A 72,089-nucleotide genomic window follows, 5' to 3' on the forward strand; every position below is an offset into this window, starting at 1 on the left:
ATATTCAAAGAAAGTTGCTGCTCGAGTCAGATCTAACATTAGAAAAAGCAATACAACTCGCAACTTCATTCCAGCAGTCATCAGATGCGGCAAAATCTCTAACGCCCTCAGAGATCCATGCAGTAAACAGCAGGTTAGTCAACAAACACCAACCCCATCAGAGCATTCCAACTTATGCTAAACAGCCTGCACGTTTAAAGCCTAGATCTAAATCTAGTAATAATTATCAAAAATGTCATCGATGCAAAGGTCTCCATGCATCTCATCGGTGCAAGTTCAAGTCTGCAACCTGTTATAAGTGCAGTAAGCAAGGTCACATTGCCAAGGCCTGCTTTGCAAAGTCTTCGTCTGTTGCTAAATCTAGCCAGTCAAGACAGTACCGCAACCAAAAGCAGCACTATGTTAACTCTCACCAAGACTACCTAACTCAACCAAGGAACCACTCTACCTGTGAAAATGCTCAAACTGATTTGCAGCCGGAGTTCAACCTGTTCCCTGTGAAATCAGAAAGTCATGCTCCCATCAATGTACTAGTTAATATCAACGGTAAGAGCATCAGCTTCCAACTTGACACTGGAGCATCTCTAACAGTCATAACAAAGAAAGATTTTGACGCTGTCACAGGAGGATCAGTGCCTCTACAGCCATGTCACAAGTGTCTAACAACATACACTGATGACAATGTTCCGGTAATAGGAGAGTGTATGGTTCATGTAAGTTATAATGGTCAAAGTGTTAAACTTCCTCTTCTTGTGGTTGAAGGAAATGGACCACCATTACTAGGTAGGAACTGGTTAAGTGATCTTAAGTTAAATTGGGAGAGCATATTTTCAGTGGTCAAAGCAAGAGAATCTAGTCTTACTTCACTAGATAAAGTTATATCTGAAAATAAATGTGTTTTTGGTAATCCTGGATTACTAAATGATAGAACAGTGAAGATAAGCATTAAAGACACAAATCCAAGATACTGCAAAGCTAGAGTTCCACCTTATGCAATGAGGAATAAAATTGAAAATGAGCTAAGTAGATTGGAATCTAATGGCATCATAAAGAAGGTAGACTATTCCGATTGGGCAACGCCCATTGTGCCAGTGTTAAAGAAGGATGGTTCTATAAGAATTTGTGGAGACTATAAAACTACACTGAATAAGCAAATAGAGCTAAATAGGTACCCTATACCTAACATTGAGGAAATTTCTTTGAATTTGGCAGGAGGAGACAAATTCACTGAATTAGACTTTAGTCATGCTTACACTCAACTAGAACTGCATCCAGATTCAAAAGTCTATACGACAATAAACACACATAAAGGACTCTACCAACATGAAAGACTATGTTTTGGCATATCATCTAGCCCTGGAATTTTCCAAGCTGTCATGGACAGTATTTTTAAGGATATTCCAAATGTTTGTGTGTACTTTGACAATGTGTACATAACTGGTAAGAATGACACTGAACATCTTAAAACACTAGATAAAGTCTTGAAAATAGTTGGTGAAAAAGGTTTAAAGATAAACAAAGATAAATGTCAATTCATGCTGACAGAAATTAGTTTTCTTGGTTATATATTAAGCAAGCAAGGTATCAGACCTCAACCTGAGAAAACAAAAGCCATTAAAGAAGCACCCAAACCTGAAAATACCCAACAACTAAGAGCTTTTTTGGGCTTGATAAATTACTATGCAAAGTTCATAGGGAATCTGTCTGGTAAACTATCACCACTGTACAAGCTGCTACAGAAAAATGCAACTTGGCACTGGGGTAAACAACAAGATACTGCTTTTAATACAGCAAAAGAGGCTTTGTCTTCTGACACCTTACTAACTCACTATGACCCAGGGAAAAGACTTATATTAACATGTGATGCTTCACCAGATGGTGTAGGAGCAGTCTTGTCCCACATGGATGAGAAGGGTGACAGACCCATTGCTTTTGCCAGTAGATCTTTGAACCAGGCTGAGAAAAATTATTCTCAGTTAGATAGGGAAGGCTTAGGCATCATTTTTGGTGTTAAGAAAATTCATAAGTTTCTGTTTGGTAGGAAGTTCACCATCTTTACAGATCATAAACCATTGCTAGGTTTATTTGGAGAAAACAAAACCCTACCTGAGCATGCCTCACCAAGAATTCAAAGATGGGCTATCACACTAACTGCATACAATTATGAATTGAAATACAAACCTGGATCTGAGAATAGTGCAGATAGTCTTAGTAGATTACCTTTAAAAAACCAAAGCCTTAGCTATGTACCAGAAGATGTATTTGTTCTCTTCACTATCATGGATAACTCCAATATAAATGTGAATGATATTAAAAGAGAAACACAAAAAGATGAGTGCTTAATAAAAGTATATGAGTACTGTAAAAATGGTTGGCCTGAAGAGTCTGTGAATGATGACTTAAAGCCATATAAAATAAGAAATAAAAACCTTTGTGAAGATAATATAAAAGATGGAGAAGATGCAGTCCATTATCAGTCAGAGTTGCCTAAACAAAGTATTTGTAACTTAATAAATGATTATGGTGATATGGCAATTTCAAATGTTTTAAAGAGAATACATTAGTAAGAAGGAATGTGATCATCAAACAACTTTGCTAACATCATTAGCACTTACAGAAACTAAAAGAGACTAAAAGGGTAACATCAAAGGTAAATACCAAACAGAAGAAGCTAAAGGTGACAATGAAAGAGTAAACAGGTTATTAGCCAAATACCGCACAACTTCTCATATAACAACAGATGTTGCACCATGCGAATTGCTATGTGGTAGGAAAATTAAAACTCATCTTGACCTACTACATCCAACTGTTCAAAGGTCTGTTTCCCAACATCAACATACACAAAAAGTAAATCATGACAAAACATCCATTGAAGAGAATTTGGATATAATGAGAATGTGTATCTAAGAAATAATGGGAGAAAGGAAAAATGGATACCAGGTCAAATTGTTCAATGTACAGGACCTGTGTCTTATAAAGTAAAAACAAATGATGGACTTATTGTCCGTAGACATGCAGACCAGTTAAAAATAACTTGTGCAGATAATAAGTGTGAATCTATCAATCCCACCAAATCTGAACAGTTCACACCAACTCAGTTTGTTCCACAACCAAGTTCTGTTGATATGAGTGAAACAAGTTGTCTGGAGTCAGAAAATGTAAATTCTGGAGTTAATGATTTAAATCCTAGACCTCCTGAGATAGAGAATCCAAATGGTCAGAATATTGAGTCACCAAATCAAAAGCCACTGAGAAGGTCAAACAGGACAATCAAAGTCCCAAATAAGTTAGACCTATGATTTTAAAGGTCAAAAGGACTTTGACATCATTGTTTGTATTTTAATTGTGTTGTAACATATTGTGCATTGTTTGTAAGGATGTAATCTACCATAGTGTTCATGTTACAATATAATTAGTGATTTTAGGATACTATCAATTGTTCTATTGAGAGATGTGTTATTGTGTTCTAAGGGTAAAGGGATGTAATAGATTGAGATAATTGTGAGGTCAAGGGAACTCACTCTTCTGTATTAGTATTATATTTATATTGTTATCTTGAGTGATGTCCCTTACATGTTATGTATATAAGTCTCTCGTGACTTCCTCCCACCCTCTCTTTCCTCATGGTGTGAATAAACTACTGTTAACAATCTATGTGGCTCCTCGTCAGTGATTACAATCTAAAACACATCGTAACTTACAAATGTCATTATCTGCTCACGACACATACAGAGCAGCTATTTGTCAATATTTCTAAACATTTAACTGCACCTTTTAGAGTACATAATTTGTGGGCAATGTATACATAACAAATTACAAAACTAATATCGTAAAGGAAAAGTAGTTCTGGAGAAACTCGCCTGTTCCAATGTTGATGTGTGGACTGTCTTCATGTTGCTTAACCCACACCTGGCTATATCGTTCAGGTAATAAAATGCTAATAAAGAAATCATGACCCCCCCCCCCTCCTTGCGCCAGCCCAACAAAGTTGTAGCCGAAATATTTTTTAAAAAAATGCAGACGTTTAGAATACCCGCATGGCCGTGCCCAACAGTTTATTTTTTTTTTTTTTAAAAAACCTTTGTGAAGTGGGCGGGAACTTTTATTAAAAATTTTTCCGATTAAAAGCATTTGAATTGAAAGGTCGGTTTTTTTTTTCATATTACCTTATTTTTGCTACGTAACGGCGGGGGAAGGGGGGCGATATTACACAAAGATCCACAGTTTCTCACGATGTAACGTTTAAGTTAAATATTTTATTCACCACTCCTGAACTGTTCATGGTATTTATTCAATGGCGTAGACAAGGGGTGTAAGTGGCTTTAAACCCCCACCAACTGAACCCCGACCTCATCATAAACCCACAATAACGAGTGCTGTATGATGCTACATATTTAGCAGTGTTGTGCTTTCGTCCCCTTTAAAGCTTTCAGTTTCACACTTTTCAATACCATATAAGGACAATTTTACGTGCTTTATTTTCGTTCTTTATTTTTATTGTCACAAACACACACACACACACACACACACACACACACAAAGCACACACACACACTTACTTATATACTCACAAATACACACACACATTTTGGTTCTGATTTAGAATACTGTCATTGGTCATGTCATAACCCCATTTTTTCATCTGTCATGTCATATACACACCGTGTCATCTGTCATGTCATATCCACAACTTGACATCTGTCATGTCATATCCTCGCCGTGTCATCTGTCATGTCATATCCACACCGTGTCATCTATCATGTCATATACACACCGTGTCATCTGTCATGTCATATCCCACACAGTGTCATCTGTTATGTCATATCCACAACTTGACATCTGTCATGTCATATCCACAACGTGACATCTGTCACGTGTCTGACTACTACAAAGGCTGGAATCTTTGAGGTTTACCCGTATCAACCCAACATGAAAACTAGATCTATGTAGGCCACAACATCCGTTCATACATCTACATCCACTCTCGTCAGAACAAAACACGACCAGTTTTTAAAATTTAAACCTTTAAAACATTCCATTCTCCCCCTCCTCCCCCCACCCCCACCCCTCCCCACCCCGTAAAAAGAAACGTAGCAAGTCTCCATTATTTCATAAAAAAAACTATTTGCATACATGTATTGAGGCCAATGCGTCTATTGCAGAAATTCTCCCTCATTTGAAAATCAAATTACCCGTCAAGCTTCAGTAGAGCCATTTCCTGTGCATGTGTCCTTGAACTTCTTAGGCTTCAGTGTAGGGGTGGAGACAGGTGTATATGTGCCACTGTACTTTGAACTGTAGGCGTAGGTCTATTAAAACCTACATTTAACTGTAGGCTTAGGTCTATTAAAACCTGCATTGAATTCATATCAGTTCATCTGATTCGTATATATACTTCAATTTTTGCATTGAATTGATATCAGCTCATCTGATTCGTATCTATACTTCAGTTGTTGAAATGAATAAATTTCAGTTCATCTGATTCGTATTTATACTTCAATAGTTTTGCAACCAGCTGTTGGCTTTATAGTAAAGGAGAAAGCGTTGTTTCAACAGATTAAATCATCGTAGCCAGGAAAAAATGCATTAAAATCTATCATGACAAAATTTAAATTCGAAATTGAGGCAAAGAGATATGTATAAAACATTATTAAAGCCTCGTTAATGGACACACGAATTTATCTGGATCAAACGAGTTTGATCTTAACATCGCCTTGCTGAAAGTCGCCTGCTGTTGTAGACTAGAGGCTAGACCTGCACGTATACTGACGTCGGGGTCCCGTCAAACCGGTTGTAGAGGTAGCTCAAGCTACTTGCAGTTTCTGTACACTGTACGGGAAAACCCACGTCTCTCGTGGTTGGATTGTCTAGATATGCGGGGGTGTTGGGGAGTTTCAGTTTCACGAGGCCTTCAATAGATGTTACATTTTGTGGAAGACTCTCACAGTAACGAAAACATGCGTTAGAGAACTGTAATATAATTTGTTTTTAACTGTTTAGAACTCCAAGTTAAGACATTTTTGGGCTTATATGCATTAAAATTATCAAGGTTTTTTTAGCAAGTAGTTTTGCTATAAAGTAAATCCTTTATGTTTTTTAAACTGACATTTATCTACTATTTCTTTAGCAAAACAGAAACAAAATTCTTGCCACAAAAATCTTGCCTCACCACAGAAGACAAGACAAAAATCCACTGAACTGATCTGAGTTAGATTGGTCTCCTGCAGACAAATAGAAAATGATTAAAAACAGAGCTGTCCCGCTTGGTGTATTGTCAGGGCTTGTGATTATTGGAGGTAGGTCATTTGATGTGATATTATAGGGGGTAGGTCATTTGATGTTGTATTGAATGTCCAAAGTTAAAATTATCTTTCGTTCATTACTTTGAATTCTAAAAGTTAATTTATTTATAGGCACAAAGTAATGAGATCATAATAAAGTTTTACCTCTTATTTAATTTGTGCAGGAATTATTTTTGCTGTTCTTGTGGGTGTTGCATTCAACCAGATCAAGGATAAAATATCCAGTAATAGTGCACACAATAGCGTTAGCTCTGCTGTTGATTTTCCATTTTGGGTTTTTGGGTTTATGGTAAGTTTTTGTCCGTTTCTATTTAGTTACATTTGTTTGACTAAAGGCTGTTCATCGATTGGACAGGAAGTGGACAGTTTCCACCTCAGTACTGGAGAGTGGTTTTGTTTTATCAAAATGTGTTCAGTGATATTTTAAAAATCCAACAGAATGTGTTAAATGACACAAAAAATCCATTATCTTAATAATATTTTTAAAATGTATTTGGAACTATCTTAAAACATGTTTGGAAATTATTTTCAAAAGCTATTTCGTTTTATTTTTTATAGCTGTTTTTGATCTGCTGTAAAAAGACAATTGGGATCAATTCAAAACGTATAGGGGTATATATTTTTAAAAAAAATGTTTTTGGGATCTAAGTTTACATTTTAACCAAACCTTGGTAAGTGGGATGAGCTTAACATGTTTTGAATAAAATAATACCATTCAAAATGATAATTAAAAAAATGACAAGCAAAAGTTGAACTACACTTGGAATGTATGAACTAAAGGAATATATCTGAAATAATAGGTCATTAACATCTATAAACTGCATAACTAGACTTAACAATATTTGGAAAGCGACTCCAACTGTAAGTAAAGTTCACATTCGGACCGTACGGCCTAAAGGGCAGGTGAAGTAAAGCTCTCAGGTTAAGCACCTTGCTATTTAAGCCCTGTAGTGGCAAATGACCCTTTTTATTGTAATGGAAAGCGGCTATTTCTACAACTTACCCATTTCTTTACTAAACATGAAGTTATCACAGCATCAGTTAATGGACACAGCCAATTAGCTACACGCTTAGTGCCTCAAATATTTTAAAATAATCTTTTATTTTAGTACATAATTCCTGGGATGCTTAGCTTGGGAGCTGCCCTTGTCCAGAACAAATGCATGGTGAGTTGCGCAATTTTAGACACTTTTTCTCTTTAAACTAAAACATCGCTATTTACATAATTTTTTAAAAATTAGAAAGTATTTAGCTGATCTTTGACCTACAGTAAACTTTCAAAATAAAAAGTTGGTAGCATCAAAAAATTAAAAAAATAAAACTCTATTAAAGTAGTTGTAAACATTTTAATTTTATAACACGATATAGACCTACGCATTACGAAATGATAGCTTACAAATATTAGAAGAATCTCTTATGGTTCTGCCCACCCGGCTCAGTGAAAACAATTTCCACAAACAAAGTTAATATCAGAACATGGCAAATTACTCCCCCCCCCCTTGAAAAAATGAAAAGGATAATAACTACACTCAGATGTGCACTATGATAATTATGTATATAAGGTTGTATAGTATAGGGCAGGGGTCTCCAAACTACGACCCGCGGGCCGGATGCGGGCCGGATGCGGCCCGCGAGTTCATTTTATCCGGCCCGCGACGATCTTTTTGTACACTGAATAAATGTTAGTTAGAGGTGGCTGAGGAGCTTTGCACAGAAAATTCATAACAATTTGAAAATGTTGCTTTGGGTACATTTACCATTGCCTGTCGTGTTGCAGACATTGGTGAAAACATTGCGACTCAAATAGCGAAAAATTCAAGCGAATTTCGCCATTTTTCAATGGACACCAGCGAGAAAAGTCTCAAAGGTATTTGAGAGGTGTATAAATTCATTAAAAAATCATGCACAGCGTATTTACAATTAATATGGTTATAAAATCCTGCCTGTCTGGTTTTTTTCGGACTTTACTAAAGATTGGATGTATTTGATGTTTATAATATTTTCGGTAACTAAATAAAAATTTAAAAAAAAGCAAAAACAATTTGGTTTTCACGTGTAATGGCGACATAAACATGGCATCCTGCTATTGGATAGGCTGCCATAGATTTTATTGTACACATTGTAAGCTAAAAATAGAAAACTAGGTCATGGGGTTTTAAATTTGCATTGTTATTTAAAAACTTGATCTGCAAAGTTTTGTAAACAAATAGTTATCGATCACTAAGTTACTGTACAGCCAATCACTATTTGTCTTACGAAAGTGAAACATCCGGTTATAACTTAGGCTTGATGAAAATAAATAGAAATGTAGCCTTAAACTCAACAAATTATTTACAAGTTCTCTGGATTTGCAACTTTTATAGCATTTATTCTAAGAATATAAAATTTCTAAATTAATTTTAGGCTTAGGTTTTTATTTTTTATTTTTTTTTTACGGTCTAAATCTAAAAAAACACGTTTTTATTCCATGACAACAACATTATGGAAGGAATCTCGTCAACTCGCTCGCCTCCATTGCAATGTATGAGTCGCTGGACAGCTGTTCCACCTCTCAACTTCTTGTGTTCATTAGAGGTGTGGATGAAGACATGACCATAACACAAGAGCTGGCTTCCCTACATAGAATGTATGACACTGTTCCCAAAGAGGATATCTGACCATAGATAGTTCAGAGACAAACACACAATCGCAAGATTTACCATATTTCACATCAGTAAGATTGCCAATTTTGCGAGAAAATTCTGAGCAGAGTATCTAAGAAAATAAATAGGTGACTTCCTGATTATAAAGGCAAGTCACAGCCATTATTGTCTGATGAAGAGTGGGTATAGAAATTTGCCTCTGCTGCAGACATAACTAGTCATTTAATTTTTCGGAACCTAAAACGACAAGAGAGTGAAATCTAGTTTCTGATCTATACACCCACCTAAAGGCCTTTAGATACAAACTTGTCATGTTTTTGGAACATGTACAGGCTTACAACTTGACACACTTTCAGCAGTGCAACGTCTTTTTGGCTGAAGCAACCACTGAGTTCCCCGCGTCATTTACATACGAGATCATTAAAGACCTCCAGCTGCAGTTTCAGTAGCGGTTTTCTGACTTGGATTCAAAGGCAGAATAAGTGAGACTGTTTCAAAGCCCATTTGAAGCAAATGTGACAAGTTGCAAAGATGAACTGCAGCTGGAGGTCATTGAATTGCAAGAAAATGACCTCCTTAGAGACAAGCTAAAAGAAGGGCGGATGGGTTTTCATACGTTTTTGCACAAGGAACTTTCCTAACATTAAAACTTCTGCATCAAAGTACCTTTCAAATTTTCGAACAACATGCTTTTGTGAACAAACATTTTCAAGAATGAAATACGGTGAAGAACAATTTGAGAGCAAACGTGGATCTCGAGTGGGGGGGGGGGGGGTGGACACTTGAAATTTGTAAATATTTCTATAGAAATTATATTTCGTGGGGGGGGGGGGGAAGGGGCGCCACGATCATGAAGAGATGCCTTAAAGAAACTAAGAAACTCTGGCCCCCGAACTGATATTTGATAGTCAATGCGGCCCTCGGGCTGAAAAGTTTGGAGACCCCTGGTATAGGGCATATGCATATGCTATATATATATTCATATAGCATATAGATATGCTATATATCATCTCTCTGTATGTAATGTATATAAATACAATATATATATATATATATATATATATATATATATATATATATATATATATATATATATATATATATATAAAATTTCAGTATATTGTAGCCTTGGTTTTCGACATCCTGTTTGTGATTGGAATGGCGAGTGTGATTGCGATCCTTGGTCTTACAACGTATGTCGCCATTGTATCCTGCAGGTCGGTGGTATTTCATATTTCGAAGTGTCTACTCGGAATAAGATTTTTCGGCAAAAGATAGTTCTGCGCATGCGCAGTGACCTATGGCTAGGGTTAGGGCTAGAATGAGGGTTAGGGGTAGGATTAGGGATAGGGTTAGGGATAGGATTAGGGATAGGATTAGGGCTAGGGTTAGGGTTAGGGATAGGATTAGGGATAGGGTTAAGGATAGGATTAGGGTTGGTATTAGGGTTCTGGTTGGTTTTAAGGGTTCTGCGGTTGTAAACACACGCATGCGCAGTACCATCGAAAACATCGCCGCTAAGTCGTAGTTTCTCTCCATTGCGCATGCGTATCGCATGCGTATCTTATTCCGACTAGAATCGGCCTTCATATTTTGTCCAACTGTCTTTTTTCAACTTTGGCATCTACTTTCTTATAAATTTTTGTCTATTGTAGTGATAGATATTTTAACTACATCCGGTGTGATTATTCGAGTCCCCAAGCTATCTTCATCGGAATATTCGTGGTTGGTGCCATGTCCTGGATTTTTCTGTTCATCGCCTTTATCGTGTGCTGTTATTACACCTGTTGTGCTAAGGAGGTAAGTTTTGACGTTCGTTAAATTATCTACAAACTCTACATGAACGTATATTTGACAAGACACATTATAGTTGACTGAATAAAAAAATGTTTTTACCAGTACGGTTGGGTGTTACGGAAAGCGAGTGAATGCTGTATGTAAACAAATCAAATCCTGTGTCCTTCAACACGGAGAGAATCAGAGCTAACGATTCATTACCCCTCATAATAAAGTCTTTAATGTATCAAAGACTTGAGAAGTTTATATTTTGTGAGTCATGATATAAGGCCAGCTTACACCTAGATATCTATTGGATTAACGTGGAGGGGTAAATATAAACACCAATAGATTAGTAACATACGTTTTTTTGGGGCTTTTGTGCGTTCACTCATTTATGTAAGATATCTCATAAACGACCAATACTTTTTAATAGAACGGAAATTTATGTTATTCTTTTCACTTTCTCGTATATATGAAGTATAGAGAAAGTCTTGTAATCGTGCAAAAAAAATCGAGATTTTTGAAAATCTCGACGTTTTACATCTCCCTGAGTCGGAAAAACATAGTTTTGCAATCTTGTCCGTATGTCTGTGTGTGTGTGTATGTGGGGGGGGGGTGTATGTAAAGACGATAACTTGAGTACCGTTACAGCTAGGTTGATGAAATTTCATATATAAGTATGTTAAATTTGTAGATCCGTATAGAATTTTCAGCGATTTCCGATCACCGGATGTGGAACTTTTTTTCTACTTTCAATTTTTCAAAAGCCTATAACTTGAGTACTGTTTCAAATAGATTAATTAAATTTCACATATAAGTAAAAGATCTAATTCTCTGCCTTCTATCAAATTTTCAGTAACTTCCGTTGACCGGAATTATTAATTTAGGCTATTTTTGATTTCTCAGAAAACGCATGTGAATTTATAAAGTACTAATAATATTCCGCACTATTATACACATTTTATTTGGCGTTCACTATGTGTGCAATTCTTTTTTCTACGAGATTCTAAAAAGTTTAATTAATTAAAAATGGATTAAAAATCGTGTCTATATCGTGATGTGCCATTTCCAGTAGTGTCATATAAGAATATTCGAGAAAGGTTAGGGAAGATAACTCCCGGTTTATTTTTCATCGTAATTTATAGCTTATTATGCTTATAAAGGATTTTTTCATTTATTTTATTATAAGCTTTTATGTAGTTCACAATGTGTTTGGTGAGTTAATAGCAACTTTTGTAACTCAATTTAGACACAAACTTTTAATAAAGCGATCATCTTTTTCCAGGCACGTTTGTCACCGACGACAACGCAAGAATATCAATTTTTTTTTTAATATTACATGTCATTAAAATCTAATTTAAATTTTTTAAATTTAGTTTTTGAAAAAAGGGGAGGGGAAGTGATTAATCGATTATACCTGTTTAAAACGTAAACTATTTGTCACGGACGGCTGGTTTTCACTACCGTGAAGAAAGGACAGATACCTTTTTTTTTAGAGATTGTGTGCTATTTATCGGGTATTAAAGCAAATATTTTAGTCCTATATTGTGTTGATTTCATTTAGAATAAGTTACTATAGGAGAGAACAAAATAAACAATTGTTAAGACTTTTTTACCTGTAGTGGTAAAAACATTTTAAAATCTAGTGCAGGTCAGATGGTAGAAGCCCCCCCCCCCACCCCCCACCCCATTCTAAGAAACTTGCATTATCCGCTCCAATAACTACCTCGTTCATGTCGCGCTTCAAACAGAAATTTCTTTAGAAATTTTGGGTGGGGCGGGTGCAGCATTATAAACCGTGAAAAAAAATGAATGAAAGAAAATATTGTTCGTGTTTTATCCCACCCTAAAAATTCAGCATTCAATGGTTCCCCTCCCTCACTCAATCCAACTGATTATATTAGGCGTAACTAACATTCGTGACACATTGCAAGGGTTCCCCTCCCTCACTCTATCCAACTGATTATATTAGGCGTAACTCACATAATATTATCCTTGGTTAACAGATAGCAAAACTTCCCCTCCATGCCACCTCTACGCCCATACTAACGCCCTAACCGTAATTATCCAGCGCTAGGTCGGGTGTAACACGATGCACACCTCATGGTGTCACCCTCCCTTTTTTTGCTCTGTAAAGTTTGTAGTTGGTGTCACACCCTCCCTCGCGTTAAAAACTTTAAAGTGTTCACATTTAATACTAATGATGGTTATCTATAGTCGGTTGTTAATACAGCTGGGTATAGCATTGTTTTCTCTATAGTTTGAAGTTTTATGTCAAGGTGTCACCACCACCCTTTTCTTCTCAGGATCGTTATTATGCACTTAAAAATTCTTTTTAGCTCTAATTAGCCATTCATTGAACTGGCAAAAAAAATTCCTTGCAATTTTTTTATATATATATATATATATATATATATATATATATATATATATATATATATATATACTAGAATACCCGTCATCCGTTGGATAACTGTGGGTTTCGGGGGTCATCCATCAAAAAACATCACGTCTGTCACTCAGAGGCATAGCGACCCTTCCCGGCGCCCGGGGACAAACTTTTCGATTTGAACCCCCCCCCCCCCAAGATTTCGATTTTCAACCCCCCCCCCCCCACCCCCTTCAAACTTTTGATGTGCACCCCCCCCCCCCCCCCACTCAAAATTTCCATTTGAACCCCCCTCAACCTTTCAATTTATTTTTCCAAATTATTTTGGCGCCCCAACATGTCCCCCCCCACCCCCCCCCCCCTCCACCTCCCCCCGCCTCCCCTTCCCTCCCGCCCCCCCCCCCCTCCTCGCTACGCTACTGCAGTGTCACTTATCGTCACAAAAAACAGAACCCACATTCAAAAATATGTTTTTTATCTTTTAAAAACACCGAAAACAACGATTTCGGACTATCCCTTCATATATTGACGTCACAGGTGACCTACTCAACTCTACTTCACCTGCCCAGTGTCCCGCCAAGTCTCAGACAACAAAAACGATTCCAGCCAAGCATGTCTCTGACCACACTATCCCTTCATTTGCTTAGGACAAAGAAACAGATGAACCCTACTTCACGTGCCCTGTGCCCCGCGAGGTCCTGATAGTCAACCTTATCATTCACATATAGGGCTTAAGAAAAAATAATTGAAAACGTAAAAAAAAAAAAAGTTCTATTAATGTTTATGACACTGGCTTTAAAATTTAGCCTTCATTCTCCAAAGCAAATTTTAAAATGCTTTTCTGGCATATCTAGCCCTGGCCACCTATACCATGTTTAAATAATGTGAACACCCGCCATTTTGCTCGTGGTAAACATGGCCTAAAAATGTTAGGAAGTCATTCGTCCGGTCCGTACGCCATATTGTTGTTAGCAGCCGACCACGCCTCCAAGTTAGTGAGTAATCCTACTATATCTAGATATAAAACCTAGATAACAAAAAAATCCCATGTATTCTCGAATTAGATGATCATTGAAGCTAAACAAAGATTTATATAAAATAATTAAGGCCCGAAATAGATTCTAGATGTAGAATTTACATTAAGTCTAGATCTATGACTCTAGTGACCTAGATCTAGATTCTAGATTCTAGGCCCTAGGCTAGATTCTCGACAGCTGATCTTTAGATCTAGAGAAATTTATCGTAAAACTAAATGAAAAAGACAGTTGAAAATTGATATAAGTGTTGGAACGTAATAAATACAGCAAACGGACGTATTGTTAAAGTTATGACCGACAGAAAATTAGATTTAGAACGCGTTAAACTTTGGAATGGGAACACAATTTTCTTCGATAGACGCGCCGCCATTTTATTGTACTAAAGAGTCAACAAAAAACTCTGACGTCACTATCAAGGGACGTCACTATCCCCACAAAGTTTATTCAAAGTATTAACATTTTTAAAAAAATACGGTTAATTTAACTATGAATAAATCAATAAATTAATTAACGTCTTTAAATAAATTTGTGATCAACAGTTTGTCTGCATTAAAAAATTATTCTCTACCTGCATACTATTTTACAGCTTTCCAGATAGAGTGGAACATATCACAATAGTCAATCAGGCAAACAAACAAATAAATATTCAAACATGTAAACAAACTTGACTTTTAGTAGTATATAGACTAGAATACCCGTCATCCGTTGGATAACTGTGGGTTTCGGGGGTCATCCATCAAAAAACATCACGTCTGTCACTCAGAGGCATAGCGACCCTTCCCGGCGCCCGGGGACAAACTTTTCGATTTGAACCCCCCCCCCCAAGATTTCGATTTTCAACCCCCCCCCACCCCCTTCAAACTTTTGATGTGCACCCCCCCCCCCACTCAAAATTTCCATTTGAACCCCCCTCAACCTTTCAATTTATTTTTCCAAATTATTTTGGCGCCCCAACATGTCCCCCCCCACCCCCCCCCCCCTCCACCTCCCCCCGCCTCCCCTTCCCTCCCGCCCCCCCCCCTCCTCGCTACGCTACTGCAGTGTCACTTATCGTCACAAAAAACAGAACCCACATTCAAAAATATGTTTTTTATCTTTTAAAAACACCGAAAACAACGATTTCGGACTATCCCTTCATATATTGACGTCACAGGTGACCTACTCAACTCTACTTCACCTGCCCAGTGTCCCGCCAAGTCTCAGACAACAAAAACGATTCCAGCCAAGCATGTCTCTGACCACACTATCCCTTCATTTGCTTAGGACAAAGAAACAGATGAACCCTACTTCACGTGCCCTGTGCCCCGCGAGGTCCTGATAGTCAACCTTATCATTCACATATAGGGCTTAAGAAAAAATAATTGAAAACGTAAAAAAAAAAAAAGTTCTATTAATGTTTATGACACTGGCTTTAAAATTTAGCCTTCATTCTCCAAAGCAAATTTTAAAATGCTTTTCTGGCATATCTAGCCCTGGCCACCTATACCATGTTTAAATAATGTGAACACCCGCCATTTTGCTCGTGGTAAACATGGCCTAAAAATGTTAGGAAGTCATTCGTCCGGTCCGTACGCCATATTGTTGTTAGCAGCCGACCACGCCTCCAAGTTAGTGAGTAATCCTACTATATCTAGATATAAAACCTAGATAACAAAAAAATCCCATGTATTCTCGAATTAGATGATCATTGAAGCTAAACAAAGATTTATATAAAATAATTAAGGCCCGAAATAGATTCTAGATGTAGAATTTACATTAAGTCTAGATCTATGACTCTAGTGACCTAGATCTAGATTCTAGGCCCTAGGCTAGATTCTCGACAGCTGATCTTTAGATCTAGAGAAATTTATCGTAAAACTAAATGAAAAAGACAGTTGAAAATTGATATAAGTGTTGGAACGTAATAAATACAGCAAACGGACGTATTGTTAAAGTTATGACCGACAGAAAATTAGATTTAGAACGCGTTAAACTTTGGAATGGGAACACAATTTTCTTCGATAGACGCGCCGCCATTTTATTGTACTAAAGAGTCAACAAAAAACTCTGACGTCACTATCAAGGGACGTCACTATCCCCACAAAGTTTATTCAAAGTATTAACATTTTTAAAAAAATACGGTTAATTTAACTATGAATAAATCAATAAATTAATTAACGTCTTTAAATAAATTTGTGATCAACAGTTTGTCTGCATTAAAAAATTATTCTCTACCTGCATACTATTTTACAGCTTTCCAGATAGAGTGGAACATATCACAATAGTCAATCAGGCAAACAAACAAATAAATATTCAAACATGTAAACAAACTTGACTTTTAGTAGTATATAGATAGATAAGCATTGAGACTAGATTTACTTGTACTTTTGTGTGTTCATATGTTTTTTATCTACAATTTCACGATTATATTTTAACATAAAATAGCATGTTTATAAACTTTTCCTTAAATATTATTTATTTTAGAAGATTACATTTATATTTTGATCCAAAAAATACACTGAAAATATTATACTTGTAGCCTACATTATAATAAAAGATCACATTTATTTTTATTCCAAATATGTAAATGACATTTTTAATTTATTTTAGACGATCTCAACACCTGGGGTTATCGTCCAGTCAGGACCCCAGATAAATGTTTCTGTCAGTCAAAATACACAGCAACAACAAAATTCTCAGGCATATCCCACCCCTATGAACATGGGACCAGCATATGGCGCCCCACAGTATGGGCAAAACGGCTACGGCGCCCCACAGTATGGGCAAAACGGCTACGGCGCCCCACAGTATGGGCAAAACGGCTACGGCGCCCCTAATGGACAAATCGGCTACGGCGCCCCTGATGGGCAAAACAGCTACGGCGCCCCTAATGGGCAAAACGGGTATGGAGCCCCTAATGGGCAAATCGGTTACGGCGCCCCTAATGGACAAAACAGCTTCGGCGCCCCTAGTGGGCAAATCGGGTCTGACGCCCATAACGGGCAGAACGCCCACAGCGGCCACCAACAAAACACCCCATCTACAGACGTCAAATCACCCGCTGACGTCCACCTTCAAGACATAACTAAAAACAATAATTGATTGTATTAATAACTGTGGGGGAGATAGAGAGAGGGAGAGAGAGAGAGATAGTGATTGTGACTATGTTGTATTTGATTTAAATATTTTTCACTATATTCATTTCAGCAGATTTCATTTTTATATTAAATGCATAAAAAGATTCTGATATTTTCAAGAATTTCAAAAATATATACATACATATAAACATATACATTTACACACACACAAACACACACACACACATTCTTATATATATATATATGTATATATATATATATATATATATATATATATATATATATATATATATGAAACCTGGGGTCTGGTCTAATTAGATTTGCCACTTGTGGCGGTGTATAATTACCCCTGCCCCTTGACCTTTGTGAGTCCGCAGATTTAACAGGGGTATTGAGACCGGGGATGGAGAGTTTAGGGTTAGGTGACCAAACAGGGACATATACAGTGGCATCCACGGGATGTCTGTAGACTTAGACTTGAATGGATCATTGAGTTAGGAACAAGCAGTTGTAATGACATTAAGGACTTTTTATTTCCGTCATAGATCTAAAAGTATTTTATTCATTGCTTTAGATGTTGTGGTGGCTTTATGTTATGTCTTGTGACTTTATCGTGGCATTTGAGGTTTGATGTCAGATGTGTAATTTTACCCAGGTTTCGAGTGTAAGAAATAATTGCTAATTGTGATTATTCCTGATTGTTCTTCATCTTGATTAGAACCCACGTCTAGATCAGAACGACCAAGAACGTAACAAGATTATATATATATATATATATATATATATATATATATATATATATATATATATATATATATATATATATATATATATATATATATATACTAGCCGTCCCGGCCAGGCCCTGCTCTGGCTTCTGTGAAAAACCTTTCTGTTAAAGACCATTACCTGTGTGTTTAGTAATCATCATAAACCCGGCATTGCCCACCCAAACCACAACCAACCAAAACAACAAAACGCAAACATAACGCTAACACAATTACAAATACAAACGAAAACAAAAACCTAACAACAAACCCAACCACAAACACCAATACCAACAAAAAAAAAAAAAACAACGAAAAAGCAAATGAAAACAAACCAAATCCAAACGCAAAACCAACCAAAAACACAAATACAAACCCAAACAAAAAAACACAAACAAAAACGAAAAAAGAAAGAACAAAAACGAACCAAATCAAAACGCAACCACTAACGCAAACCCACCTAAACACAAAGAAAACACTAACGCGAACATAAACGCCCGGGGCGGAATCACCTGTTTTAGCTTAATGAACGACTATAGTACCCCAACTTATTCATAGTCTTTTGCACTCACTTAAACGAACGCGCCTGTTTCAATTTGATGAACAATTTTAATACTCCAAGCTTATCCGTAAAATACCTACAACATTTGCACTTGATCAATCCCCGCTAATTATGTAATTATTTTTTTTTTCCCAACACCAAAACAAAGTAATTAAAAAGTAAATTATTTTCGACTAATGCAATGGTTTTATAAAGGGAAGTAATTTTGTTTTCCTAATTTATCAAAGGGAAGTAAGTGCTATAGGACTAAATAAAGACATAATTAGAATTTTTGTAAAAGATGATATTTTTTTAAAACTTGTGTTTAATGAACATGCCGACAATTATTACTATAATTTGAAAAATGAAAATTATTTCCCAACACTTTCAATAGTAATTTTTTAGCTCATAAATTTAGACAAATGCGCACGATAATTTTCTAACACTTAAATTCATACAATTCCAACGACAAACATATGCATTACATACAGAACTGAGCTTTATATATTAGACTAGCCGTCCCGGCCAGGCCCTGCTCTGGCTTCTGTGAAAAACCTTTCTGTTAACGACCATTACCTGTGTGTTTAGTAATCATCATAAACCCGGCATTGCCCACCCAAACCACAACCAACCAAAACAACAAAACGCAAACATAACGCTAACACAATTACAAATACAAACGAAAACAAAAACCTAACAACAAACCCAACCACAACCACAAACACCAATACAAACACAAAGAAAAAACAAACAAAAAAGCAAACGAAAACAAAAACCTAACAACAAACCCAACCACAAACACCAATACCAACAAAAAAAAAAAAACGAAAAAGCAAACGAAAACAAACCAAATCCAAACGCAAAACCAACCAAAAACACAAATACAAACCCAAACAAAAAAACACAAACAAAAACGAAAAAAGAAAGAACGAAAACAAACCAAATCCAAACGCAAAACCAACCAAAAACACAAATACAAACCCAAACAAAAAAAAACACAAACAAAAACGAAAAAAGAAAGAACAAAAACGAACCAAATCAAAACGCAACCACTAACGCAAACCCACCTAAACACAAAGAAAACACTAACGCGAACATAAACGCCCGGGGCAGAATCGCCTGTTTTAGCTTAATAAACGACTATAGTACCCCAACTTATTCATAGTCTTTTGCACTCACTTAAACGAACGCGCCTGTTTCAATTTAATGAACAATTATAATACTCCAAGCTTATCCGTAAAATACCTAAAACATTTGCACTTGATCAATCCCCGCTAATTATGTAATTATTTTTTTCCCAACACCAAAACAAAGTAATTAAAAAGTAAATGCTTTTCAACTAATGCAATGGGTTTCATAAAGGGAAGTAATTGTGTTTTGCCTAATTTATCAAAGGGAAGTAAGCGCTATAGGACTAAATAAAAACATAATTAGAATTTTTGTAAAAGATGATATTTTTTTTAAAACTTGTGTTTAATGAACATGCCGGCAATTATTACTATAATTTGAAAAATGAAAATGATTTCCCAATACTTTTAATAGTAATTTTTTAACTCATAAATTTAGACAAACGCGCACGATAATTGATCTAACACTTAAATCCGTAGAAATGCCAACGACAAACATATGCGTTACAGAATTGAGCTTTATATATTAGATATAAATGAGTGCCAGAATGAAGGAGCAAAACTTCTGCACATCAATAAAATATTGTTTACTGTTATATTATGTATTAGCCGTACCGGCCAGGCCCTGTCCTGGCATTTCAGGTAAAAGTTATTTGCAAAGTGCCTGTGTGTATACAGGAATAGTGTTTTATATGTTTTATACAAAGTATGTATCAAAGGAAACAATCAAATCAGTATATCTAAGGGAAACAACCGATGATAAACATAAATACCGACAAGCCAAGAAGAGTTACAAGAAAATGGTAAGGAAAAAAATATTTCAGATTTCAACATTTTGGGTTTTGTTTTATATTTTTGTAGGGCTATTCCGACAGAAAATTTCCTGCATGGTTGAATTGGTTGTGTAGCCGTATAAAATAAATATGAAATTTTAATTTATGTGCATAATTAGTTTCTGGAATTGATAAGCATACTACTTCAACATTCTATCAACTGAAGGGATTGCTTGGGAGGTCGTGTGTGGAATGCATTTGGCGGTAGACTCAATAATTTCTATCTGGCTAAAATAGACGTGTCGCTTCCAGGGGGCGACAGAACAATCGGCATCATCACGAACATTTTGATGTAGAAAATATTATTTGTGATTTCCTTAACAAAACTTTGAGATAAAATAACTTATCGGCCAAGTTGACATTTAGTTTTTAATTTTATTTTATCAACAACTTTTAGACGTCAGTCAATTGTTAACATTGTGTTGAGTGGTAGCAGTAGTCATTTGTTGGCAGTCAGTATAGTGTTAGCAGTCATTAGAGTGTTAGCAGTCATTAGAGTGTTAGCAGTCATTAGAGTGTTAGCAGTCATTAGAGTGTTAGCAGTCATTAGAGTGTTGGCAGTCATTAGAGTGTTGGCAGTCATTAGAGTGTTGGCAGTCATTAGAGTGTTGGCAGTCAGTAGAGTGTTGGCAGTCATTAGAGCAGGAGATAGTGTAAAAGTTAGCAGGATAGAGTTGTGGAGTGGGATAAAGCCGAAAAGATGACAATCGAGCTAGGATTGGGAGAAAGTTAACTTTGTGTATAGAGTAAATAAACTTTAAAATTATCTGAACTTGGAACTTGGTAAGTCGTTGTGTTTTACACAGGGGAATTTATACAGGCCTAAAAGGAAAGAGTAAAAAAAAACACAACCTACAATACAAAGTGTTAAACCTCCCCAACACACAACTTTATCTCGATCAAAGTGTTAAACCTCCCCCAATACACAAATTTATCTCGATCAAAGTGTTAAACCTCCCAAGAACAGACACACAACTTTATCTCGATCAAAGTGTTAAACCTCCGCCAACAGACAACTTTATCTCGATCAAAGTGTTAAACCTCCCCAACACACAACTTTATCTCGATCAAAGTGTTAAACCTCCCACAACACACAACTTTATCTCGATCAAAGTGTTAAACCTCCGCCAACACAACTTTATCTCAATCAAAGTGTTAAACCTCCCCCAACACACAACTTTATCTCGATCAAAGTGTTAAACCTCCCCAACACACAACTTTATCTCGATCAAAGTGTTAAACCTCCCCAGAACAGACATCCAACTTTATCTCGATCAAAGTGTTAAACCTCCCCAACACACAACTTTATCTCGATCAAAGTGTTAAACCTCCCCAACACACAACTTTATCTCGATCAAAGTGTTAAACCTCACAAACACACAACTTTATCTCGATCAAAGTGTTAAACCTCCCCAGAACAGACATCCAACTTTATCTCGATCAAAGTGTTAAACCTCCCCATAACAGACATCCAACTTTATCTCGATCAAAGTGTTAAACCTCCCCAACACACAACTTTATCTCGAACAAAGTGTTAAACCTCCCCAACACAGGCACGCAACTTTATCTCGATCAAAGTGTTAAACCTCCACAGAACAGACACACAACTTTATCTCGCTCAAAGTGTTAAACCTCCCCAACACACAACTTTATCTCGATCAAAGTGTTAAACCTCCCCAACACACAACTTTATCTCGATCAAAGTGTTAAACCTAACCCAACACACAACTTTATCTCGATCAAAGTGTTAAACCTCCGCCAACACACAACTTTATCTCGATCAAAGTTTTAAACCTCCCCAACACAACTCTATCTCGATCAAAGTGTTAAACCTCCCCCAACACACAACTTTATCTCGATCAAAGTGTTAAACCTCCCCAGAACAGACATCCAACTTTATCTCGATCAAAGTGTTAAACCTCCCCAACACAGCTTTATCTCGATCAAAGTGTTAAACCTCCCCAACACAACTTTATCTCGATCAAAGTGTTAAACCTCCCCAAGAAAGGCACACAACTTTATCTCGATCAAAGTGTTAAACCTCCCCAACACAGGCACACAACTTTATCTCGATCAAAGTGTTAAACCTCCCCAACACAGGCACACAACTTTATCTCGATCAAAGTGTTAAACCTCCGCCAACACACAACTTTTTCTCGATCAAAGTGTTAAACCTCCCCAACACAGGCACACAACTTTATCTCGATCAAAGTGTTAAACCTCCCCAACACACAACTTTATCTCGATCAAAGTGTTAAACCTCCCCAACACAACTCTATCTCGATCAAAGTGTTAAACCTCCCCCAACACACAACTTTATCTCGATCAAAGTGTTAAACCTCCGCCAACACACAACTTTATCTCGATCAAAGTGTTAAACCTCCCCAACACAACTCTATCTCGATCAAAGTGTTAAACCTCCGCCAACACACAACTTTTTCTCGATCAAAGTGTTAAACCTCCCCAACACAGGCACACAACTTTATCTCGATCAAAGTGTTAAACCTCCCCAACCACACAACTTTATCTCGATCAAAGTGTTAAACCTCCGCCAACACACAACTTTATCTCGATCAAAGTGTTAAACCTCCCCAACACACAACTTTATCTCGATCAAAGTGTTAAACCTCCCCAACACAGACACAAAACTTTATCTCGATCAAAGTGTTAAACCTCCCCAACCACACAACTTTATCTCGATCAAAGTGTTAAACCTCCCCAACACAAAACTTTATCTCGATCAAAGTGTTAAACCTCCCCAACACACAACTTTATCTCGATCAAAGTGTTAAACCTCCCCAACACACAACTTTATCTCGATCAAAGTGTTAAACCTCCCCAGAACAGGCACACAACTTTATCTCGATCAAAGTGTTAAACCTCCCCAACACAGGCACACAACTTTATCTCGATCAAAGTGTTAAACCTCCCCAACACACAACTTTATCTCGATCAAAGTGTTAAACCTCCCCAACACAGGCACACAACTTTATCTCGATCAAAGTGTTAAACCTCCCCAACACACAACTTTATCTCGATCAAAGTGTTAAACCTCCCCAACAAAGGCACACAACTTTATCTCGATCAAAGTGTTAAACCTCCCCAACACACAACTTTATCTCGATCAAAGTTTTAAACCTCCCCAACACAAACACACAATGTTATCTCGATCCAACTAGTTTGATGTTAACATCGCCCTGTGTACAAAAGTTTATCAGCTGGAGATTTGAGGCTATTCTGGCACGTAGATTAGAGGCTATTCCTGCCCGTATTTTGACGTGTTACTGCCAGACCCGTCACAACCGTAGGAGAGGCATCACAAACTTCCTGAAGTCTCTCTAAGCTGTGTCGGGAAACCCCACGTCTGTCGTGGTTTTTTAATGTTTACATGGGACGTCAGTAGACTTTTAAGTAGCTGGGAGTAGCGATAACATTTCATATTGCAGAAACGTATGCGTTAGGCATGTGATAAGTACATAAAGTGATTACCTATTTTCTGAGAATTAGTGGTATATATATATATATATATATATATATATATATATATATATATATATATATATATATATATATATATATATATATAATATGGGTATGTATATATATATAGTGATATATATATATATATATAGTGTATGTATATATAGTATATGTATATATATAGTGTATGTATATATATATATATATAGTGTATGTATATATATATATATATATATATATATATATATATATATATATATATATATATATATATATATATATATATATATATATATATATATATATATATATATATATATATATATATATATGTAACGAGTCCCCGAGTCTATCCTGCCGACAACGCCAAATGTAACGAGTCTCTGGCTACCCTGCCGACCACGCCAAATGTGACCTTCCCGAGTCTAACCACTCATTCCACACAACATTGACCACAGCATAGATACTCGAAGATGCAGGTTCATTATTGATCCTTTTATTACATGAATCAAAGAATGTTTCACAATAATATAATGAATCAAGAGAGATGTTTCACAATAATAGTCTGAATCAACGGACCCACAACAGTCCTCACTAGGCTTCATATAACTGAATACACATGTCTATTGTCCTTCTTAACACAATACGGCTAACCCGTTCTATAACCAACTTGATACTGCCACACAGACTGACTGATCGAGAGCGGGCGAGAGAGTCAGAAAGCCAGCGAGTTCAGCCGTCGCCCTCCTATATCCCCTTCATAATCGTACTCATATTCGGTCCTATCATACTCGTAATCGTAATCGTTGCATTACGCCGCTTCTGTTGTACAGTCCGATTTAATAAGCCATCTGCATCCTGTCACATCAAAGTTGACAGACCGTTCTTTCGTATCGCTTCCCGAGATATTACACCTTGGCTTTCTGATCGTTATCAGCCACCACCTGTGTTATTGCATCAGTCGTGTCAAAGCTGACAGCGCTGTACCGCGTTCTTATGTCTCTGGTGTAACTTCCCCTAGTTACATCCACCCCTGCCTTTTTTTGTGTGTTATCAACCACAAACAACGCTTGGCAGGTGCAGTCCTTCAAAGTCCATCGCACCACCGTAAAAAAAAAAATCCATTGTTCCACTCACTGTCAATGTCGTCACATTCGTATAAGATTGACCGTTATCCCTATTTCACATATCAAATGTGTCTACATCATCTTCCTCAGACACAAAACAGTTCTAGAATTCACATCCACCTTTTTTCGTTTGGTGCCTTCACCAGTTCACTTTTATGACTTTTTGAACAGTCTGTTCTCATACCAGCGCGACCATGAAAGAATTGATGGTTGCTGACAAAAAATTTAGTATTCTTTCTGTTTCTCAAACTTCTCCGCGGACCACTTATCTGATGGTCTACTGTCTCTCTGCTTTTGGAGGGACCGGGATCCTCCTTGTTGCCGGTATCCTCCCCTTGTGTGTCGCTGTTGTTCTGTTGATGGTGACCTGGTTCCGGGATGGGTATGTGAATTTCCGTTATAGTTTCCGGTTCCCTAATTGTCTTGGGTTTCCTTGTGTGTACCTGCTCTTCTTGACTATGACAATATTTCTTTAATTGAGCAATATTCGCCCACCGATCCGGTTTGGTGTGATCGATGGGTCTTATCTTAAAGGGGCCACCTGCTACTTTAGGCATCTCCACGACTTGCCATATCTCCTGTCCCCAGAGGTCGTGGATTTTGTTTCTGCCTAACGGGTGGCTACGCAGTAATACCCTGTCGTTCAGTTTGAGTGGCGGGTCCTTTGTCTGTACCGGCGGTTCCCTTCGCCGTGCTTCATGTTCTAGTCTTTCCTGTACTACCCTGTACATTTCTCTAATTCGTCTCATATGTTCATTCACATATTCCAGTGCAGTGTATGAGCCAGTCATACTCTCCTTTTTTCCTAGGAACAAGTCAAGGGGGAGTCGAGCCTCCCGTCCGAACAGCAACATGTGTGGCGAAAAGCCGGTTGTGGCATGGGGGGTGCAGTTGTATAGATATACCAACTCTGGGAGAAAATCAGGCCAACGTTTTTTCTGTTCAGGTTCTAGGGTACGCAGCAAATCATGCATGCTGCGGTTGAACCGCTCGCACTGTCCGTTTCCTTTCGGATTAAATGTGGTTGTTCTAGATTTGTTGATCCCGTAGTGGCTGCACAGTTGGTTAATTACTTCTGACTCGAAGGCCCTTCCTTGGTCAGAGTGTAATTGTCTTGGTATGCCATATTTGATGAACCAATGTTCTATTAAGACCTTTGCCACTGTTTTGGCAGTCTGATCTCGTGTGGGCACCGCCACAGTCCATTTGGTGAAAACATCAGTCATTACCAACACATGTTCCGTCCCATCCGATGATTGCTCCAACGACGTAAAGTCCATAGCCACAATCTCTAGTGGTTTTGTCGCTAATAGGTGTCCCGATGGCTGTCTCATTTTGACAACTGGCATTTTCGCATGCTGACACCTCACACAAGCCTCACAATGGCGTTTGACCTCCATTTCCATATTGGGCCAGTAACACCTTCGTCGTAATATTTTGTGCGTCCTGTCCTGACCCTGGTGTCCTGCCCTGTCATGTGCCAACCTTAGCACTTCTTCTCGTAATTGTCCAGGCACCACCACCTGGTGTATTGTCCCATCAATTTGGTCATGAATTCTCCGCATGAGAACACCATCCTTTATACTGAGACGGTCCCACTGACTCAGTATTTTCTTTGTTTCTCGACCAAATTGTTCTCTTTCCCTTCTTCCTGGGAATTTTTGTTCCTGGACGTGTTTCAACAGCGGCTGTAAGCCACTATCCGTTCTCTGGGCATCTGTTATCTCTTTGTGATTAAGGCAATTAAAATTACCAATGTCCATATGTCCGGGCTCTGTGGAAATGTGCTCCATCCCGGTCTGTCCGTTCTGCCTCACTTGCACTGAGTGTGAGGGATATCTGTTGACGCTCTGACCTCACATATTCCTGTCAGCGTTTCTTCCTCATCGCCCGGTCTCTCGTAAGGATTCCTTGATAAGGCGTCCGCATTGCCATTGGACCGCCCCGGGCGATATTTTATCTCTAGGTCAAAGAGTGCCAATTCTGCTGCCCATCGCTGTTCGATGGATCCCAACTTTGCTGTCTTTAGGTGACTCAAGGGGTTATTGTCAGTGTATACCACACATTTAGCACCTAATAGATAGTCCCTGAATTTTTCCGTCACAGCCCATTTTAATGTCAAAAGTTCTAGTTTCATGGCGCTGTAATTTGTCATGTTCTTCTCTGATTCCTTCAGAGCTCGACTGGCATAAGCAATAACCCTGAAGCCTTGCTTTTGTTGTTGTGATAGCACAGCTCCCAGACCTTTAGAGCTGGCGTCAATTTCTAGCCGAAATGGCTTGTCAAAGTCTGCATATCCTAATATCGGCGCCTCTGTCAAAGCCTTTTACAATAGCTTAAACGAGTTCAGGCATTCCTCAGTCCATAATTCACCTATCCGTTGTGTTTTACCTTTCTTTTTCTCCTTACTGTGTTTCTTTGTCATTTTGTTTACCAAGTCATGCAATGGTGCGGCAATTTTTGCAAAACCAGGCACAAATTTTCTATAATAGGAAGCAAAGCCCAAGAATGATCTGACCTCTACTGTAGTTGTTGGCTGTTTCCATTCTTTAACAGCTGCAATTTTATCTGGGTCAGTGGCGATGCCATCCGACGAAATCACGTAACCCAAAAAATGTACCGATTTCAGACCGAAGCAGCATTTGTCTGGGTTCAGCTTTACTCCTATCTCCCTAAGACGGAGAAACACTTGTTCTAATCTTTCTAGATGGTCCTCCCAAGTTTTTGAATAAACTAGTATATCATCCAAGTACACCAACATTATTTGAAATAGAAAGTCACTCATAGCACTCTGCATTACTCGCTGGAATGTAGCAGGTGCATTAGTTAGACCAAACGGCATACGGGTCCACTCGTACAGTCCCAGTGGAGAAATAAATGCAGTCTTATGTTGATCGTTGGGGTGCATGGCCACTTGGTGGTAGCCACTAGCCAAATCCAAGGTAGAAAAAAATCTTGCTCCCCCCAACGCATCAAGACATTCATCAATACGAGGCAAGGGGAATGCATCCCTTCTTGTGATATTGTTCAATTTCCGGTAATCACAACACAGCCTTATCTCCCCTGACTTCTTTTTTACCACTACTATCGGTGCCGCATACGGGCTCGTGCTGGTTGTAATAATTCCCTTTTTTAGTAGATCGTTCAGGTGTGCCTTCACCGCAGAGTAGTGACTCGGTGGTAATCTTCGATAAGGTTGCGCCACCGGCTTGTCTTGTAGTAAGGGTATCTGGTGTTTTATTACTTCCGTGTAACCCAAATCACCCTCGTACGAGGCAAATATATCCCTGTACTTATTCAACAATTCATTTAGTTTTGGGTCCTCAGTTTCCGGGAATGTATATGATCGGCCATCCTCTTTCTTCACCTCGGCCGTCACATTGACCGACCTAATTGTTACTTCATTACTGCTGGTATTGCTCAGTTCGATGCACTGTGCCGACCTTTGTACCTCGACGTTCTGTGGTACTCCTACCAGAGTATTAGGCGGTATAAAAATTTCCTCATCCAAAACATTTGCCACTAATCCTTGAACTAGTCCATTTTCCGCTGATGTGTATGTCCGCAGTAACACGACGCCTGCCCTCAGTGCGGTGCCACATGGTTCTATCATCACATCACCATTCACGCTTCTATCCCCAATTTGTAATGTGATTGCCTTGACCGTGTTTGCCGGGACTGATATCCTTCCTCTGGTCTTGGCAAACCTGGCCAACTTGGATCCCCGACCTGGTGTGGTCGATCCGACAATATTTGTAAGAAATTCTGGCAACTGGCCAAGAATATTCATGCCCAACAGGCAAGGTATATTTGACACATTTGTCTCTAGGTTGTGTTTCGTAACGAACACCCCAACCTGCTTCAACCTATGTCCCGCCACCACGACATCCGCCAGAAAATAACCACAGTAAGGAATGGTTAGTCCATTAGCTGCCGTCAGGCGCATGCATGTGTCAGACCTCAACCTCTGGTCTTTTCCTTTCGTCCATTTGGTGTAAAAATTTTCCGTGATTGTCGTCACCTGGGAGCCTGTATCCACAATTGCCTTCACCGCGATGTCCCCAATCGTAATCACCATTTCGGGACAGACTCCCATCATTTTGCTTCTTGGGCCATAACCTCGCCCCTCTGTAGCCTGGCCCTGCCTTACAGAGAACGACCGTTTCCCTGGCAGTACCGTGCCATATGTCCGGGTTGTGAACAGGACAAGCAAATTGGTCGACCGTCGGCCGTCCACCGGAGTGATGGACCGGCGGGTCGCGGCCGTCCAACCTGTCTCTGTTTTGTCCCGTTTTTTTCCTGATTCTCAGCTGTTGACCTGCTTTCCAACCTCTCCAATCTTTGGTTAACCTTATCCAGGTGGGCCAACAGTTGAGCCATCATGGTTTCCACCGTGCCGGTCCCCGTGGGTGGGGATTGTTTCTGTTCCGGCACAGAGACTTTGTCCACCGAACAGTTCGATTGGTCCTCATCCTCGGACCTGCGGATCGCTGAGTTCCTGACCTGAAGGAAGGTCAACTGCGGGTCTTTGTGGACCTCCTCTTTCAACTCTCTCCTTAAGATCGGGGTTGCTAGCCCCTCGATGAACTGGTCCCTCAGTAGGCGTACATCAATGTCAGGTGTTTTGCCCTTTACCGAATCAAAGGCCCTGTTTATTCGGTGTGAATACTCCATCACACTCTCCGCCATTCTCTGCTTTAAGCCTACGAACCCCGATAGCAGTTGCGATCCCGACCGTCTCTCCCCAAAGGTCTCCATAATTAGATCCAGCACCTTATCTGGATCTGATTGGACGGTTTTATCGTGGCATTTGACCTCTGCCCTAACCGTCTCTCCTATACTGCCCATCAGCAGTCTTAATCTTTCCTCTGGTGACATGTTTCTCGAGGCCCAGGTCGCTTTGACCTCCTCACTGAACCTGTTGGTTAAAGTTGGATCACCGTCCCCGTAAAATTTGTTAATGTGGGACTCTCTGGGCAGGACCACAATATGGGTCTGCTTCTCGTCCAGAGTAGACATTTTATTCCTTTAGTAAAAAAAAAGAGTTCTTTCTTACCGTGTGTGTATGAAAAAATTTTCCTCGTTCCTCAATTTTCACTGTTCCTGAATGTCCGAATTCACACACACACTAAACACAGTTATGAACTAGGTTGACTATGGGTGCCTAAAGCGGCAAGTCTCGTTGAATTCATCCTGATCGCAGCGCCAAATGTAACGAGTCCCCGAGTCTATCCTGCCGACAACGCCAAATGTAACGAGTCTCTGGCTACCCTGCCGACCACGCCAAATGTGACCTTCCCGAGTCTAACCACTCATTCCACACAACATTGACCACAGCATAGATACTCGAAGATGCAGGTTCATTATTGATCCTTTTATTACATGAATCAAAGAATGTTTCACAATAATATAATGAATCAAGAGAGATGTTTCACAATAATAGTCTGAATCAACGGACCCCCAACAGTCCTCACTAGGCTTCATATAACTGAATACACATGTCTATTGTCCTTCTTAACACAATACGGCTAACCCGTTCTATAACCAACTTGATACTGCCACACAGACTGACTGATCGAGAGCGGGCGAGAGAGTCAGAAAGCCAGCGAGTTCAGCCGTCGCCCTCCTATATCCCCTTCATAATCGTACTCATATTCGGTCCTATCATACTCGTAATCGTAATCGTTGCATTACGCCGCTTCTGTTGTACAGTCCGATTTAATAAGCCATCTGCATCCTGTCACATCAAAGTTGACAGACCGTTCTTTCGTATCGCTTCCCGAGATATTACGCCTTGGCTTTCTGATCGTTATCAGCCACCACCTGTGTTATTGCATCAGTCGTGTCAAAGCTGACAGCGCTGTACCGCGTTCTTATGTCTCTGGTGTAACTTCCCCTAGTTACATATATATATATATATATATATATATATATATATATAATCAAATAGAATTTTATAATGATCTCAAACTTTATCTTATATAAACTGATATTTATCTGCGTTTTATCAAAACAAAAACAACCGAAGTCTTGGCACAACAAAAAAGATCAAATTCTACTCAGTTGATGAAAGATTGGTCCCCTACTGGCAGAAAGAGAATGATTCAAAACAGAGCTGTCACGCTTGGTGTATTGTCAGGATTTCTGGTTATAGGAGGTAGGTCATTTGGTGTGGTATTATAGGTGGTAGGTCATTTGGTGTGATATTATACGAGGAAGGTCATTTGATGTGGTATTATAGGTGGTTGGTCATTTGATGTGATATTATAGGTGTAGGTCATTTGATGTGGTATTATAGGAGGTAGGTCCTTTGGTGTGGTAATTATAGTTGGTAGGTCATTTGATGTGATATTATAGGTGTAGGTCATTGGATGTGGTATTATACGAGGTAGGTCATTTGAAGTAATATTTTAGGATGTAGGTCGTTTGATGTGGTATATTATTAGAGGTAGGTCATTTGATGTGGTATTGTTGGATGTAGGAGGTCAGTTGATATGATATCACTTGAAGTAGATCATTCTGTATGATTTAATTGGGACTTATTTGAAATTATTGGGTGATTTCTAACTTGATGTGATAAATTTAAGATTCTTAATTTCGTTTGATATTATTGGAATGGAAAAACAAAAATCTGATCTAGTTCATTTAAAAACTTCAGAATTGTAAAAAAAAATTAGTTTGCCTTTTTTCTAAATTGTTTTTTACAAATCATTAAAATGTAAAAAGATAAGAAACTTAACGTGTGTTATGATAAAACTATCCTTATCTTATTTGTTCTTTCGGCGCAAATCGATTGTTCGTGAAGTTTTTTTTTTGTTCTTGCAGCACGCATTCTTATCACTACCCGCACATTACATTTAAAAAATGTCTATACTTAGATATTCTTGCAATTCGATATGCACTTACCGTCAATGAATTACAACATTTAACACATATTTGACCACAACGAAATAGAGTAAGTGATGCCGAAGCTTCTAATTTAAAAAATTCTCAGCAGTTAACTTTAAATTTCGTTCTTAACTTTTTAAGCTATAATTATTCACGTATATATTTATTAGGAGTGTGAGATTGAAATGAAGCCCAACTTGGTTTATTTGTACAAATATAATAACCTAATCAAATACATCAGGAGTTTTTTTCATAATTTACTATCATCAATGTGAGTAACAAAAAATTCTAAAAACAAGATTTAAAAAGTGACTAACTCTAATTTGCCTGGCTATTTGGATACTGTAGTGGACATTTGTCATTTTGTCCATCCAGTGAACATTTGCCATTCTAGCTCTGTAGTGGACGTTTGCAATTCTGTCCCTGTTGTGTTTAATTCTCCACTGTACCCGTTTGATCACTGTACTTAACATTAGCCACCAAATTTTTCGATAACTTGTAACAGAATCAGACTTTAGTGTACCATATATTTATTGCAGTACATAGTCCCTGGGATACTTGGCTTTGTAGCTGCTTTTGTCCAGAAGAAATGTATGGTGAGTTGTGCATTTTTCGAAATCTCCGTTTTTAAAAATACATGTAGTACCTAGCTTGCAAATAATTTCTACGTATGAATGTAATTTTTTTTTAAATTTATTAATCGTTTGTTTTCTGTATATATACAGATTTAAAGTATCGTGTATAAGTTTATATATATATATATATATATATATATATATATATATATATATATATGCATATTATTTCAGTATATTATAGCCTTGGTTTTCGGCATTCTGTTTTTGACTGCAATGGCGATTGTAAGTTTGCTCCTTGGAATTATAATACCTACTTTGATATTTGCCAACAGCAGATATAAATTAAACTGCAGGTTGGTGCCATTTCATCCTCTGTCTTCTCTTGTCAACTTTGAGATCAAGTTCTGAGATATTTTTCGTCCATTTTCACAGCTTGATTGATTTGAACGACCAGACTTGTGAGAACTTCCAAGAACTCCGCAAACACTTCATCGCCATGTGCGTGATGGTCGTCCTTACCTGGATGGTTCTGTTAGTCGTCTTTATATTATGCTGCTATTACACCTGTTGTTCTAAGGTAAGTAATCCACATGAGAAAGATTGTGTAGCAAATAATTACGTGAACAAGGCACGCTATATTAGAATGGTTGTATTGACGACTCGGACATTAAATGTGAAATCGGGGCAAACCTTGCTATGTTTGAAAACACATTAATTATTTTAAGTCTGAGCTAGACGATCACTTAGATATAGCTTAGGTTAAAGGGTGAGGTAATCTATAGTAGAGTTCTCTGTCTAGTCTTGTCTGTGAACTTGTGTGTAATCTTGTGTGGGATTGTGGGGTAATAGTTTAAGTTCTTGTATTTGGGCTTGTGTGTGGATTTGTGTGTGGGATTGTGGGGTAATAGTTTAAGTTCTTGTATTTGGGCTTGTGTGTGGATTTGTGTGTGGGATTGTGGGGTAATAGTTTAAGTTCTTGTATTTGGGTTTGTGTGTGGATTTGTGTGTGGGATTGTGGGGTAATAGTTTAAGTTCTTGTATTTGGGCTTGTGTGTGGATTTGTGTGTGGGATTGTGGGGTAATAGTTTAAGTTCTTGTATTTGGGCTTGTGTGTGGATTTGAATTTTACATTGTGTGGACTTGTGTGATTATGTACTTGATTACGTTTTGTCAGTGACGTAGCTAGGGGAGGGCGGGTGGGGCGGCTGCCACGGGCGCCAAACCCAAGGGGATTCAAAGGGGTAGAAAAATTAGTTTTAAATCTCATTTAAAGCTGAAATATCGATTAATAAGCTTTATATATATATATATATATATATATATATATATATATATATATATATATATATATATATATATATATATATATTCCATAAACACATTTACATTTTATTCCAGAGCACGACTTCACCTGGCGTTGTCGTCCAGTCAGGACCCCAGACGAATATTTCTGTCAGTCAAGTTTCACAGCAACAAAATTCTCAGGCATATCTCGCCCCAGTGAACACAGTACCAGCATATGGCGGCCCACAGTATGGGCAAAATGTATACGGCTCTCCACATTATGGGCAAAATGGCTACATCCCTTCAGATGGACCAAACGGTTATGTCACCCATGAACTACCTAATGGGCAAATCTGGTTCCCTGTTGAACAAAAAGGGTTCCTATAGCGGCCAAACCCAAACGCCCCACTTGAGCATGTTACACCACTCGTGGTGTTTTGCCTACTTCAACACTTCAAGATGTAACTAAACAAAATTTTATTTCATACCGGTGGGAGAAAGAGATTGAGAAATTAAATCATTGACATACTTCTCGTTTTATGGTCATTTCAATATAGCTGATTTTATTTTAAAATTTAATATGCATAAAAAATTAGCATTAATTTTCCAGGACAATCAGGGCTTTAAAAAGAATAGCCGGTGAATTATTTCTTACTCTGTATATATCCCCAACCAGACTGTAACACAAGAGGTAGAAATGGGCTGTATGCCTGGATGGACGTTTACCAAACTGCGACAATGTTTTGAAAAATCCAAACACTGATAGTCAGGTGACTAAAGGACAGTTGCCTGTAATATTATACAGTATCGAAACTCGTGCAAATTATTTTTAACGAGCCGACCCGCGGCATATCATACGCCGCTATTTAGTTGTTGTTTTTTCTACTTTTCAGTAATTCATAATTTGTGAATTCGACACTACCAACGCTGCCACTGAAAATATTTCTTTAAAACACTATAAGTTAATAGTAGCTCGTTAAGGACGATACCCCCCCCCCCCCCCGTGAAAGCAGCCTCCTCTTAGTTACCTCCTGTAAGTTTAAAATCGTTTCAAACTAAATTATCTGCCCCTAATAGCCGTCACTAAACCCGGCTCTACGATTTGTAAACATTTAATTTAGCGTGAACATAACTCACCAGACCATGTGGGGGTGGGGTGGGGGTGGTAGTGATAGTGATAGAGAGAGAGGGGACTGTAAGGAGGCGCTTGCAGCTTGTTTTCTAGCGGCTCCCAGAAGAGAATTATATATATAGATTCTTTTTTTTTAAATATATTTTTAAGTGTGATATAAAAAGTGGAGTGTACATCGAAGGGGAGAAGCCAAAGATAAACAAATTACAACCAGCTGAGAAGAGTTAAACACATTTGAAATCATTTACACTGTTGATTTGATCGTGTGGCTTAGTATAATAAATGTACAATTCTATTCAACGTGCATTGCTTCTTTATTAATAGGTATACTACTTCAACACGGAACAGCGTGTCCTAAGCTGTAGAGCGCTAGGCTGCTAATCTCGAGTTTGAATACGTAGAACGTCCCTGAGTCCACTCAGGTCTGATGGGTACCTAACTCATGTTAGAGAAAGTAAAGGCGGATGACCACACCTTCCCTTTATATGCTGAGGTCAATAAACATAAGAAATCTACTTCATCCACCCAATGGATCGCAAGGTCTAAAGAGGATTCTTTACTTTATTTTACTTCAACATTATATTAATTGCAAAACAGTGAACTACCAATTAGGAAAATGTGAACAATACATTTATGTTATTTGACATAAGGGTTAAGTGAAGGGAGTAGACGTACGTGTGTACATGTGGGGAGAGTGGTTTATGTGGCATAGTACAGCTGATATAAACATTGGCTACGCTCGTCTGTCTGTCTGTGTGTCCGTGACTAGAAATATTTAAGCTATTCAAATAGGCGAGGGAGTTATCAACGATACCCTTGAATCAAGTCTGGTCTAATTTGATGAAATTATCATTTATTTTAATTCCATCCATAAAACCGTATCCTTGGAAACGGACTAGACAATTGAAACACTCGGGGATTTTTTTCGTGTTTTTTTACGCCATTATTGGAGGTCTTTGCGGATTGTGTACATAATGTGTGTATGGTGAGTGGTTTTTTTTTCGTGCAATACAATGCGTATATACATAAGTAAATACTTTCAGGGTTCACAAATAAATAGAGTTCAGAACATGAATTTAACCGAGTTTGTATAGCCAACTTAATTCCTCAGCAAATGCACACAACTGGCCGTAGAAGTTGTAATGTGGTATCCTACATATGAAGGTTAAACGCTGAAGAACTCGTAAGTTTTATGAATTTTTTTCTATTGAAGTCACGCAGCGATATTTTCTTTACAATGAAATTTCTAGCACATTGTTGTTATACAAGACGAGCTCGTGTCACACATTGCTGTTGTTCAATATCGAGTCATATAGTTGTTGTAGAATATGGAGTCATATAGTTGTTATACAATATGGAGTCATATAGTTGTTGTAGAATATGGAGTCATATAGTTGTTATAGAATATGGAGTCATATAGTTGTTATACTATATGGAGTCATAAAGTTGTTGTAGAATATGGAGTCATATAGTTGTTGTAGAATATGGAGTCATATAGTTGTTATACAATATGGAGTCATATAGTTGTTATAGAATATGGAGTCATATAGTTGTTATACAATATGGAGTCATATAGTTGTTGTAGAATATGGAGTCATATAGTTGTTGTAGAATATGGAGTCATATAGTTGTTGTAGAATATGGAGTCATATAGTTGTTATACAATATGGAGTCATATAGTTGTTATAGAATATGGAGTCATATAGTTGTTATACAATATGGAGTCATATAGTTGTTGTAGAATATGGAGTCATATAGTTGTTGTAGAATATGGAGTCATATAGTTGTTGTAGAATATGGAGTCATATAGTTGTTATACTATATGGAGTCATATAGTTGTTATAGAATATGGAGTCATATAGTTGTTATAGAATATGGAGTCATATAGTTGTTATACAATATGGAGTCATATAGTTGTTATACTATATGGAGTCATATAGTTGTTATAGAATATGGAGTCATATAGTTGTTATAGAATATGGAGTCATATAGTTGTTATAGAATATGGAGTCATATAGTTGTTATAGAATATGGAGTCATATAGTTGTTATAGAATATGGAGTCATATAGTTGTTATAGAATATGGAGTCATATAGTTGTTATAGAATATGGAGTCATATAGTTGTTATACTATATGGAGTCATATAGTTGTTATAGAATATGGAGTCATATAGTTGTTATAGAATATGGAGTCATATAGTTGTTATAGAATATGGAATCATATAGTTGTTATAGAATATGGAGTCATATAGTTGTTATAGAATATGGAGTCATATAGTTGTTATAGAATATGGAGTCATATAGTTGTTATACAATATGGAGTCATATAGTTGTTATACAATATGGAGTCATATAGTTGTTATACAATATGGAGTCATATAGTTGTTATAGAATATGGAGTCATATAGTTGTTATAGAATATGGAGTCATATAGTTGTTATAGAATATGGAGTCATATAGTTGTTATAGAATATGGAGTCATATAGTTGTTATAGAATATGGAGTAATATAGTTGTTATAGAATATGGAGTCATATAGTTGTTATAGAATATGGAGTCATATAGTTGTTATACAATATGGAGTCATATAGTTGTTATAGAATATGGAGTCATATAGTTGTTATAGAATATGGAGTCATATAGTTGTTATAGAATATGGAGTCATATAGTTGTTATAGAATATGGAGTCATATAGTTGTTATACAATATGGAGTCATATAGTTGTTATACAATATGGAGTCATATAGTTGTTATAGAATATGGAGTCATATAGTTGTTATAGAATATGGAGTCATATAGTTGTTATAGAATATGGAGTCATATAGTTGTTATAGAATATGGAGTCATATAGTTGTTATAGAATATGGAGTCATATAGTTGTTATACAATATGGAGTCATATAGTTGTTATACTATATGGAGTCATATAGTTGTTATAGAATATGGAGTCATATAGTTGTTATACAATATGGAGTCATATAGTTGTTATACAATATGGAGTCATATAGTTGTTATAGAATATGGAGTCATATAGTTGTTATACAATATGGAGTCATATAGTTGTTATACAATATGGAGTCATATAGTTGTTATACTATATGGAGTCATATAGTTGTTATAGAATATGGAGTCATATAGTTGTTATACAATATGGAGTCATATAGTTGTTATAGAATATGGAGTCATATAGTTGTTATAGAATATGGAGTCATATAGTTGTTATACAATATGGAGTCATATAGTTGTTATACTATATGGAGTCATATAGTTGTTATAGCATATGGAGTCATATAGTTATACAATATGGAGTTATATAGTTGTTATACAACTCTAGATCATACAGCTGTCACATAACACGAGGCAAAAATTAATGACGTCACAGTAGATAAGAACTGCTCACACCGGTGCCATATTAGTACCACACAATCTTTCATCAGTCATCGATTTCCTTATCACGTGACCATTCGGCCTGTTGTGCTTGATCAAATAGAGTTACACAAACTCTGAACCAGTAGATTTGATAGCTAGAGCAAGTTTTATTGAGCATTTATGTTGTGCAATTATGACATTTAGAAAAATTTGAAGATCGTTGCTATATTGAAAAAAAACCATGGACAAAGTATAAACAATATAAATAAATATTTCTTTTACAGACAATATTGTATTCTCTGTAAGTAAATAATTACAGTTTAATTTAAAGTATATCTTATTGAAAAGTGCATCTTACCTGAATCAAAAGTATATCTTAACGGTAAGTGTACCATAATGACTAGTGAGTCTTAATGAAACGTGTATACTGCAGGTATGTGTATCATATTAATAAGTCTGCTTAATGAATTATATATTTTACTAATCAAAGAATAATAATGGTAAGGGAATCATATTGATTTGAAACAAATATTTGCTTAAAGGTTCTTTTTAACGTAGTGTTGGTTAGCTATAATTTTAGTTAAAAATAATTTTAGCGGCCTTTATGATAAAACGCCGTGGTCATAAAGGTTGTAGATTAAAAATAACTAAGATTAACGACAAACAAGGAACGTATTTAAAAACAGAATTCCATGAAACAATATATATATATATATATATATATATATATATATATATATATATATATATATATATATATATATTATTTATTTATTTATTTATTTATTTATTTATTTATTTATTTATTTATTTATTTATTTATTTATTTATTTATTTATTTATTTACTATTATTCATTATCTTTTATTATTTCATATTTTTTACAATTTAGCTAAATGAAAGAAAATTCTTTCCACAAAAATCTTGCCACACCCAAGACGACAAGACAAAAATCCACTGAACTGATCTCAGTAAGATTGGTCTCCTGCTGGCTAATAGAGAATGATTAAAAACAGAGTTGTCCCGCTTGGTGTATTGTCAGGATTTGTGATTATTGGAGGTAGGTCATTTGGTGTGGTATTATAGGGGGTATGTCATTTGGTGTGGTACTTTTTAAAATAGGTTACTTGATAAAATATAACTTGAAGTAGGTCACATATTACTATATACTAGGAGGTAGGTTTTTGATTTATTATATGGGTGGTAGGTCACTTACTGTGATCTTATAGGAGGTAGATGATTTTATCATCTTTATCTTCGTTGTAATGTTGGACGTGATTTCTTCCAACAAAATTTACGTATTACATGTTGATCTGTCATGCGCAATATAGACCATTGACTCAAATTTCAGCCTGCTCTTCTTTTTGGATTAGCTTTCATAGCCTTTGTCCATCCAAGAACAAACTACAAGGCAGCAGTTGTTTTATTTTGGAGTTTTCTATCCTAGATGCTTGCTGTCCCCAGATATTGAGCCTTATAATCTGGGGATTTGAATTTGAGACTTTTCAGTTTAGCAACCATGATCTTCACTGTATATAGATTTTTTAACCAGTTATTCTTTTTGTTTTGATAACTCATTCAAATGTAGAAGATAAGAAATAAAACGTGTGCTATGTTAAAACGATCCTTATCTTATTTGTTCAATCAAGCAAACAGAATTGTTCGAGAGATAATCTTTTGCCCTACCAGCACACGTCCTTATCGCTTGTTATCTTCAACCACGTTCAAATTTTGATATTCGTGCAACGCTATTCTATGTACACTTACAGGCAATAAAATCGCTCGAGTAATAACTTGCTGAAACTGAATCACAAATTTGGCCAACAATACGCCGACCTACCCACTCACCATTAAATAAATTGACATATTAAGAAAACACCTGTAATAAAATCAGAGCGATTTATCTCAGAATGTTTTAAAATTAATTAAAGGAAATGTGTGTTTCATTCTGTATTTTGACTTGTTAAGTTTTAATTATTTACTTACACGGTGTAATGAGATTTAGATCAAGTTTTACTTTGCTTTTTTTTTAAACCTCTACAGGGATCATTTTTGCCAGTCTTCTGGCTGTTTTGTTCAACAAGTTGAATGAGATAATTCCTAAAAATACGGACGCCGACTGGAAGAACAAAGTTGAAAAAATTGCAATTGTTCCATTTTGGATTTGTGGATTTCTGGTAAGCTGTTGTCTTTTTCTAATATATTAGTCACATTGTGTTTGGCTATTCTCCTTTTTTAATTAATCAGCCACCTGTGTTTGGCTCTAATTAATTAGTAACCTGTGTTTGGCTTGCGATTGTTGACCGTTTTGGCAACGAATAGACAGTTTCCATCTCAAAATGGGGATTCATTTTTCAAAACTCATTAATTGTTAAAAACCCAACCATAGGAGATCTTTTAAAAATCTTTAGGAATCTTTTGTTGCAGCATATGAAAATTGCTAAACAATGTTGTTGTTTTTTAACTTTAAAAAAGAAATGAGAAACGTACAATAAGCTTAAATACGACAAACATTATCACCTAATAAATTACATCCGAATTTTATTCATAAATTACAAACAAGATTGTCAGTAACCTACAAAACTACAATGAACAGGATCTGAAAAGCTACTCCTACTCCCATTAACTTGGGTATTTCGTTACTCTAATGGACATAGGGCATTCTGTCCTGCAGTTGCCATCTACCATTCTGTCCTGTAGTGGCCATCTACCATTCTGTCCTGTAGTGGCCATCTACCATTCTGTCCTGTAGCTGTAGTGGCCATCTACCATTCTGTCCTGCAGCTGTAGTGGCCATCTACCATTCTGTCCTGTAGTGGCCATCTACCATTCTGTCCTGTAGTGGCCATCTACCATTCTGTCGTGTAGTGGCCATCTACCATTCTGTCCTGTAGTGGCCATCTACCATTCTGTCCTGAAGTATTTCGTCAATTTAGTAGAAGCCGTTCTATTCTTTACAGAATCCATTTGATTATTGCACAATATATTATTGGCCATCCGATCAATCGATAATTTTAACAGAGTCAGCTATTGCACCCAGCTTATATAGGCACACACAGACTTGAGTAATATATTACATTATAAACATCTATTCCAGTTCATAGTCCCTGGAATTCTTGGCTTCATGGCTGCTTTTGTCCAGAGCAAATGTATGGTGAGTTGTGCAATTTTCGAAACTCTCTTTTTAAACATGTTTTTCTATAACCTTGGGTTGAAATCATTTCTATGTGTGGTTTTAATTTTTATATTTGAATATAGTTTTAGGACCTTTTTTTAAAAAAATACAAAAATAAACTGGCTGAAAAAATATAACTAAAAACATAGTTGCGTCTATTTTACAGTACGAATTAGTTTATGTAAAATAAGAAAAATTAGTAGAAACTTCATCTAACTGAATTTTCAAGACGCACCTGAAAAAAAATATAGTTAAATCCAGTCAATGGAATAGGAAGAAAATAACAATCAAAATACATTTCTTCACTGAAACATTGTACGCAGATAATTACTGAACCTAGATTAGTATTAGTCAACTTTCTGCCATCGAGATTTTATATACTTTTATATTTATATATCCTGTGTCTCTTTCGCTATGTGTAGTACATAAATGCACCTCATATATATATATATATATATATATATATATATATATATATATATATATATTCATTCTTTTATTTTAAACTGTATATAATTTCAGTATATAGTAGCCTTGGTTTTCGGCATCCTGTTTTTGATTGCAATGGCGGTTGTTATATTGGTCCTTGGAATATTGATGTATACTGTGATATTAGCCAACGACATAATTCAGTCCGACTGCAGGTTGGTACCATTTCCTCCTTCATCTGCATGTGTCTTGTCGACTTTCCCATTGACATCTTTTAACTTATTTTTATCGCAGCTTGGATTATTTGAATGATCGGACGTGTGCGTACTTCCAAGAACTCCGCGACATCTTCATCGCCATGTGTGTGATGGTCGCCATTACCTGGATTGTTTTGTTCATTGCCTTCATCTTGTGCTGCTACTACACCTGTTGTGTTAAGGTGAATCGTACGGTAAGTTTAACTCAATATTTATTGGACAAGAGACAAAATCAGAGTTTCTTACACGGATCTCTGAGATGTGGTCTTGTGTGTGTAACTGTTTACCAGACAAGAGACACAATCAGAATTTCTTACACGCATCTCTGAGATGTGGTCTTGTGTAACTGTTTATCAACCAAGCTATCCACCTGTGTACATTGAGCTGCTGAACTCAGAAACTCAACACTTCCTGCCTTTTCAACAACAACAACAATACAATAAACCCCACTGCCACCATCACCTGCTAGTATTTTCACTGTTATGGTGGATTAAATAATTATAATTGATTACATTTTAATCTCATGTAAATCAATTACAGCAATAGTCTGTAATATATTGATCCGAATTATCCTATGCGTAGGTTCAACCTATGAGCGATAACATAATCAAAAGTGCTACATAACCTTTTTTCGAATTTTTCGAAACCTTTAGACATTTTTCTCTGTTTTTTTTTATAAACGCGCATTTTTTTGTGTTAAAAATAAATTAATAATTACATACCACAATTCTACCGAAAGTGCTATCAAAACCCCTCATGATATATCAAAATATACGAGAAGTTGTGAGGAGCTCACTTCCCTTTTATAAATCCAAAACCTCACATTTGTGTTATATTCTGTAAATAAACCGGGAGTGATCTCCCCTAAACTTTCTCGAATATTTTTATTTAAAATAACAGGGGATGAGAACTCGGGTTATAGACATGATTTTTAATCCATTTTAAATACTTAAAGTTTTAAAAATAGAATAAAATCTCGTAGACACAAGAATTGCACACCGAGTGAACGCTAAATAAAAGAGTGCATAATAGTGCGCAATTTTATTAGAACTTTAAAAATTTACATTAGTTTTTTGAGAAATCGGAAGTAGCGTAAATTACTACTTCCGGTCAACGGAAATTACATGAAATTTAACAGAAGGTAGAGAATTAGATCTTTTACTTACATGTGAAATTTCTTTTATCTATCTGAAATAGTACTCAAGTTATAGGATTTTGAAAATTTCAAAGTAGGAAAAGTACCACTTCCGTTTATCGGAAATCGCTCAAAAGTTGATACGGATCTACGATTTTGATAAAATACTTATATATGAAATTTCATCAACCTAGCTGTAACGGTACTCAAGTTATCGTGTTTACACACGGACAGACAGACAGACACACAGACATACGGACAGAATTGCAAAGCCCAGTTTTTCAGACTGGATTACGCATAAAACCTCTTAATTTTGATAAATCTGGATTGATAATTTTTGCCCGATTAAAATAAGTCCTCTATACTTCGGATGTGATGAAGGACTGAGGTGTAATACGGTGAAAGTTGTTAAAATTTCAAGTGATTTGTGTGCACGATTACAACACTTTCTCTATACTTCGTATATACGAGAAAGTAAAAACACATCTCCATTTTATTCCAGAACATTACTGCCCCTGGCGTTGTCGTCCAGTCCGGACCCCAGACGAATATTTCTGTCAGTCAAGTTTCACAGCAACAAAATTCTCAGGCATATCTCGCCCCAGTGAACACAGTACCAGCATATGGCGGACCACAGTATGGGCAACATAGCTACAACAACCAAGATGGGGAGTACGGCCACGTCATCCCTGATATGCCTAGCCGTGACGTCACACTTAATGGGCAAAATGCAAACAACGCCTATAATGTGCAGCATATAGATGGCGCCCCTAATGGACAAACTGGGTACGAAGCTGCTAATAGACAGAATTTAAACGATGAATATGGCGCCCTACATGACAGAACATCTTCAACAAAAACGAGTATGGAGCACCTAATGGGCAGAGCTGATACGACGCTCTAAATATGCGCCCCACCAAAAAAGGTACGCCGCCCATAACGAGCAACATGACTATGGCGGTCCCCAGCAAAACGCGCTGTTTAAAGACACCCATCCACGCACGGTCTTCGATTCAACTCAAAACATTTCTCTTGTTGTAAGTGGGTTAGGCAGAGATAGTCTAGGGCAGTGGCGGAACTAGAAAAAAGGGCCACCCCGCAAAAATATAATATATACATATATATATATATATAATATACGAGCCGGCCCGCGGCATATCATATGCCGCTATTGAGTTGTTTCATTTTCTACTTTTCAGTAATTCATACTTTGTGAATTCGACAGTACCAATGCTGCCATTGAAAATATTAGCTTTAAAACACTAACCCCCCCCCCTTTCCCCTAACCCGTACCCCTACACCCCCCCCCCCCCCGTGAAAGCAGCCTCCTCTTAGTTACCTCCTGTAAGTTTAACATCGTTTCAAACTAAATTATCTGCCCCTATTAGCCGTCACTAAACCCGGCTCTACGATTTATAAACATTTAGCGTGACCACAACTCACCAGACCATGTGGGGGTGGGGTGGGGGTGGTAGTGATAGTGATAGAGAGAAAGAGAGGGGACTGTAAGGAGGCGCTTGCAGCTTGTTTTCTAACGTCTCCCAGAAGAGAATTATATATATATATATATATATATATATATATATATATATATATATATATATATATATATATATATATATATATATATATAATATATATTTAATATATATATAATATATATATAATATATATATATATAATATATATATATATAATTCTCCTCTTCGAGCCGTTAGAAAACAAGCTGCAAACACTCTCCCTACCTCCCCACCCCTACATGGTTTTAGTGAGCTGTGTTCACTCTAAATGTTTACAAGCAGAGCCAACGATTTTAAACGTAGGGGGGGGGGGGGGGAGGGGGGGAAGGAAGGGGGGGGGGGGGGGGGTTATGGTCCTTAACGAGCTACTTATAGTGTTTTAAAGAAATATTTTCAGTGTCAGCGTTGGTACTGTCGAATTCACAAATTATGAATTATTGAAAATTAGAAACAACTAAATAGCGGCGTATGTTATGCCGCGGGCCGGCTCGTATGTATATAATATATATATATAATATATGTATATAATATATATATAATATATAATATATATATATATAATATATATACTATATATATATAATATATATAATATATATATATATAATATATATATAATATATATATATAAATATAATATATATATTATATATATATAAACACAAACACGAACATATGATTCTCATTGCTGGCCTGTTCGGGTTTTGAAAAAAAAATGTTTTTTTTTTAATTAAAACAAATTACAACAACATGTCATGTGTGTAAGTGCATTAGTCTGTTTTAGAAATCTAGTTTATTTAATCTCTGCTATCAGACCACTTTACCCCTTGTCGGTCAAAAGAATATGAACCATGAAAGCTTTGTATAAATAATGGTGTCTCGTTTTATGTTTATTTTTATGTTTTTTTTTATTTATATTATTAATTTTAAATACATTTCCTTTTTGTACAATGTCATTCTTTATTAAGTACTTTATTAAAAAAAATAATTAAGAGAAGTAATAAAAAAATTACTTTTTAATTTGTTTATTGCAAATCTGTATGAGCACCCCTATTTGACTATTTAAAAAGGGGAAATATGGAAGTGGTTTGAACCTTTACTTATCTTTGATAAGTTTGATTGTTGGAGAAAGAGGACTCAACTTTCACAGCGGTTTAAAAACAAAGGGAAAAGAATATACAAGAGCGTGGGGTGGTGTCTATAGAATAAAGATAATCCAACCTCAGTTATGGTAAGCTTTTTACAAAACAACCAGCAAGTTAAATATGCAAAGAAAAATTATTATTTTTTAACTATCATTTTTTTTATTATGGTCGGCTGTGGGCCCCTAAATGGCGTAGGTCTCCCCCCCCCTACCCCCCACCCCCCAATGCGGGGTCTGGCGGCACTGTAGTTCCGCCTTGGTCTAAGGCAGTGGTTCTTAACCTTTTTAATGGTGCGGAACTCTTCCAAAGTCATATGCCCTTTCATCGAACCCTTCGTAATAGGTAAAATCGTGCAGCGTAAAAAACTGCCAATGTCAAAAAGGCCGCGTCAAACGAACTCGACAAATCGACCCCGTCAAAAAGACCAGCGACATATGGACCCCGTCATATAGGCTACCGACAAATAGGCTCCCGTCATTTAGGCTCCCGTCATTTAGGCTCGCGACAAAAGGGCTCCAGTCAATAAGGCTTCCGCAGATACTAAGTCTCCCGGCAAAACGATCTCATTGAATATGATACCTGCCAGTGGGACCCCTTGATCAATATTCTTTAGAGTTAGCTTATCCAAAACTCTTAATTAATACAACGTATACATCTCTTGTTCGGCAGGCCTTATTTTTATAATAGTTTATCTATTATAAGAAATAGTATGTTTTAATTTAAGGTTCATCTATCTATGACTTCCATAAATGAGTCAGTTATAGGCTGTTCCAACTCAAGTCTGTGGGGAGAGGGTTCCACGCTGTACATTCCTAACTGCAGTATGCTTGTAAGTTATCAAAACAAAATGCCGTTATATCCTGTAAACATCGTGTATATCAAACATTTACACTTCTGTGCTCGCTTTTAATGTGGTAAATCAAACATTATCAAAATTGTAGAATTGGCGGAATTAAGCTGTTAAGGGCTCGATTTGTTTGTGAATTGATGTTGGTTCATGAAACAAAATTTCATTCAGGCATTTAAAAGAGGTTATAGTGTCGTTGGAAATAGAACAAAATGGTTACTTTTATGCCAATAGTGGTCATACGATTCATTTGTCTGAAGCCACTATGTCGGGAGCTCATGTTTCGCTAGCCAATATGTCGGGAGCCCATTTGTCGGGAGCCCATTTGTCGGGAGCCCTTATGTCGAAAGCCAATTTGTCGGGAGCCAATATGTCGGGTCCCTTTTGACGGGGCTATTTTGAAGGGGCTATTTTGACGGGGCTATTTTGACTGGATCGTTTTAACGGGTTCATCTTAACGGGGCTGTTTTGGCGGAGCCGATTTGTCCTGAGCCGTTTTGACGGTGCACCAGGAAAAATAAAATGTGATTTTTTTTTTTCAAATTCAAAACATTGGTATATATTAGAATGCTTTATATAACAGGATGATTGTGTGACTGTTTGACTGATGTATGATTGTTTTATGACTGATGTACGACTGATGTATGACTGCTGTATGGCTGATGTATGACTGCTGTATGGCTGATGTATGACTGATGTATGAATGACTGATGTATGACTGATGTATGACTGATGTATGACTGATGTATGACTGCTGTATAACTGCTGTATGACTGCAGTATGACTGCAGTATGACTGCTGTATAACTGCTGTATGACTGCAGTATGACTGCAGTATGACGGCTGTATGACTGATATATGACTGATGAATGTTTGATGTATGACTGCTGTATTTTATTTGACGTTATTTTTTATTGTGTTCTTGTCACAGCTATAAAAAAAATTCCGGTTGCATACTTAAAGTTGTTTTTCTGCGTTCGAATAATAGGATAATAGGATAATTATTTGCCTATAAATCAATCTAAGGGAAATAACTATTAAAAACTTAAGGTCGGAACAATCGATTAAGAGTTACGGGGAATGAGAACTCCAATTATTTTTCAGATTAAAACGTTAAACTGATGTTCTTTTTAACATTTTATCCTGCAGAATGTTGAAAATAGAATTCATGATTTAAATTGGTTTTGCGGTTTTATACAATAAAAAAAGTTTATTATCATAAATCGTTTTGTTAATTCTTTTAAACTTTTTTTTTTTTGTTAAAGAAAGTGAAATGTAAAAAATTACCAAAAATTAAGCAAAAAATAATTGAGTCGTCTATTTCTCAGTCTGTAAATTGATATGGATATTGGATTTTATATCGCATATTATATATTCCAATTTTATCATACAGTTGTATAACCCTTTTAAGTAATATTTATTTACCTTTCATTAATGCACAGTTACAGTAGCGTAGCGAGGTCGGGTGTCACCCGGTGCGGCACCTAATGGTGTCACCCCCCCCCCCCACGTAAGAAAAATTTAAAAAAAAAAATATATATATATATATATATATATATCGATATACACTTGTAATATGTGTATATAGTATACACATGTGTATATGTATTCAAATTTTTTTTTCTTCTGAAAGCATTTAATTTTGTACCAAATATTGAACCCTTCTCTCCAAACTCGTGTGCCTCCATTAAATGGAAATCCTTCAATATTTTCTTTTTTAATATTTAATGATTTATATTTTAGTATCTTTGTTCATTTTTTAAACTTAGTGTTGGGCCATGATTTATTTTTTATACTGATGAGCTTCCACTGGCATAAATTATGCAACTCTGTTGGACTGGAATCAATAATGACAGACATGCTGCTCTCTGTTGTTTACCGTGTTTGGTGTGGTGCTGTGGTGGGAGGGTGAGGGGGGTGTGTTTCTCGGAACTGCTCAGTTTCAGTTTGAACGAGAAGTTTTCATCAACGTCGCAAACCAGATCGATGTGGTTGGTAGAACACTGAGTCACTTTACAGGCAAGTTGCTGTCTTAGAATATATATTCATCTTAACCGTGTACAATGTATATATATATATATATATATATATATATATATATATATATATATATATATATATATATATATATAGGACACACATTCATCCACGCATAAATAGATCGAGGGGCTATAAAAGCATTTATAAAACACCCACGCATCGTCTAGATAACAACGAATCGTGATTTTAAAACTTTACTTTCATTATTCAACTAATGTGGGTTTTTATACAAAAAGTGTATACATTTTAAATAAAATAATGAATGTATCTATATTGAACTTGTATATATATATATATATATATATATATATATATATATATATATATATATATATATATATATATATATATTGTAGTGATAAGAGATATTTATCTTGAGAAGTTCAAGGCCAGCCGTCCGCAGTGGTAATCATACCACCTTATAAATTACGACGATACAATGGCTGTATTGATTTTCTTGCACGTAGTGCTAAACAATAGGCCCTACATTACTTGAGCTGTTTACAAAACAGTAATGAATAAAAAAAAATAGTCATCGATTGGCTGACCATAGATTAAATGTCTGTATTAAATAGATTATGATTTTTAAAATGAAAGATATTTGTAGAAATCCACGATGGTTTCTAAAATAAGTATTATTTATATAATATTAATTTATGTATGTGTATGTGTACGTCTACCTAGAAGCTTATGTACACGTGTCATACAGCAGTCATACATCAGTCATACAGCAGTCATACAGCAGTCATACATCAGTCATACAGCAGTCATACAGCAGTCATACAGCAGTCATACAGCAGTCATACAGCAGTCGTACATCAGTCATAAAACAATCATACATCAGTCAAACAAGGTTATGTGTAAGTGTATGTCTAAATATATTTTTGTAACTTTAATATTGTAAGTTTAATATTCCATTGCAAATAAATATTAATTTTATATAGAATAGAATACACACACATAAATATAAAAAAATTATAGAAAATAAAATATTATGATCAAGATCATTTATCTTTTATAAACAGACTTTTAACTAATATTTATTTAGCAAAACAAAAATCTTGCCACACCAAAGGCGACAAGACAAAAATCTTGCCACACCAAAGACGACAAGACGAAAATCTTGCCACACCAAAGACGACAAGACAAAAATCTTGCCACACCAAAGACGACAAGACAAAAATCTTGCCACACCAAAGACGACAAGACAAAAATCTTGCCACACCAAAGACGACAAGACAAAAATCTTGCCACACCAAAGACGACAAGACAAAAATCCACTGAACTGATCTGAATAAGATTGGTCTCCTGCTAGCAGATAGAGAATGATTAAAAACAGAGTTGTCACACTTGGTGCATTGTCAGGAGTCGTGATTATCGGAGGTAAGTCATTTGGTGTGGTATTATATGTGGTAGGTCATTTGATGTGAGTTTTAAGTAGTAGGTCATTTGATGTGGTATTATTGGTGGTAAGTCATTTGGTGTGTTATTATATGGCATAGGTCATTTGATGTGGTAAGTTGTTTAATGTGTGATACTATTTGATGTAAGTTATGTTAGGTCATGTAATGTGACTATTTTAGAGGTTGTTAAATTGAAGTTTTAAAATTTCAGGTAGATTATTTAGTGTGATATTATTAGAGGTATATCACTTGATGCAACATTATTGAACAATGATCATTTGATGTGATATTTTATTGGATTACACAGTTGCAAAACATTTCGTTCTTTTGAGTTCATTTTTTTTCACCTACTTATGCTCCAGTCATATGTAGATATTTTTCCAGTCATATTTATATGTAGATATTATTACTTTGTCATCACATAGGCACTTACTAACAATAAGCCTAATTAGTAATGAGCTGAAATTGAATAAAAGATGTGACTAACAGCTACTTACAATTACTTGGACTTTATAAAAAAAAACACTTGTAATTGTAATAAGAAAATAATAAGAAAATAATATCACCGTAGCTCAAAAAGGTTTTTAAATTTCGTAGGCTAAAATTATATTTTGTTCTTTACTTGGAGTTTTAAAAAATGTACATAAACCCCTAAACTAACTTTTTTTTTTTGTGAAGGGATACTTTTTTCTATTCTCACGGCTGTTGTGTTTAACAAGATAGAAGCTACGCAAACTGCGAATAGCCTTAATTGGAATTTTCCATTTTGGATTTTTGGAATTCTGGTAAGCTGTTTTCCTTTTCTACTTAATTAGTCGCCTTTGACTAGACAGGTGGAGAGTCATTTTCTAACATTTCTTTAATGAAAAAAATAGGTACATCTAAAGGAGATGTTTACAAGAACTGCCGAGACCTTTAAAAATGATATATTTTCACATAGTTTTGGAATCTATTTAAATTTTTCTTTTGAATTTTTTTTCGGTGTAATTAAAGTTTGTAAAACATGGACTGTGCCTAAAATTTAAATTTGGCAATTAGTATTTTAAAAAATGAACAGTACGTCTAAATAGTTGTATAAACTAATAAAAGATTTTTAAGTAACAGTTTAATCGTAATTTTTATTATGCGTTTTTTATAGATGATATAATCAAAATTTGGAAGTAACTAATGCTGTTTTATACATTGTCACTATAGTGAACATAGCCATTTTGTACACGTAAACAACATTGACCATTCTGCTCATGTCATGAAAGCACACAATTCTCCTCTGTGGTGTACAGTATACATCCATCACTATTCTTACTTAAGCCAACCTCTGTGGTGTACAGTATACATCCATCACTATTCTTACTTAAGCCAACCTCTGTGATGTACAGTATACATCCATCACTATTCTTACTTAAGCCAACCTCTGTGGTGTACAGTATACATCCATCACTATTCTTACTTAAGCCAACCTCTGTGATGTACAGTATACATCCATCACTATTCTTACTTAAGCCAACCTCTGTGGTGTACAGTATACATCCATCACTATTCTTACTTAAGCCAACCTCTGTGGTGTACAGTATACATCCATCACTATTCTTACTTAAGCCAACCTCTGTGATGTACAGTATACATCCATCACTATTCTTACTTAAGCCAAACTCTGTAGTGTACAGTATACATCCATCACTATTCTTACTTAAGCCAACCTCTGTGATGTACAGTATACATCCATCACTATTCTTACTTAAGCCAACCTCTGTGATGTACAGTATACATCCATCACTATTCTTACTTAAGCCAATCTCTGTGGTGTACAGTATACATCCATCACTATTCTTACTTAAGCCAACGCATGTTCAATAGTTTGTATCACACAGCTAGATGATGCAGATTATTACTTTGAGACTAGGCGTTTTAGATCTTTCAAACTTGTATTTCAGTGCATAATTCCTATAATCTTAGATCTTTCAAACATCGCAAACTTTTATTGCAGTACATAATTCCTGTGATCTTAGATCTTTCAAACATCGCAAACTTTTATTTCAGTACATAATTCCTATGATCTTAGATCTTTCAAACATCGCAAACTTTTATTTCAGTACATAATCCCTGTGATCTTAGATCTTTCAAACATCGCAAACTTTTATTTCAGTACATAATTCCTGTGATCTTAGATCTTTCAAACATCGCAAACTTTTATTTCAGTACATAATTCCTGTGTTCTTAGATCTTTCAAACATCGCAAACTTTTATTTCAGTACATAATTCCTATGATCTTAGATCTTTCAAACATCGCAAACTTTTATTTCAGTACATAATTCCTGGGATTCTGGGCGTTGTAGCTGCCCATCTCCATAACAAATGTCTTGTGAGTTGAGCATTTTTTTGTCACTATCAACAGATTGTTTACAAACAGTAGCCTATAATGGGATGTCAAATAATTGGAAAACTGAGGAGGATGGATAAAGTGGAGGGGTGGGTGGGAGAAAGTAGACTTTAGTGGACACGTGTGTAAAGATAGGGGGATGGGTGGGAGAAAGTAGACTTTAGTGGACACTTGTGTAAAGGTAGGGGGGTGGGTGGGTGGGTGGGAGAAAGTAGACTTTAGTGGACACGTGTCTACAGGGAGGAGGGGTGGGAATGTAAAAATATTAATATTTGTACAAACGTTACTGAGACATCAATATTATTTAAAATAGCATACAATAATGAGAGTGAAGATTAGTTGTAATATAAAATGGTGGTGTGAGGTTTGCTAGGAGATTATATATATATATATATATATATATATATATATATATATATATATATATATATATATATATGCGTGTTTTTTTTATTTCAGTACATTGTAACCTTGGTTTTTGAAATCCTGTTTTTGATTGCGATGTTTATCATCATGTTGCTGCTTGGTCTGGGAACTTACGGCAAAATATATAACTGCAGGTCGGTGCCATTTCCTCTGTTTTTTGTAGACTTTTGTAGTGACTTTTATTCCAGTGTTGCCGCTAAGCTTAAACATTTGAGCAAAGGGGTGCACTTATATATCAGCACCAGACTGGCTGTAACTAGATCTCAGCACCAGACTGGCTTCAGCTAAACATTAGCACACGACTGGCTGCAGCTAAACATCAGCACCAGACTGGCTGTAACTACATCTCAGCACAAGACTGTCTGCAGCTAAACATTAGCACACGACTGGCTGCAGCTAAACATCAGCACCAAACTGGCTTCAGCTAAACATTAGCACACGACTGGCTGCAGCTAAACATCAGCACCAAACTGGCTTCAGCTAAACATTAGCACACGACTGGCTGCAGCTAAACATCACAGTATATGACTGACTGCAGCTACATATCACAATCTGACTGTTTGGGCCCCTCTCTTTAGTTGAGCTCAAGTCATTTATTGTTTCTCGTTTGTCTTGTCCTGTAGGTGTATGACCGGGTCCTGATTATTGATTGATTCCGGTGACCTCTGCTTTCGATTTATTGATTTTTAATCCTACTCTGGAGGGTTCTTCCAGGAGTCGCTGTAGATTAGTTTGAGCGTGTTGTTGTTTGTGAGATGGTAGGCGATGACGATAGGTGACAGGACAAATGATCTCAGGACAAATGATCTCAGACAAAATATCTCAGACAAAATATCTCACGGACAAATGATCTCAGGACAAATGATCTCAGGACAAATGATCTCAAGGACAAATGATCTCAAGGACAAATGATCTCACGGACAAAAGATACCAGGACAAAATATATCAGGACAAATGATACCATGGACAAATGATCTCAGACAAAATATCTCAGACAAAATATCTCACAGCAAAATGTTAATAGTGTACTGGATGATTTTAGTTGATCGGAACATTTTTTTATTGACTATCATATGGTATTGTGTACTATATTGAATATTGTTTATAGGCCTATATAATAATTTTAAAAATTGTTTACCACAAAAATTTGTCATATTGCACTAAACATTTTAAAACTATGATGACTAATATAGTATGTGAAGATCAAAGGGAATGAAATAACAAGGTGGCCGCCCGCTTTGACAGTAGAGACATGCCTTAAGGGAAAGACAACCTCCCTCCATGGACAATACAATTAGCATAATAGTGATGCGTCGGTCACACCTTAGCGATCATGTGACAAATGCTTATTTAAACGACAGCGGTCATCGTGGAGCTACGTTTGTCGTAGTGTGCATGCAAACAAAGCAGTATTCTGTTTATAAAAGCCAGAAGTGGAGCAGCAGGAAAAGAGATTTGAAAATGTGAAGTGTCGAGCAAGAGTTCACACAATACATGATAACATAGAGTTGGAAAGGTCTGATCATAACAATGTACCTGCCGGCATAGAAACGTAAGCGTTTCGTTTGTGTTGATGATGCAGTAAAAACAATAGTTTTACGTTACGAACCTGAAGACCCATTCACATTTTTTTTAAATATTTCGCGTGTTTTGAACATTAATCTTGTATAGCTACCGTTACTTTATTTATTTTATACCTTATCATTTATTATACCTTTTAGGAGTAAGTTTGTTTTAATTTTTACTTTTTCAAAACAAATGCTATTAGAAAGATTAAGTATAATGCATTTTTTATGCTTTGTTAAGTTTAACAAATTCATTTTACACACAATTATTACGCGTAAAAAGTATACAAAACCATATTGACAGTCAATAAAAAAAAAATTCAAATCAACTAAAATCATCGTACATACTATTAAAATTTTACTGTGAGATATTTTGTCTGAGATATTTTGTCTGAGATCATTTGTCCTGAGATCATTTGTCATGGAACCTGGTAGGCATATGTTAGCATCAAACTCCAGATCCACCAACCGTTTGGTGGAGTTCCACTCGATTTTAAAGATAGCCCAGTTTTTCGTCTGATGGGAACATCCCTTTTTCCTAAACCTTTTCTAGCAGAATTTCTAATGAAAACTTGGCGATGTAAGAGAATCTCGTCCAAGATCAAATGCAGACTTTTCAAAAGTAATTTCCTTAACGTCCTACAGTATGGCAGCGAATGCCGGAACGTAAGAATCGCCACAATCAGATCACTTGACTCTTTCCAAATTAAGTGCTTAAAAAGGATAAAAGACAATCAATGGCCCAACATCATAGCTAAGGTGCTTTGACCATAGGGGGTTTGACCATAGGGGGTTTGACCACAGCGGGCCTTTGACCACAGCGGGCCTTTGACCATAGGGGGTTTGAAAATACATAGCATATATAAAGGATAAAAAATGATACAAAACTTGCCAACAATATAGTCAAAGATGTAAGACATAAAATGGTTAACTAAATGACAGATGTGCTATAGCACGCAAATATGTCAGTACATCTGTTTGACCATATGTCTGGACAGCACGTTGTACTTTTTCGTGCAGCATCTTGTATCGCTTCTAAGCTGGGTAGCTTGCCCCTGCGACACCTTGCAAGAAAGTTTTCTTTGGCCGTGTGCAGTCCATCTGTAGAACTTCAAGGAAACTATTGAAGCTTTGCACTTACAAGTGCGATTCTTCGTACACCGCCAAACGCGTGACCCGTCCTGGCGTTCTCTGTGTAGCCAAAACTCGTGGCCACGATACAACAAAGTTCTTTTACCTTTTTTCGACCTGCTATACTCTCCAAGATTCTTAATGGATTTGACATAGAGTAGTTTGGATGACTTGTATTTATACATGATGATTTAACATATTATTACATCATGTCGAAATTTAAAATATAATTTAGCAACTTTTAAAATAAATCAAAGACCCTATGTGGACAAAACACCTGAGATCAAAGACCCTATGTGGACAAAACACCTATGATCAAAGCCGGACACAGCGTCAAACCCCCTATGGTCAAAGCCCCTATGGTCAAAGCTCCGCTGTGGTCAAACCCCCTATGGTCAAACCCCCTATGGTCAAACCCCCTATGGTCAAACCCCCTATGGTCAATGCACCTGTGGTCAAAGGTCCTAGGACCCTACTAAGAGAGATGGAAAAGGAAGCAGTGTCCAAATGAATCGAAAAAGATGGCGCTGGTTTGGGCACGTCTTAAAAATAAATCTAGATCAGGGGATGGCAACCTGCGGTTCTTTTGATGTCAACATGCGGCTCTCCAGTTTCATAATAATGATTTTATTTTATTTTCAAAACTCAAAAAAATGATACTGTAAAAAAACAACTTTAAACAATTTTTCTTTAAATGAGATAAATGGAGTAGAGCGTAAAAAATGTATTAGTGGCTCTTTAAAATTTGGGAAATTAAGTAGATTGTAACATTTGGCTCTTCCGTCTCAAAGGGTTGCCGACCCCTGATCTAGATGATGTGGCACGAAATCTCTGTTTTGTTCTCTTTCCTATCTTCTATTTCGATCCATGTCTTTGTTGTAAACCTTTCATTTTGTTTTCTCTTTTTCTTCCCCAAAACGTCTGCACCTGCTGACCTCCAAATTGTCTGTATTTCTTGTTGTACAGGTTGTATTTTATGAGTGAGTTTTCGTGTGAGAAACTACAAGGTGAGCCCCGGGACATCTTCATTGTATTGTTTGTGTTTGCTGTCATAACCTGGATGGTGTTGTTCCTGGTCTTCATTTTACACTGCTACTACACCTGCTGTTGTCAGGTAAGTCCTTATGGTACGTCAACATCTTACACTGCTGCTGCACCTGCTCTTGTCAGGTAAGTCCTTATGGTACGTCAACATCTTACACTGCTGCTGCACCTGCTCTTGTCAGGTAAGTCCTTATGGTACGTCAACATCTTACACTGCTGCTGCACCTGCTCTTGTCAGGTAAGTCCTTATGGTACGTCAACATCTTACACTGCTGCTGCACCTGCTCTTGTCAGGTAAGTCCTTATGGTACGTCAACATCTTACACTGCTGCTGCACCTGCTCTTGTCAGGTAAGTCCTTATGGTACGTCAACATCTTACACTGCTGCTGCACCTGCTCTTGTCAGGTAAGTCCTTATGGTACGTCAACATCTTACACTGCTACTGCACCTGCTCTTGTCAGGTAAGTCCTTATGGTACGTCAACATATTCAGACAAATCACACTAAACACGACATGACAAGATATAAAAAAGCGCAATGATTATGTGTGAGTTTGTGTGTTATCTCAGGACTAGTATAAACTTCTGTGTGTTTTTATTTTGAGTCGTGTGTGTGTACGCGCGTGCGTGCGTGCGTATTTTATTTTAAAACATCATATTCATGTTGCACTCTACAAAAACATTTCCATTTTATTCCAGATCACGACTACACCTGGCGTTGTCGTCCAGTCAGGACCCCAGACGAATATTTCTGTCAGTCAAGTTTCACAGCAACAAAATTCTCAGGCATATCTCGCCCCAGTGAACACAGTACCAGCATATGGCGGACCACAGTATGGGCAAAATGTATACGGCGCCCCACATTATGGGCCATACTGGTACGGCGCCCCTAATGGGCAAACCGGGTATAGCGCCCCTAATGGCCAAACCGGGTATAGCGCCCCTAATGGCCAAACCGGATATAGCGCCCCTAATGGCCAAACCGGGTATAGCGCCCCTAATGGCCAAACCGGGTATAGCGCACCTAATGGCCAAACCGGGTATAGCGCCCCTAATGGCCAAACCGGGTATAGCGCACCTAATGGGCAAAATGTGTACGGCGCCTCACCAGCTGGACAAAACGGGTACGACGCCCCTGCCTGGCAGAGAGCCCACAGCGGCGACCAACGAAACACCACAGCTACAGACACCGCATCAGCAGTGGAGGTCCATCCCCTTCAAGACATCACTCAAACAAATAATTAATTTTTTTTAGAACAGTGGACGGCCGGAGAGAACAGGAAAGAGTGAGAGAAAGACCGATGTAATTGTTTAGGGTCGATGTTTTTCACTATACTACTAGTATGGGTCAGCCGATACCTTAATGTAACAAATACAAAAAATTATTTTATAAATATTTCCTAAACATGAGTCTCGCCCAGAATTACCAAAGAATTAATTTATAAATATTTCCAAAGCATGAGACTCGTCCAGAATTACCAAAGAATTAATTTTTAAATATTTCCGAAACATGAGACTCGTCCAGAATTACCAAAGAATGAATGTATAAATATTTCCAAAACATGAGACTCGTCCAGAATTACCAAAGAATTAATTTATAAATATTACCAAAACATGAGACTTGTCCAGAATTATCAAAGAATTTATAAATATTTCCAAAACATGAGACTCGTCCAGAATTACCAAAGAATAAATTTTTAAATATTTCCAAAACATGAGACTCGTCCAGAATTACCAAAAAATTAATTTATAAGTATTTCCAAAACATGAGACTCGTCCAGAATTACCAAAGAATTAATTTATAAATATTTCCGAAACATGAGACTCGTCCAGAATTACCAAAGAATGAATGTATAAATATTTCCAAAACATGAGACTCGTCCAGAATTACCAAAGAATTAATTTATAAATATTACCAAAACATGAGACTTGTCCAGAATTATCAAAGAATTTATAAATATTTCCAAAACATGAGACTCGTCCAGAATTAATAAAGAATAAATTTATAAATATTTCCAAAACATGAGACTCGTCCAGAATTACCAAAGAATTAATTTATAAATATTTCCAAAACATGAGACTCGTCCAGAATTACCAAAGAATTAATTTATAAATATTTCCAAAACATGAGACTCGTCCAGAATTACCAAAAAATTAATTTATAAGTATTTCCAAAACATGAGACTCGTCCAGAATTACCAAAGAATTAATTTATAAATATTTCCAAAACATGAGACTCGTCCAGAATTACCAAAGAATTAATTTATAAATATTTCCAAAACATGAGACTCGTCCAGAATTACCAAAGAATTAATTTATAAATATTTCCAAAACATGAGACTCGTCCAGAATTACCAAAGAATTAATTTATAAATATTTCCAAAACATGAGACTCGTCCAGAATTACCAAAAAATTAATTTATAAATATTTCCAAAACATGAGACTCGTCCAGAATTACCAAAAAATTAATTTATAAATATTTCCAAAACATGAGACTCGTCCAGAATTACCAAAGAATTAATTTATAAATATTTCCAAAACATGAGACTCGTCCAGAATTACCAAAAAATTAATTTATAAATATTTCCAAAACATGAGACTCGTCCAGAATTACCAAAAAATTAATTTATAAATATTTCCAAAACATGAGACTCGTCCAGAATTACCAAAGAATTTTTTCTTTTGTTGACTGCTGTGGCTTAGGCAGAGATACGGGACATTTCCTCCAAGACATTTGCCGTTTGTCCGAAAAGCCGTTAGTCCGAAAGGCCGTTAGTCCGAAAGACCGTTTTACCGAAGAGACGTTTGGTCGGATTCAGAACGAGTGCAATATGCCTGGCGACCGTTTGTTTGAATGGATATTTTCCCGTTATTATAGATCTATGCTATATACAATAGATATTTTATCTCAAGCTTTTACGTGATTTGCTTCCCCTTGCTTAATTCAGTCTGTTTTTTTTCCGGTATGGGTTAAGATTAGCGAACGAAGTTTCATTTATTTTTACCCTACGCATTTATTTCAATTTTGACATGTAGGTCAAGGCTAGATGGCACTAATGTGACATTAACTTTGATATAATAAGTAGAAGTTTAATTAGTTTACATTTATGTATGGGTACGGCGCCCCACCGTATGGGCAAAATGGATTCGGCGCCTCTAGAGGCGGCCGCCAGTCTAGCACCCCATTGCAGACCTTCTCTTAATCAAGACAAAACAAATATTTAAAAAACGTTTATATTAATAAAAAAAATATGGCTGTAATGTTTAATTTTTACAACACTTTATAAATTACGTGGTATATGTTTTGGTCTATTTCAATAAAGTCATTTTCCCTGTCTACATTTTACCGCGTTCTAATGTTAGTGTTCTCTTAGTGTAATGTCGTCATAGTTCTAAAAAAAAAGTGGTGGGCACTTTTACAAGAGGAACAGACAAAATAATGATACTATTGAATACATAGGCTCGTGAACTGTCCATGGGGCTGGTGAAGTAGAGTTCTCCTGTTTCAGTGCCCTCGACATATGAAGGGATATTGTGTTCAGCACTACGCATCGTTCCGTCTTTACTTTCCTTAAAGTGTGACAGGTACCTATTAGAGCTGAGTGGGCTCAGGGAAGTCACACAGACTCGAGCGCTGGTTAGCAGTCGAACACTCTACCATTCGACCACACCGTCCCTACCTCTTACAAGGCGTAGGTCAGAAATCTTGGTGCCGTCAGCTTTCTTGAACAAACTCAACAAACGTCAGGTTTTTTTACGTAGTTATCTCTGTGTCAGTTCTCAAGTGCGTGTGTTTACGGTTTACTGTGTTGTGCGTGTGGTTGGCCGTGTACTGTGTTGTGCGTGTGGCTAGCCGTGTACTGTGTTGTGCGTGCGGCTAGCCGTGTACTGTGTTGTGCGTGTGGTTGGCCGTGTACTGTGTTGTGCGTGTGGTTGGCCCGTACTGTGTTGTGCGTGTGGTTGGCCGTGTACTGTGTTGTGCGTGTGGCTAGCCGTGTACTGTGTTGTGCGTGTGGTCGGCCCGTACTGTGTTGTGCGTGTGGTTGGCTGTGTTCTGTGTTGTGCGTGTGGTTGGCTGTGTACTGTGTTGTGCGTGTGGTTGGCTGTGTACTGTGTTGTGCGTGTGGTTGGCTGAGTTCTGTGTTGTGCGTATGGTTGGCTGTGTACTGTGTTGTGCGTGTGGCTAGCCGTGTACTGTGTTGTGCGTATGGTTGGCTGTGTACTGTGTTGTGCGTGTGGTTGGCCGTGTACTGTGTTGTGCGTGTGGTTAGCTGTGTACTGTGTTATGCGTGTGGTTAGCTGTGTACTGTGTTGTGCGTGTGGTTGGCTGCGTACTGTGTTGTACGTGTGGTTGGCTGTGTACTGTGTTGTGCGTGTGGTTGGCTGTGTACTGTGTTGTACGTGTGGTTGGCCCGTACTGTGTTGTGCGTGTGGTTGGCGGTGTACTGTGTTGTACGTGTGTTTGGCCGTGTACTGTGTTGTGCGTGTGGTTGGCCGTGTACTGTGTTGTGCGTGTGTTTGGCTGTGTACTGTGTTGTGCGTGTGGTTGGCCCGTACTGTGTTGTGCGTGTGGTTGGCTGTGTACTGTGTTGTGCGTGTGGTTGGCTGTGTACTGAAATGGGAGAGTGGGGCTGAGGTTTCGTGGAAAAGTTCAGGCGTGTTTTGTTATGGCGGGGCGAGGGCTAATATTTCGTGGAAGTAACAATTTCAGTTTCACGAGGCCACTTCACAACAGTCGCAATTTAAACCTGGATGTTAGAGGTTTTCCAGGTCATATCTCTTCACTCTTAGTAAGAATCTGTGTTAGACATATTCCCATCAACAGATGATTACGATCAACGCGCATATATATATCACATACATTCAGGGGCGTAGCGAGGGGGGGGGGGCGGGGGGTGCGGACCGCACCGGGTGACACCATTTAGGGGGGGTGACACCAAGGCAAAAAATAGCAAAATATATAGAGAAAAACTCGAGGGGGGGGTGCAAATCGAAAGTTTGAGGGGGGGGTGCAAATCGAAAACTTGAGGGGGGGGGGTGCAAATCGAAAGTTTGAGGGGGGGGGGTGCAAATCGAAAACTCGAGGGGGGGGTGCAAATCGAAAGTTTGAGGCGGGGGGGTGCAAATCGAAAATTTGAAAGTTTGTCCCTGGGAAGGGTCTCTATGCCTCTGGGGGGGTGACACCATTAAGTGCCGCACCGGGTGACACCCGACCTCGCTACGCCACTGCATACATTTATACATCCTTTTTACGCAAACGCAGAACAAAAATCATTTACCAAAAGTGACTCGTTTTTACAACTAATATTCTTTTGGTATGAAAAAATGTTTTAATATACTCGTTTTGTTTTCACTTAAAAAAAATTGTTTAAATAAACTCACACATACACATATATATATATATATATATATATATACATTTTATATATATATATATATATATATATATATATATATATATATATATATTTTATATATATATATATATATATATATATAAATATAAATTAATTCGCAGCTTTACGCTAGTTTTGGCTGCATTATATAATATCCCTGCGACCCGTCTAACATAATCATAATGGGGCTTTTTTAACAGTCCGCAACCCCCCCCCCCCCCAAATGTCACCTGGTATGACCGCACAACCCCCCCCCCCTCAATGTCACCCGTTGTCACTTTTTCCCTACCTCGTGACGCCACTGCTTGCTACTTATCTGCTTAATGCAATCAGTACGCAATCAGTACACAATCAGTACACAATCATAGAACAATACAGGTCGACTATTAATAACTTTTTCATATAAAGCACACGGAGAGTTGCGCAAAGTGTTGAAATGCAGATAACAAATGGCGAATCAAACAATAGCTGTGTTTTTTTTTTATCAGACTGATAGCTCATTCAGAGAGATACAGTTTATTTAGCTTCAACACTGGTAGGGACCGGTTCAGATTTAAGTACTGTGTTATCGCTTTTCTTTGAGATTTTCAATAGTAGTGTGTAGGCCTACATCGTTTTATAACAAAATGTCCACTATTATAATAAATGGAAATTATTTTTTGTACATTTCAGTATTAGAAAGCTAGACATTTCACAGCGATAAGAATCGTATTGTGAGTCGACAGACAGGCTATTGGCTGTATTGTGTAACTTTGATTTCCTGTTGACTGGCGTAGGTTCTGCTGTGAGAATGATTAAAAACAGGGCTTTGACGTTGGGTTTCTTGTCAGGATTTGTTATTGCAGGGGGTAAGTCGTTTCATGTCAGGTCATACTAGAGAGTGTCATCTCATGTCGTGTCAGTAGTCGTCTCATTGTGGTCAGTACAATTGGTAATTTTTTGTGATGTTAATGGCAGTGGTCATTTTCTTGAAGTCAAGGGAAATAAAGTCATTTTATGTCACGACAGTAAAGGTGGTCATTTTATGAGGAGTCATTTAATTTGGTCATTTCATGTGGGCTAAGTGGATGTGGTCATTTTAATGTTGTTAGTTGGAGGACAATCGAGATAAGTCAGCGCTCTTTAATTTTTTAAACTTCACACAATACTATACTAGACGACCTAGATATCTGTTGATTTACGGTCTGCCTGCACTGGTATAACCAAAACTACATGCTCCGCCCTGCACCACCTAAGCTCTCCAATCCCCCGCTTCCCGCCCTCCCCCTCCTCTTGCCTGATCACACCCACACCTCCCGACCCTTCCCACATGAATCCAAGTTTCCCACCCACACTAACGCCCGACCCCACCACAGATCGTCCCCTGAGACTCTTGTTTGATTACAATCATCACACTGTTTCCTACATACAAAATTACAAGACCATTTACTGTAAAGTTTAATAACATTTGTCCAGGGATAGTTTTCGCTGTTCTACTTGCCAAACTATTGGATAAGTTAATTATTGAAGACTCAAGTGATTGGCGAAACAGTGACTGGAATGGGTCGTATGAAACGATTGCAAGTTTTCCCATTTGGGCCTTTGGATTTGTGGTAAGTTACCAAAGTTAAAGGGCCATCTTAGCACTGTATTGTATAGAAGCCATCTTACCACTATAATTGACAACGGTCATTTCACTACTGAAGTAGGCAATGGCCATCTTACCACTGACAGAGGCCATATTACCGCTATAGTCGACTTTGGCCATCTTACGACTGTAATTGACAAGGGCCGTCTTAAGACTTTATTGAACAGGGGCCACCTCACAATGGGGATATCACCATTTGTTGTTTAAAGACCCACATTGATATGTCAAACATTTTTCTCATACAATTGTTGTTTAAAGCACTACATTGATATTTCAAACATTTTTCTCATACAATTGTTGTTTAAAGCACAACATTGATATTTCAAACATTTTTCTCATACAATTGTTGTTTAAAGCACCACATTGATATTTCAAACATTTTTCTCATACAATTGTTGTTTAAAGCACTACATTGATATTTCACGCATTTTTCTCATACAATTGTTTAAAGCACCACATTCATATTTCAAACATTTTTCTCATACAATTGTTGTTTAAAGCACTACATTGATATTTCAAACATTTTTCTCATACAATTGTTGTTTAAAGCACTACATTGATATTTCAACCATTTTTCTCACACAATTGTTGTTTAAAGCACTACATTGATATATTTCAAACATTTTTCTCATACAATTGTTGTTTAAAGCACCACATTGATATTTCAAACATTTTTCTCATACAATTGTTGTTTAAAGCACCACATTCATATTTCAAACATTTCTCTACAGCTCATAGTCCCTGGGTTTTTCGGCTTCATAGCTGCTTTCGTCCAGAACAAATGTATGGTGAGTTTTTGTGTCATCCGTGTAACAATATGTGTGTAACTTTACACAGTGTGTTCAGAATGTAAACAGTCCGAGCTTATCGAGAGTGACTTCCCCTTCTGAGGCTGCAATAGTTTTTTGTGGATTGTAAACAAATGTAAGCCGCTAACTCAATTTTAATAGGTTTTACGAGTCAGTGGCGTATCCCCCCCCCCCCCCAGGAGACAATCCTGGCTACGCCACTATTGCGAGTTGTCACTACACATACTTTAGTATTATATATTACCGCGTGCTTTTTCTTGCAAACTAAAACCACATCAAACAAAATCGGGTACGAGATAAAGGAATTCATTTCTATGACCTTTGTGATAGGTAATTAGTACTTAGAATTCATTATCTTGATTTATCAGGACCATGACTAAGTGTTATAAGTGTCTGTTCCGGTGTTACTAATTGCTATTGCAGGTACAAAATTGAAACTGAAAATTACTTTTTTTCTGTTTAATGGTCATTCATTTTCAGTTTATAAGTTCTGTAATTAAATTGTTATTGTTGGTCGTTATCTGGTGTCGCTATCTTTAATCTTATGTTCTACTTCCTGTTACACCCTACGTAACGCACCAAGTATTTCAACACAACGCTCTAAATATTTTAACACAACGCACCAAGTATTTTAACACAACGCACCAAGTATTTCAACACAACGCTCTAAATATTTCAACACAACGCAATAAGTATTTTAACACAACGCACCAAGTATTTTAACACAACGCACCAAGTATTTTAACACAACGCACCAAGTATTTTAACACAACGCACCAAGTATTTTAACACAACGCACCAATTATTTTAACACAACCCTCCAAATATTTTAACACAACGCACCAACTATTTTAACACAACGCACCAAGTATTTTAACACAACGCACCAAGTATTTTAACACAACGCACCAAGTATTTTAACACAACGCACAAATTATCTTAACACAACACACCAAGTATTTTAACACAACGCACCAAGTATTTTAACACAACGCTCCAAGTATTTTATTTTAACACCTACGGCCAGTCTCGATCTGAGATTTCAATAGGTCGGGTCGTTAAATATTCTGTCGTCATGACAACGGGTTTCATTGCTCTGTAATATCATCAGTACTGTATATTGATGAAGATATTCTAGAGAGCCATTAACGAAATATTAAACATTTTTGGACAATTGGTTGGTGTTGGTTTTTTTTTTTAATTTTGTTGTCATTTTTTTTTTGCACTTACCACAGTGTAGCTGTCAAGTTCGAATATTAATCATGACCACAATATATATATATATATATATATATATATATATATAAGGATATATATATATATATATATATATATATATATATATATATATATATATATATATATATATATATATATATCCTAATATATAATCCTAATATATAAAAGCCCATGTGCGCACTCTCTCTCTCTCTCTCTCTCTCTCTGTGTCCGCAAAATATTTTCACAGGATATCACATCAGAATCTTCAGAGATATATTGGAGAACTTGATACGGACTTTTGTCGAAAATAATATGTTAGATGTTTTAAATGTATAAAAACAATTTTATTTAAAGAAAAAAAAATAAATGCGTATTAGAATGTAGAAAACAGTTTTAATTATGCAACCGGAAAAGTGTTTATAGTTGGGACAAGAACGCCGAAATCGATGACGTCACATGTCATATGTTTCAAGTACGGAAAGTACACAAAACCAATGACGTCATCTTCCAATTTTAGAATACGAAGAAATAAACTATTTCATTAAAATTTGATTTAGATCTATGGATTTACATATCGAGACGTAATTTATAAAAGTTTTACAATTTCCTCGGCCAAAACGAATACAAATTACTTTAAAAAAACAACATAAATACCATTGAAAAGTCGGGTTTTTATCGGAGTCATTTAAGTCTTTTAATCAATGTGTGCATTTAATATGATGTTGTGTTGACTAATTATGTATATAATTTCATATTTTTCTAATAGGTATTAGTAGCCTATGGTATTTTAAATATGTCGGACTTTTAGCTATTTAGTTATCTCTTTGCTTTGTCACTAATATCGTTAAACCTGTAGTAAAGCACATTGCGTTTTGACCAATAACTATTTTATAAAATATTCTTCTAAAAATGTATACCATTAAAAATATAAAGACCGATAATTCACGTGTAACGGGTACCAACGACTAGTATATATATATAAATGTCTCTATATTTCAGTATGTGACAACTTTAGTTTTCGGCATCGTGTGTTTTATTGGGTTGGGTGTGATTATCCTAATCCTTGGACTTGGAATGTACGCCATCGTCATCACTAAACAAGTCTTCCAATCCATCTGTCAGTCCACAGAGAACACGTGCGTCTGCAGGTGGGTGCCATCACGTCATGCTCTCAGGCGGCTTCTGACAAATGTGCTGCAGCATCTTGAACCCAATGTTTTTGTTGCAGTGGCGATGGCGGGGCCAGCATCACCTATGGCGAGTCCTGTGAATACTTTGACCAGCTCCGTGATATGTTCATTGGCATGTTCGTCGCGGTCGTCATCTCCTGGGTTGTTTTGTTCATTCAGTTCATCTTCTGCTGCTACTACTCCTGTTGTGCTAAGGTAAGCTGTATTACACCTGTTGTGCTAAGGTAAGCTGTATTACACCTGCTGTGCTAGAGTAAGCTGTATTACACCTGCTGTGCTAAGGTAAGCTGTATTACACCTGCTGTGCTAAGGTAAGTCCAGCTACACTTGTTAGGTGCTTAGGTAAGTTGTGTTAGATCTCATGAGGATATGAATGAGGTCGGAGTTCAGGTTTAAGTTTATGTTTAGATTTCAGGTTTAAGTTTAGGTTCAGGTTTAGATTTAGGTTTAGATTTCATGTTTAAGTTTAGGCTTAGGTTCAGGTTTAGTACGAGGTCTAGGTTAAAGTTTTGGTTGAGGATTAGGGTTAGGAAGTTCATTCAGTTTGTACATATGATGTTTCATTTTATATGCTAGTCATCACATAAAAAAATATTTTATTTTAAAAGATGTTGAAATCGAACAAATGAGATGATTTTAAATCTTAATGTTTGGACGCCATGTATATTTTCCAGGACACGTCCACTCCTTATGTCAGTATGCAAACTGACCACATGGGGCTATCTGTGACTCAAGTTTCCCAACAAAGCTCTCAGTCCAGCGTCAACCCACTCTACATGATGCCAGTCTTGGTCGCTCCACAATATGGGCAAGTGGTGTATGGCGCCCCTCAACCTAGTCAAGCGGGGTATGGCGCCCCACAATATGGTCAAGTGGGGTATGGCGCCCCTCAACCTAGTCAAGCTGGATTTGTCGCCATGCAATCTGTTCAGTCTAGCTTCGGCGCCGCGCAGTCTGGTAAAGCTGGGTTCGACAACCCCCAGTATTGTCAAGCTGGGTTTGGTGCCCTTTAGTCTGGTTGCCCCCAGTACATGCAGGCTATATAAACAACCCCACGATCCACTGGGCATCATGCCCCACCAGAAGGAGACAACTACAATAGACGCTAAAAGTCTGCAACTAGTTCAAAGCGAGTTAACAATAACATATTATCTGAAATTTTATACATATAATTATAAACATATATATATATATATATATATATATATATATATATATATATATATATATATATATATATATGTGTGTGTGTGTGTGTGTGTGTGTGTGTGTGTGTGTGAGAGAGAGAGAGAGAGTGTGTCTAGACGTGTAAAGTATACATTTCACTTGTGTAAGCACGATGTTATATCTGTCACAAACCTGCTTTTACTTTGACAAGACCTTACATCAGGTGTTACTTCCCTTTCCTCATTAGTTTACCTCCCTTGTGTAACATCTAGGATTTAAATTAAAGGAATTGTCATCGTCTCCGCGTTAAACAAATGTTATGGGTGGGAGATGGGGGTGTCATATTTTGTGTGTTGTGTTCTGTCTTATCATATTGAAAGTAGCTTCTATATTGTGTTTGTGTAGGTTTGTGTTGGTTTGTGTTGGTTTGTGTTGGTTTGTGTTGGTTTGTGTTGGTTTGTGTTGGTTTGTGTTGGTTTGTGTTGGTTTGTGTTGGTTTGTGTTGGTTTGTGTTGGTTTGTGTTGGTTTGTGTTGGTTTGTGTTGGTTTGTGTTGGTTTGTGTTGGTTTGTGTTGGTTTGTGTTGGTTTATGTTGGTTTGTGTAGTTGTGCATCAGATTTACATTATACTGTGGACGTTCTAAATTAAACGGAGTCCGACTTTTTTAAAAACACTAAAGCAAAGATACTAAACTCGTTATTACATGTAAAACGTATTTACATTGATTCGTTTAAATACGTTTATTGTGTTGTGTTTCTGATATTACTTTCTCAAATATCCTCGTCGTGTGTTTTCTAGTAACATTATATTATAAATAATTTAGAAAATTTCAGATTAATACGTGATTTAAAAATTAACATAATACAACTAATTCATGTTCATGTTATATTATTAGAAATATGTTTTTGAAATTACTGTCCATAATATTTGCTTGTATATTTTTGATTTATTAGAAATGATGGTGTGCATTTATTTTATTTTATTTTTATTTAGGAATACCCGAATTTTAAAGTTTTGTTTTTTATTTTGCTTTTTCTATAAATAACACAAAATTATTACAATAAAAAAATGTGATGAATGATGCCAAAAACGTATGTAAATTGTTGCGAGGCAGCAGCCTATGAAATTGACAATGGGAGCTATCATTGTTGGAAATCTTTTAGTTTTATTAAAATACATGACTATTAAAACTTGATTGTTTTCTCGTTGCCTTTTGCTAATAATAGTTTAGGTAACTAACAAAATAAAATAAAAAGTAGCCCCAAAACAACGTGTGACACTAAATTACCATAATAATAATCATTAAAAAAGATGCCACCAGTGGTAATAGTTACCTCCTGTAAGTTTAAAGTCGGTTCAAACTAAATTATCTGCCCCTAAGCTTGTCGCGACGTGGGATCGTTTCGCGTCACTGCGCGCGGCAAGAGAGAGGCGAGCTACGCGTCGCTCGTTTTTTTCTAATGGCTCGCAGAGGAGAATTATATATATAGATTATATAGCGGTCTAAAATGCTCAATAAAATGTTTCCATTGATCAATTTAGTAATAATAACAATTGAATATTCTATGGTCATCCAAAAGAAACCTTCCCTGATAATTTCAGCGCGCTAGCTAACTGGGAAGTGCCAGAAATTTCGATCGCAAGATTTGATTGGAAAAACAAACAGAGAAAGCAAGTTAAAGAAAACGTGGGAATAACAACAGAAACATGTATACGTTTATGTGTATAATCATTGTGAAATTTACAAAAATTGCACTCTACAAAACAATTTTCTACAATTTTCCTCAAAAACCTTTAGAATTTGGTAATTTGACTCTCATAATACAAATACTTAAAAAATCCGCTTCCACAGGTTTTTCGAAAAAAGGGAGCGATTTGTCGCAAACTTTAATATTTCTATAGCCCGATTGCATTGGAAGTGCCACCCTAAACTGTTAAATAAGAATATACGAGAACGTTTAGGGGAGCTCAGTCCTGCTTTGTTCGTAGATGTCGGCAATAATGAGTTGGTCATCTGGACCGATGCTTTGAGAAGATACAGGTCATACATATATCATAAGGTCACTTAAAACAAATGCCAGAAAAGGCTGAATTGACTGCTATTTTATTCAGTAAATTATGCGACAAATAGTAGCCATGTCACTTTATAGGCAGCACGACAACTGCCCTTTACAAAAACCAAGTGATTAAAAATGTGTATCGATTAATTTAAATTATCCTTAACAAACAACTCACGGCGAGACAGTCACCATAACAACTGGACATTATTTTCACGTGCACACTAGACGTTTCAAAACAGAGTAATATGTATGAAAAATTTATGGAATCATACTTATAGTATGGAACCATACTAATTTTTTGAAAAACATCTTTTTTAAAAATATGGCAAGCGATAAAATTATATTTACATTTTTTAAAATTAAAGCCGTTTAGGAACCATCGATTACACTCATTTTTATACTTGTGGATTGAATATAAGCCGTTTAAAGGCCGTTTAGAATTATTTTATCAATTAAATATTTTCAAAAGCTGCCCTTAACCTCTTCTTGAAGTCTACCGGAATGATCAGGGAGAGTAAAACAATACAAGTCAGAAAAATTGTACTCCATTATAAAAAAGTTATCTATGATGTATAGCGTAGTATTGAATTTGTATTAAATAATATAACATCCCCAATCACCACAACACCCTGACTATAATAATCCAAATAAAAATAAACGGGTTTGCCAAATTACTATTATATTACTAGTAATTATTTCTTTGACAATGTATGGCCTTAATGAAACCGGAAGTAATTTTGTATTTATTACACAAATGTTATAAAATATTCAATTTTGGTTGAAAAAATAAGCTTCCTGGTAATAAAAATTTGGAACCATTTGGAACCAGCTATTCAAGCCTATTGTGTAGTGTCCCACTAGACTAGTTCACTGTTTTTAATAAGGGGATTCCCATTAATCAAATTATAGCACAGAGTTACCCGAACTTTAGGGTAGAAGTTGACAAGGGACGCAATCCTCGTCTAATTACATGATTTGTGGGAAATTTCAATATCTGGTTGTACTACTTCTAGTTTCACTCGACTATACAAGCCAAGCTGGCTACAAAGGACTAATCACATTCCCCCAGATTACTCGGTGTTTTTTTCACATTATCTTAAGATTTAGTATTTGGGTATTACGTTAAAAGATGTTCACATGCCCTAAGATTCAGTATTTGTGTATTATTTTATAAGATGTTCACATGCAGTTAATTGTTTGCTAGTAACATGAGAGTTTTTATTAAAATTCAATTCGTCAAATAAATTATTTCCTTGCAAAGTTCAGGTTTAGATAACATTTGCGAGAAACCAACAAAACTGACTAGAGGATAATAAATGTCCTGTTGGCTGGTGTAGATAAAGCTGTAGAGAATGGTTAAAAACAGGCCTGTCGCACTGGGTTGTTTGTCGGGAGTCGTTATCGTTGGGGGTAAGTCTTTTCATGTCAGGTCATTTTTCTGTGTTTAATAAAGTGGTCATTTTATGTGAGGTCAATGGAAGTGGTCATTCTGTGTTTAAGTGCTGGCGTTGAGTCATTAGAGACGACATGTGACTATGGTTGAAAGAGAGTAATTGGATGTTTTTGTTTTTGTGTGGAAACATTTGAGATAATGTTGCTTGAACTGGATTATTAGATTATTTGTTCAACTTAATGTACGCTGCACTGTGTGACAGATGAAGGTATATAATACGTTCTGAGACTTGATTTGTTTAACTTAATGTACGCTGCACTGTGTGACAGATGAAGGTATATAATACGTTCTGGGACTTGATTTGTTTAACTCAATGTACGCTGC

At 36.7% G+C, this 72,089-nt stretch overlaps 3 protein-coding genes and 1 long non-coding RNA gene across 5 annotated transcripts; all 4 read left to right on the forward strand.

Moving 5' to 3' along the window:
* Window positions 1-16,849: 16,849 nt before the first annotated feature.
* Window positions 16,850-17,230, forward strand: LOC131952695 (pro-resilin-like). The gene has a single exon (XM_059315467.1). It carries the CDS (start codon window positions 16,850-16,852, stop codon window positions 17,228-17,230), a length of 381 nt encoding a protein of 126 aa, XP_059171450.1.
* A 15,296-nt stretch (window positions 17,231-32,526) lies between these two features.
* LOC131952707 (uncharacterized) lies at window positions 32,527-34,366 on the forward strand. Its single transcript, XM_059315483.1, has 4 exons — window positions 32,527-32,585; window positions 32,799-32,920; window positions 33,000-33,144; window positions 33,966-34,366. Exons 1-4 carry the CDS (start codon window positions 32,583-32,585, stop codon window positions 34,236-34,238), a joined length of 543 nt encoding a protein of 180 aa, XP_059171466.1. The 5' UTR covers window positions 32,527-32,582; the 3' UTR covers window positions 34,239-34,366.
* Window positions 34,367-51,040: 16,674 nt separating this feature from the next.
* LOC131952687 (uncharacterized) lies at window positions 51,041-53,195 on the forward strand. The gene is made up of 3 exons (XR_009388556.1): window positions 51,041-51,084; window positions 52,602-52,658; window positions 53,136-53,195. It is a non-coding gene; the product is annotated as an uncharacterized LOC131952687 (long non-coding RNA).
* Window positions 53,196-62,650: 9,455 nt separating this feature from the next.
* Window positions 62,651-68,211, forward strand: LOC131952704 (uncharacterized). 2 transcript variants are annotated; one of them, XM_059315479.1, is made up of 7 exons: window positions 62,651-62,773; window positions 62,911-63,086; window positions 63,694-63,830; window positions 64,597-64,653; window positions 66,895-67,043; window positions 67,124-67,280; window positions 67,760-68,211. In XM_059315479.1, the coding sequence occupies exons 2-7, from the start codon at window positions 63,029-63,031 to the stop codon at window positions 68,096-68,098; spliced, it is 897 nt and encodes a 298-aa protein (XP_059171462.1). In that variant the 5' UTR covers window positions 62,651-62,773; window positions 62,911-63,028; the 3' UTR covers window positions 68,099-68,211. The 2 variants fall into 2 exon arrangements, with proteins under 2 accessions (XP_059171462.1, XP_059171461.1); XM_059315478.1 differs by lacking the exon at window positions 62,651-62,773 and having other exon boundaries at window positions 62,836-63,086.
* The last annotated feature ends 3,878 nt before the right edge of the window (window positions 68,212-72,089 follow it).

Source organism: Physella acuta, unplaced genomic scaffold (genome assembly GCF_028476545.2).
Source record: "Physella acuta isolate Inbredline_101_S28 unplaced genomic scaffold, ASM2847654v3 ptg000889l, whole genome shotgun sequence".
Classification (NCBI taxonomy): Eukaryota; Metazoa; Mollusca; class Gastropoda; family Physidae; genus Physella; species Physella acuta.

Coding starts and splice junctions, on each gene's coding strand:
- LOC131952695 (XM_059315467.1), top strand. CDS start 16,850: ATGGGACCAGCATATGGCGCCCCACAGTATGGGCAAAACGGCTACGGC.
- LOC131952707 (XM_059315483.1), top strand. Junction 32,921..32,999: donor AGATATAAATTAAACTGCAG/GTTGGTGCCATT, acceptor CCATTTTCACAG/CTTGATTGATTTGAACGACC. Junction 33,145..33,965: donor ATTACACCTGTTGTTCTAAG/GTAAGTAATCCA, acceptor ATTTTATTCCAG/AGCACGACTTCACCTGGCGT.
- LOC131952704 (XM_059315479.1), top strand. CDS start 63,029: ATGATTAAAAACAGGGCTTTGACGTTGGGTTTCTTGTCAGGATTTGTT. Junction 67,044..67,123: donor GAGAACACGTGCGTCTGCAG/GTGGGTGCCATC, acceptor TTTTTGTTGCAG/TGGCGATGGCGGGGCCAGCA. Junction 67,281..67,759: donor ACTACTCCTGTTGTGCTAAG/GTAAGCTGTATT, acceptor TATATTTTCCAG/GACACGTCCACTCCTTATGT.